General features: G+C 44.9%; 2 protein-coding genes across 3 annotated transcripts; both read right to left on the reverse strand.

Moving 5' to 3' along the window:
* Positions 1-4,185: 4,185 nt before the first annotated feature.
* LOC123033968 (ovoinhibitor-like) lies at positions 4,186-46,734 on the reverse strand. The gene is made up of 7 exons (XM_044450948.1): positions 46,711-46,734; positions 43,247-43,383; positions 42,549-42,597; positions 18,992-19,098; positions 16,943-17,007; positions 5,020-5,045; positions 4,186-4,317 (listed from the first exon to the last, which is right to left on the reverse strand). Exons 1-7 carry the CDS (start codon positions 46,732-46,734, stop codon positions 4,186-4,188), a joined length of 540 nt encoding a protein of 179 aa, XP_044306883.1.
* Positions 10,598-15,932, reverse strand: LOC123034006 (ovomucoid-like). 2 transcript variants are annotated; one of them, XM_044451012.1, is made up of 5 exons: positions 15,747-15,932; positions 14,641-14,689; positions 12,597-12,599; positions 11,400-11,530; positions 10,598-10,797 (listed from the first exon to the last, which is right to left on the reverse strand). In XM_044451012.1, coding segments are annotated over exons 1-5 (228 nt in total). In that variant the 5' UTR covers positions 15,749-15,932; the 3' UTR covers positions 10,598-10,754. The 2 variants fall into 2 exon arrangements, with proteins under 2 accessions (XP_044306947.1, XP_044306949.1); XM_044451014.1 differs by having other exon boundaries at positions 15,760-15,787.
* Positions 46,735-71,840: the final 25,106 nt, after the last annotated feature.

Raw genomic sequence — 71,840 nt, forward strand, 5'->3', positions numbered from 1 at the left:
GGGGGCTCAAGCTGTGGCCATTCTCTGGATGCGGGCTTCACTTTGCCTCCCTGCGCATGGACCAGGCACAGAATGTGGCAGTGGCAGCCACAGACTGAGAGCTGATGCCACAGGAGGATGTGTTTGGTGGGAGCAGCTGAGAGGGAAGGTAGCAGAAACCAGAAGGAGCTGGGACCCACAGCCGGTGCTTGCAAGCAATGGCAGCTCCAACAGGGGAGGGAGCGCCTGCCTCAGACAACAGAAGGAGGGATTTGCTTGTGGTGATGCTCCTCAGGATTTGGTATCTCCAATATTTCTGCAGGCTCCACAGTGCCACAGTCTAAGCCTTTGGCCACTCTTGCTGGTGAGAGAAATATAAAATATAGAGCTTGAGAATCCAGAAAATGCAAACAGACTCATGAAACAGAAAGTGCATGTTGGTCAGATGGTCAGCTCAAAATGTGAGTACTGGTAGCAATTGCTAGATTCCCTACCGAGCCCTATGCCCAGCAATCCCACCCTTCAAGTTTCACAGTCCATTTGTGTCAGAAAAATCTTCCAGTTAAACTTCAAAAGATTAACTAGAACAAGAATCTATGAAGTGATTTTCCTAGATAAAACTCAAGGCTGAACTAGACAATGTGTTAAATCTGGATTGAATTTATTGTGTCAGATTCTTGCATTAAAAGCAGTAGTTTCTGAGACACAACTTATAACAGCAGTACCACAGTAATGTGGCCAGAAATGTGGAATTTATATCCTTCCCCATGTCCAAAGTTAAATAATAGTTTCTCCAAACGCCAAAGAGGCCATGATGAGTAACAATCACCCCTCTTAGGGGATCCTTACATGCCGTGTGGGGAGGACAGATGCATCTTGGCCAGCTCACCCTCCCACCAGTTTCTCCCCTGCAAGACTCTTGGTCAATTTTGTAGTCCAAATAAACCTTGCATTCTGTACATCTCTCCATTCATTATTTCACTTCTTGTGGCAATAATCTTGTTTATCATATAAACCACACCTTGCCAATACAGCCTTCTTTCAAAACTGCAAGTGTTTAGAGGAGCCTTCTCTGATATGGTGGCCTCCAAGTGCTTTGGATTACAGCAGTGCAAGCCAGCATGACCAGCAGCTGGGAATTTTACAATCTGGTGCCCAAAATATCTGAAGGTCCCCAGGGCAGTCAAAGCAGGCTTGCATTAGAAAAGGGAGATGACAATGTACCCCTTGCAAACAACTCCAAATTAAAAACACAAAGAGATGTGAGGCAGAGGAGTGCCTTGATGAGGAACAGGTTGTCTTAAAAACTGCAGTTTGCATGTGCATCCTGAGACCAAGATGGGGCTCTGAGCCTGAGAGAGGGGTTCTGGACTAGATACCCCCCTGTCTAGTCTAGTTCCTGCTTTCAGGGAGCTTTCAATGTACGGCTCTGTTAGGTTCTCCATCCTTGTCCTCCCACTGAGGCTCAGAGGAAGACTTGGGTGATCAGGATCAACCTCTCAAGAGGTCATCATCTCCCATCTTGGGACTTTCCGTGACAGAGGGCATTGCCCTGCTGGGTCAATGAGATCCACCCCAAGGGTAGCCCCGTTGGCCCCATGTTGCAGGAGTCAGAAGCTGCCTAATGAGACAGTGGCCCTTGAAGGGCTCAGACGGCTCCTCAGAATTGGGTGGCACTAACAGAAGAGAGAGGTTGACTAGGTTGCGTAAAGTCTTGGTGCTCTCCTCTAGCTTCCTGAGACAACAGTGTTGCTGTGGGAAAGTATTCCAGTGCGCAGCTCTAGCCAAGGTCCCGACAAGCTCTCCCTTGCCTGATGGGACCCAAACCAATCCACAGGGAAAGCCACAGGCCAGCACCAAGGAAGCCCTGCTCCAACATGCAAGCTGCTGCCCTGAGCAGAGGCCTCGTGGCACAAGTCCTTCTCTCTGCATTTAGCAGTAAAGTTCCCCCGGTTCTTGCTTGCACAGATCCTTCAGGTATGTGAGATCTCTTGAAATTAGTTGCCTTACCCCAGTGTTTCAGCTTACATGTCCCATCATACCCAGCCAGAAGGGCTGATCATTTAAAAAAAACAGTTAATGCATAAAATATGCGCAGATGTTTGTCGCACGAGGTGACTCAGAGATAATGCTGCTTAGTTTTAGGGATAAACCTCATTAAGAGTAGTTCTCAGAGACCAAACAGAGGAAGAGGGGAATTCTTTTGTACTGATGTTGTCAGCAACATATGAAGAAGGTAGATATTCTTTAGCAGATGCCTTTCAGTCTTGTGGATCTTCAACTTTTCAACATCATGCAATGCTTTACAGTCTAAGCCTTCTACCACTTTTGCCACTGAGAGAGAGGCTCTGTTGAGAATCCCGAAGATAATATTATATTACTGAGTAATGCAAGCTGACTTATGAGATCTGTTGAAATGGGCAGGCATTTCTTCATTTTCCGCTGGTGTCAACAGCTGCCCAAAACCTCCTTTCCCCACGTTTCATTGTTCACCTGTGTCAGAAATTTCTTTTTAAGTAAGCATTCTGAACCCAACTGGAATAAGGATGAATGGAAGCATTTCTTCTCAACAGATCACAAATTCAGGACTGCCTACAGGGCAGGGCTGCTTGTACTTTGTCAGTGAAACCTACACTCACATATGTGCATTAAGAGCAGGCACATGTGTTGTTGCATGTTCTGCCATCACAATCACAGGAGGATTGTGACCTATGGGGCATCTAATGCTCAGGTACCCATGGCAACAAACCTACAGGGAGAGCAAATGGCACATTTTCAAGCATTTTCATCCTGCTTTACCCTACCCCTGTGCTACAGTGGCGTATTCCAGGAAAGGATAGTGGATGTCCTGTGAAAAAGTCCTGCTAATGTAATTGGATGAGTGAAACAGACAGAAGCCACACTGGACCAATGTGTCACGTTAAACTCCAAGCATCGTTGTATCTGGTATTGCGGCAAAGAAACAAAACCACATGCAATTTTATTGAATGAACTGATGCAGCACAGGAGAAATCAAAACAAAATGCAGTTGCAGGATAAAACATTTTAATGCCAGATTCGACCATGTTATGCAAAGCCTGCCATTAAGAAACAAGGCAAAGTGGCTTCTTGGGCATTTATTCTGTCTTCAGCAGCTTCCTAGATGCATGAGATTTAGAGCTGCACCTCGTTCCTTAGCTTTCCTAGAAAGAAAAAATGTAAGACAGATTGAATTTATTATCTATACTCATGAACCAAAGTTAGAGTGCATTCCTATGGGAATGCCTGCAAGTTTCCTAACTCAGTAAGGGTCTTCTCCTGCAAAGTTAATAATCAATTTCAGCTAATTGTGCCGCTTTGAAGTAGGAAGGAAGAAGGCAGAGGCACTTCCCTTTTCCCTCCCCACCCGTTCCTTCCATGAGTTGCTTTTTCAACTGGTGTAGTTCTTTGTGCACTTGCTGTGAGGGGTGGGAAGGACCCTCTGAACATGGGACCCCAGCTCAGAGCTGTTTCCCAGTGTCAGAGCTGGGACTCTGGAAAATCCTGTGGCCCCCAGGACACTGTCTAGGGGCCATAGGATCACACTGTTAGTTATCTCTAAAAATGAGTAACATTTGCCTAGTTTTCTTCTTGCAGTGCCCATTTGAATTGCTTGTCTCCATGTCACCACTGAATGGTCTAAATAATCTAAACTACTTTGACTACAGAATATCTGTGGAAAGTTCTGGCTACTGAACACTTCCTCCTTTGGCTTTAAAGTAAAACAGGAGAGGGGGAGAGAGAGGGAAAATTGACTGTATTTTGTATATAAAGTAGAGGTGGCTAGGTCTACCTTAGCCCCTGACACATCAGTTAACAACAACCCTTGTTTTAGTATGACTTTGTAAATGAGGAAATAACTTCATAGTTAAAGGAGGACCTTTGCCTCTGCACTCTCTATCTGCATAAAATGCCCATAATCCTCTTAATTTGAAGGCTTGTGGGTATCTCCATAGTTTGGGCTATTGTCAGCCCATGTGCTTTTATTTTCCCACTGATTAAACTGAGTTAATCTATTTGGATGCCTGAGTACTGTAAACACATTCTAAATAGTTCTTGATCTACACCAGTTTTTTATCCTTGTTTCTTATCCTATTAAAAAATTGCAATGCACTAATAAGTAGATGAGAGCACAATTTGATCGCATCTTTCAATTCTATCTTGTTACCAACACATCAAAAAAGTTAATTATCTCTTTACATACAAGGCAGAGATGCAGAAATTGCACTGGCTACCATAGGTCTCGCCGTCAGAACCACAGTGAGGTTGATAAATCATAGGACATATTTCTGTTTGTGCAGAGTAGTTCTTGCAGTATTCCTGTAGTAATTAGGGAACAGCAAATTACAGATGGACCCCTGGTTAAATACAACTTACATTCCAGTTCATGAACTTAGCTGTATACTGGTGGCTGTCTGAATCATAGAATAATAGAGTTGGAAGGGGCCATGAAGGTCATCGAGTCCAACCCCCGGCTGTTGCAGGACATCATATTACACCATCCCACTCAGATGGCTGCCCAGTTTCTTTTTGAATGTCTCTAGTGTAGCTGTTTCTCTGAGTGTAGCTGTTTGCCACACTGACCCAGCCACTTTTGGCAAGGGAACCATATCACTGTGGCCTCTCTCCTTGAGAATACCCTAATCCTGGAAGATGCATTCCCATAGATGGACTGATCCTGCAATTAGTCTCAGCACCCCAAATCACCCACTTCTCCTTCCCTCAGGCCTCTTCTTGTTGGCCCAGTTTTTGTTCCGAATGATGTCTTCAGCTGCCAATTGCGAGAGTTTGGGTTGCGCTGGGGCACACACTTTCCAATTCTGCTTGTTGCAAAATGTCTCCTTGCTTTTAGTCATACCGCTGACTCGGAAGAACTCCAGTTTTAGCCCCTGTCTGAAGTAAAATGATGTCAGAAACCCTTACAGTCTGGATTCTTCATTTACCTCTGGACTGCTGATCACAGGTCATGTGAATTGTGCAAAAAGCTCCAAAATGCAGCAAAAGCAATACAGATTTACTCACCTCAATCTTGAAACTACCGAAGACCCCTGAAAGAGGAACAAAAGAGACATAGACGCCATAACTTTCAGCTTCTTTAAATCCAGTGTTAAAGTTGGTGGGAGAGAAAAAGCTGCGCAGCTGTATCTTCCATAGGGCCATGCTATTCAAATGCATTTTCTGAACCAAGAAATACATCAAACTGTTTCTTATGGCTTGTTTGGGTTCTTCTCAGTGCACAACACTTGTACAGTCCCATGTGCACTCAACCAGAGCAGTGATATTTCTGCTCAGACCCTTTATATGGTGTTAGGTGAATGGGCAGGAGTTGAGAATACAGACTCACATCACCTTTTCAGTATAATTTTAATTGTACACCTGAAAATTAGTTGCTTCCTGGCCCTATCTGGACAGAGCTCCAGTTACAAAGAGAAGGAATTTTCAGTGGTGGAATAAGCCTTTTTCACACCTGCATGATAAGTGGCACTTGTCAAATTGTTATTTCTGTACACAGCAATTAAAAGAACAGATCATTTCCCTTCACATCTAGTCAGTCATATTTTATTTATTGATTTATTTATTAGATTTAGATCCTGCCTTTTTCTTTTCCTTTTTGTTTTTTTTTAAGAATGCAAGGCGGCTTACATCCTCCTCCTCCTCCTCCTGCTCTCCACCTTATCCCCACAACAACAACCTTGTGAGGGAGGTTGGATCTGTGACAGGCCTAAAGTCACCCAGTGGGCTCCATGGCCAAGTGCGGACTAGATCCCAGCTCTCCTGAATCCCAATCCCACACTCTTAACCATTACACCCCACTGACTCTTAAGCACGCTGACACTCTCTTTCTCATACAAGCCATTTTCTAACCCTTTCCAAAAAAGTGCAATAAAGTATCTTTATCTACTAATGCCTGAATAACCTTTGCAAGAGAGGCTCACCCGAGAAACACCAAAGTGCCAGAGCAAAGACCACAAGTGCCCCCATGCTCCTCAGACCCAGTGGGGATGGAAAGCCGCAGAGAGACCGCTGCTGTTAAGCTTGGAGGAGGAGGTCACGTAGCGTTCCTTCAGCAACAGCCTTACATATATATGCTTACATATATATATGTGTGGGAGTTTCCATTAAGATTTCCTCATTTCGCCTACGTGTGCACCTGAAGACAGTTACACAATGAAATGTTGTCATCTTTTGGAATGTCTTGCACCCTGAAGGTTTTCTTTGGCCAGTGCAGGTGGGGTGAAGAAGTAGGCTGGATAACATGGTGGTGATTGCTTCCACCTTAGTACATTTTCTTAACTAGCTGCTGATTTGGCTCGGTTTCTTCCAAAGAGACAAAACAGGTTTCTTTCTTCATGATGTATGTGTATGTGTGGAAAAACAATTGGAGAGAGACATTTACTTGAAGCTCCTCACAGCAGGAAACACTTCTTCAGGTCTTCAATATACTCAAAGGGGTCAGAACCTTTCCTTGCAATTATAAAAAGAATGATGAATGGGCAGGAACTGATATCCAAACTAGCATAAACTTTCTATTATAATGAAAACTGTGTACCTGGAATTACTAATATTACTTTTTCACTCCTGTCTTAAGTTTTCTCTTACATAAAAGGTTCAAGTTATCAGGTCAGTCACACAAGCCATACTGAAGACCTTTCTGGAAGAATCCAGAGGGTTCTGTCTGCATGCTAATTTGTGATGTCGGAAAGCCTTTTTCAAAAGACAACTCACCTGAGACACACCAAAGGGCCAGGACAAAGACCACGAGAGCCCCCATGGTCCTCACAGTCAAATGGGTGATTGAACTCTGCACAGAGTCCGCTAGTTCTCAGCAGAGAGAATGGCGCCTTCACCAGCAGGATTCTAAGTCCATGTACATATGTCCAGGTGCACGAGTTTACATAAGATTTCATCATTATGAAAGACGTGGCACTTCAAAGGCAGTTACATAACAAAGGAGAACCTGGAGGACATTTGAGAATGCGCTCTCCTGAGTTTGCATTAATAGAAAAACAGACAAAGAGGGGCATTTGACCTCAATCTACCCAGGGCCATTTACCTGGTAAAAGGAAACCTTTGCAGGAAAATAACCCACTATAAGAATGGGTATGCTTACTGCAGCAGGCTCTTCTTTCATTATTATTATTACATATTATTACATAATTATTTCATATTATTATTGCATGTATATGCCACCTTTTTTGTTCTCTTGTGAGGAATCCAGGACGGTTTTTGCTGTGTGCCAAAATATCTTATCTGCAACATCCCTGCTTAGCTGTTCCAAATTCAGTTCTTCGGACCAAGATACCTAAAGGAATGTCTTTTTCCCTACATGCCCTCCCGCCCCTTAAGATCTGCAGCTGAGCCCCTGCTCCGGAAACCCTCCTTGAAGGAGTTTAGGAGACAGAATTCCTGGAGGAGGGTCTTCTCTATGGTGGCACCCCAGCTGTGGAATGCGCTCCCTAGAGAGGTCTGCCTGGCACCGACATTATATGCTTTCCAGCACCCGGTCAAGGCCTTTTTGTTCACCCAGTATTTTAATGTTTAAAAGATTTTAATTATGTTTTACTTCAGTCATGGGTTATTAGTCTAATTATTGTTTGAGGTATTATATGATATTTTATACTGTTGTATTTATTGAATACTATTTGTAAGCCATCCAGATACACATAGTGATTGGATGGGTTAGAAATATACCAAATAAATAAATAAATTATGTGTCTTCCTTTATGGAGTCAATCCATCTCTGATTTGGTCTTCCCCTTCTTTGTCTGCCTTTGACTTTCCCTAGCATGATGGTCTTCTCCAGTGAGTCTTGGAGACACGTGAAGGCATTTCACGCAGCTTCCTTTTATTCATGCAACAAGAACCCTGTGAGCTAGGTTGGTTTGAGAGTCTGTGACTGGCTCAGAGTCCCCCAGAAAGCTCCATGGTTCAGTGGGGATTACAGCCTGGATCTCCTGGGCCCCCAATCCCACATACTTGCTGCCACATCACACTGGCTGTGTTATAAACAAAACACTGATGCATGCAATGGATCCCATGCATATTGTTGGTCATCAAGACCTAGAATAATGCCCTGAGGCAGCTCTACCCTGCCAGTGGAGCCAGGGCTGACAGGGCCAAAGCAAGGGGATCAGCTGGGCTGAAGCTGTCACTGCCACCCTGCAGGCTTTCTTGTTCCTTCCAAGCTCAGAAGCTTTCTTCACAGTAGCTGCGGTGCTGGTGGATGGATCTTCGAAGCAGCAGCGTAATCTCCTGAACTATCACTGTCAGCATGTAAATTATTTTGGGATAGGCCAGGGTAAAACAGGCAATCAAAATTAAATCACTCTTGATCTGCTCTTTCTGCAAATAAAAACTGCTAGAATGGGCATGTTGACTTCTTTTAGATTAGACTGCTGTAACGTGCTCTGCGTGGGGCTACCCTTGAAGACGGTCCGGATATTTCAATTGGTGCAAAACAGAGCTGCCAGGTTGCTGACAGGGACTGGGAGTTGTTCTCATAAAACCCCAGTTCTCCATCAGCTCCATTGGCTCCCCATTGAAGTCCAGGCCCAATTCAAGGTGTTGGTGATCACCTATAAAGCCCTTAACAGCTTGGGACCTGGTTATCTAAAGGAGCGCTTGTGTCCATATATGTCCTCCCGCCCCTTGAGATCGGCAGCAGAGGCCCTTTTCTGGGAACCCTCCATGAAAGATATTAGGAGAGTGAGTACCCAGAGGAGGGCCTTCTCTGCGGTGGCGCCCCACCTATGGAATACGTTTCCCAGAGAGGTCCGCCTGGCACCATCGTTATTTGTTTTTCGGCGCCAGGCCAAGACCTTTTTATTTACAAGTTATTTTAATTGTTAATTTATGAATTGTATTTATGGGATTTTTAGGTATATGCTGAGATGCTTCTGGTTTTTTAACTCTAATTGTATAAATTGCTTATTTATGTTTATTTATTATTGTTGTAAGCCGCCCCGAGGATTTTTGCGAATGGGGCGGCATAAAAATGGTTTAAGTAAATAAAATAAAATAAAAATGGGTCAGCTGCCTGCACTGTCCGGCTTCTCCTTGGGGGTGTGATTATGGAGACCATCTGAATGAGTGCCAGAGCATCAGCATTTACCCCTGCCCATGGACAAAGGTGACCAAAGGCCAATTGTCCCAGTGGCCAAGGCTGTTGGAAGCTGAGGGCCAATTTTCTTTCTACAAGTAGCTCCAGCTTTCCAATCAATTCCTTGAGCATTGTGGATGTGAAAAGATTAATGTATATTCAAATATTTTCTTTAACCTCTGTGGGCTTATTGAGATGGGCTGGGGTGTTTTTTCTTTTGTAAGAAATCCTTGTTCATTTGTTACAAGAAATTCAGGCATGAGCAGTGGCAGAGCACAGGCTTTAAATGCTGGACGCCCCTGTTCCAGGCCCATGTGATCTCTACGTAAGGTTCCAAAAAGATTCCCGCATCTTCTTGCCAGGCAGTGCAGACCAAAGTGACTAATGGCCGAATTTCATGGTGGACCCATGGCTGAAGGTCACAGAAGGCAGCTGCCGAGTCTCACTTTAGAAAGTGCAACCCTCAAATAGAAATCTATTTCCGAAGCACACCAAACGCAAGTAACTGTTGCTGAGGAAGTGAGATGCCTTCTTTCCACTGTCTCATCTTGTGCTGTGGGGAATGGGGATGGTGCGGTCAGCATTTTTACTGGCATTATAATGCTGCCTCACTAGCGTGTCACCTGATGCTCACCCCAAGCCATCTTCCTGGTCTTATTTCTATCATTGCATTCTGGAGTTATTCAGAGAAGGCTTGTCACCTTTGCATGTTGTGTTCCCCCCTCCCCCATTCTAGTGCGTGCTAAATTTGTGGCACTGTTCTGGGGGTAGGAAGTGTGTCCTCAGTGGGCTGAGTGGGGGAATGGGGCTGGCATGAGAGCAGCCCCATTCCCCCACTGAGTGTTGGACAAGGGGCCTGGGGGATCCAGGTTCTAGTCTCCACTCAGTGGCGCTCATTGGTTGACTTTGCACCAGTCACAGACTTTCAGCCCGACCTAGTCTGCATCTTTCTTAAACTGTGATGCCCACAACTGAACACAGTCCTTCAGATGAGGCCTAAAGGGAGGATATGTTTGGATGGGCATGTGCACCCATCTGTACAGATGGATGGACAAATGGGGTGCTTGTGGGTGCGAGAGGGATGGAGGGAGAGAGGATTGACATCCGTAGTGAGAGAAAGGGGAAAGAAGTTGGAGGACACATTGGTTGGTAGGGGGAAGAATTGCTCTTCTCTGAAAGGTTACTCGTCCGATGTGACAAGTAACCTGCCACACCAACCATGGCAGCCATTTTGCTATGGCACCCAGGTTTGGTTTGGTTTCAGATCGCCAGAGGTGTCCATAGGCCTCAAGAGATAGCTGATACCTGAGCTGGGGTGACATAGTCCAGGAAAGGGTAGAGGATGTGCTCAGAAGATTATGAGCTAGTGTGTGCTGACAGAGAGCTGTCACGCTGGCGCAATGCCATGTTTTTCTCCATGAGGTTGAAACAATCCTAAACTTAGCTTCAAACATACCTGTATCTGGTATCACAGCCAAAAAAAAAAAAAAAAAAACCGCAAAAGAATTAGCAAATTTATTGTGTGCATTGGAACAACACACAAGAAATCAAAACAAAATACAGTTAGACTTAATAAAAATACCAAAGTAGAACTTTTTATGCAACACCAGCTATCAGAAAATAAGCCAAGGGGTTTTCTCTGAAAGTCAGCATATACTCAGCACTCCCTCAAATGCTCAAGGAGAAGAACACTGCCATTTCTAGAAAGGAAAAAAATGTAACAGGATTTGAAATTAGTATTGTGGGTAACTAGACTTGTGCAACAAAGTTAGTTATCTTTTAAAAATATGCACCTTTCCTGTAGGGAAACATGCCTACTTTGGGTCCCTTCTTCTTGAAGCATCCCCCAGAAATGCTTCCCCGTAGCACTTTGATCCCTGCCTTGGGTCACTCTGGCTACAGGAAATCAGTGGGGAGACCTGGTGGCTGAGCTCTGTCTCCTATGAGGAGGCTGGAGAGCGAATGGAAATTGTCTGGGCACTATCTCTGTAAGGCAGGGGTGTTCAGGCAGGTGGTCCACCAGCTGCATAGCCACAGCCCATGTACTTTGTTAAGGGAAAGGCTTAGGAATAAAGTCTGGATGGCAGCGTGATTGTGGGTTCTTATCTTTTTTCCACTCGTGAAACTGAATCAGTTCACTTGGATGTCTGACTGTATACCATTTCAGGACAGTCCTTGGCCTACTTACTGGTTTTTCATGCCACTAAAAACATTCCAATATGTAGATGAGGAAATGACCAGCGTTTCTGATCTCATTTATCCATTCTATCAATCAGAAAGAGTTAATTCTCGGTATACATACGGGTCAGCAGTGCAGAATTCACACTTGTTCTTATAGGTCTTGCCATCAGAACCACAGTGAAGATCATTGTCTTGTGTGCAATCGTGTGTTTCTGGGGAGAATTGTCTGCAGTAAAACTCTTGAGTAGGAATCTGCAAAACAAAGATATAGGGAATGCTACAATGGTCCAGTTAAATCCAGAGCACGACATAAAAAGCAGTGGGAGCTGTTTGTGTGTAAATTCAGGACCTGCAGAGCAATCCTGCTCCCGCAGTGGCCTGACAGAGAAGGCAACCTGGTCCACCTCGCAGGCACTGGTAGGATTGCATTGGGTCTGCAGGTACTCGGCCTACATGATCGCACTGGTCCTCCAGCTGGGAGTCACAGGACGTGCTATAAAAGGCCTCGCAGGTCTGCCCAGCTTCAAACATGAGTCTGTGTGGTGGCTGTTTCGTGCATCTGATCCAGGTGGCTGCCCCCTCTTCACTCCTGCTTTTTTTTGATGCTGCCTTCTCCTCTGAACCTGCCATGCCTTGTCATAATGTGATCCTTGCTTGCTCCTTACTCTGTCTTTGCAGGTATCTGACCAGCTCCTGACCCCGCCTTTACCTCCGGCCTTGCTGTGCCTTGTCAAGTTCTCCACGCACCTCAATCTCTTCTGGTCCTTTTGTTCCAGTGGAGGATGCCTGCTCTTTATGTCCCAAAGTTGGCATTAGCCATGCAAATCCAATTATCTTTAGTATGGCAACGTCAGTCCCCTTTTTGGTGAATATCTCCCAGGTGGCTACCTCATTGCAGTTCAAATCCATTAAATCCAAATCTTTTCTCTGGGGAAATGCTAATAAACATGGACTGCATTGCTATACTATGGCCTCTATGGATATGCCAATCCTGCAATTAGTGTCAGCACCCACCAAAAGTAATGAAACAACATCTTAACCTTGGCTCAGTTTCAGTTCTTTTCATTTAAGTCAACATTTTGTATCACTGCATCTAGTTCTTCATACAAAGGCCAAACTAAAACAAATATTTTTGTCCCAAACATAGGAGCACCACCCACGAGTTGGAGGTGATCCCAGGAAACAGTCATGTGGCACCATGTGATACGGTACAGTGATATTTAGGGAAGCCGAAAAACTTACAGATCAGATTCAGTACTTGTATTTTAAATATGCATGAATGAGTTCAAGAAGATCTGAATAATAAAGAACTACTCACCATCTTTCCGACAGTGGCAAATTGGAGATGGCAATACATTGGGGAAAAATAGAAAATCACAATTACACAATGGTGGGACAGAGTCTGGAACATAATTATTATGGAAAGGGCTGCAAAAGTAATTAGGCAGAAAGTAAGCAATGAAACCAGGCTGATTTTTATACAATGTGGTATAATTTCATAAATTCTATGAAATTCTATTCTCATATTCTGTAATATGTATGATAAATTCTGTTCTCATATTCTATAAGGAAGGTTTGAGCTTCCTCCTACTGTGCTTGGCTCGTGGAAATATTTAATAGGCTGGGTTAGGCTCAGGAGGAGCCATGCTGGTCTTGACAACGCAGCTGTACACGCTTCTAAGCCATTGTTCAGTCTCATACCTTTCACATCTTTTCTATAGGGAGTGTAGTTGTTGTTCAGCTGTTGCTAAACTGTTTAAATGTTCAGTGCTTACTGTTTGAAAATCTGTTGTTTTAAAAGAGCACAAAGTCATCTCAATCTGACCTAGAGGAAGAACTTTGAGTGCCATGCCCCTATTGCAGCAAACACACTTGGAATATGAAATATGGGCAGTTGCACTGAATCACGCACTTCTTTTCACTCTGTATCAGGACTGGCAGCTTCCACAAATCCCACGGAGGTCTTCCCCCTCCATGCAGCTGAATGTGCTCCTGAAATTTGGTGGTGTGGTACAGTAGTGTCAACCCCCTCACTTCCATGATTTTGTTGTAAAGCGAGCAGCATGTTCCGTTTTAAAAGGAAAAGTGTTCCTGAAAGGCATCCGGGAACATGATATTGCTAGAAAATGGGGTGCAAACAGGGTGTGTCTTGCTTTACAGCCAATTTGCCACCACTGCTTTCACAAATTTCATGGCAGTGAGTCAATGGCAGGGTGCAATAAAGGCCAGGGGTGCCCATGGCTCACCAACTGTGTGTTGCTGCCCCATTATGTGTGTGGAATATATCTTTTCAGACATGGGTTTGACTGTTGGTTGGGTGACCACAAATGCAGTTTGCAGCTATTCTGCTAATCCTGGCTTCACTTTTCCCCTCTTTCATGATCAGCAAAATTGCAGGTGGCTGAGTGATTGACTGTTATTTGTACAATGCATACACTGGGACAGTGAGACTCTCCATGGAGAAGAGAAACAAATTGAATGTGATTCCACCCTTAGGTATTTCTTGTGTATATTGCAAGTGAAGTACACCGTGCCAGCTACAGTTGTGGCGTCTGAGCAGCCCCGTTCCAGAAAGGAGTTGGAAGAAACACACGAGGAGAGGGAATGCTTCTGCATACTGTGAATCAGGCAACTGCCTCTCTCCTCCACCACATTCACTGCCCTGGATGTGGGAAGTGTGACTGTTTGCAGAAGAGAGCTTCCTGCATCCCTGAAGTCATTCCACAAGATTAAGAACTCTGAGTTCCCAGTGCTCTTTCCATGTGGAAAGGCTCTGAAGTCAGAAGAGTAGGAGGCAACTTACATGATGCAAGAGAATGGTGGATCTCGAGCATTTCCTCTCCGCGTGCCTCATTTCTGACTCCTTTCCTGAATGGGTCTAGAGGGTGTCATGGTATCTGACATCTCCCCACAATTGCTTGATGACTTGAAGAGAGACTATGTATTCTACACATGCACTTATAAGTAATAGTCTAAAGATTTTCTATCCCTCTAATGGCCTACACAGATTGTGGCAGCAAGCTGCACAAGAACAAGTGCTTTTAAAATTAATTATAAATTAAATTGTAATTGTAATTGTACTTTTGCAATTAAAACCTAGGTGGAAGGAGCAAAACTAGAGCGTCACAACATCAAGAACTTCATGAGTAGGTTATGATGATTGTACAATAAGTGACTTGCATAGAAAAGACCAGACTCATTTCGTAAGTTGTTTATGGGGAACCAAATAATCAAGAGCAAATAAGGTTCTCCATATCATTCCCTAAAGCTAATAACCATTTCCCACTAAAATTCACATGACAATTTTGCCCATAGAGTTCTGAATGTTTAACTTCAAAATACAATTTCATCAGTTTGCTTACCTCCTCACATTCTCCATTGTGTTTCTTACCAATATTTCTGTTGCGCTCCCTGGAAATGAGACAATGTTATGCGGTTACTTAATAAGTTAGTAGAACAAATAATGCTGCATTCTTCTGAAACTTGCAAAGCAACCAGTGAAAGCCCAGTTGGGATTGATCCAGTAGTGAAACTCCAGTAGTTGTTCAGTTAATACTTCCATGCTATTCCAGATCTTGTACTTTCCTGCCACAGGATTATCTGGGCTCCTAAATTTTCAATTATCGACTCCATTAAATTAAAAATATTTATTTTGTAGGTAGATAGAGATATATTTCAAGAATGCACAGTTCATACATCTGCATCTAATGGAGATCTTTGAGAATTTAGCAATAGATTGGTAAGCATTTCTGAATCCAAGTTATTTAGCCATGGCAGGAACAAACTGACTCCTTTCCTGATGCTCTAAACTATATTGCTGGAATGAAGACAGCTTAGAGTAACCAGAAGTGCATTTTGCATGGAAGCACAGTGAGCTCCAGTTTGGGCATTCAGTACCGATCCCTGCACGCAGAATTTTGAATTCTAGGTGTTTGTGTTTTGCAAAGGTGTCCAGCAGTTGGTGGGTCTTGGCATTATAGTTTTAAAAAAGGAGATTCAGCAACCGAGACATTTGCTCACCCTTGATGGGCTGAACTTTGTTGTCCAGGCAGGTTGAGGATCACATCACTACTCAGCATTCAACTCACTCTGTTATGTTGGGCTATCCAGAACTGGAACTGTTGGGTTCCAGTTCTCAAGCTCTCCAGGACCATAGTTATGAGGACAAAATTATTTATTTTATTATTTTATTTTATATTTTATTTTTTAAATATGTTTATATGTCATCCAATACCACAGTCTCTGGACAGCTTACAGAAAACAACATACCAAAAAACAACACCCTGCATCTGACCATTAGTGATAAATCAAAAATAAATCAATTAAATATTAAAATGTCAGGAAAATAAGTCATTGTGGGAAAATGTGGAATGGAGAAGCGGCAATTAATATGATCATAATTGGATTCTGTTACAAAGGATTACAGTCATTATTTTGCTCAGAAGAAAAAATCCTCTGTATTACTTACATATTTTTCTTACATATCTCACATTCATTGCTGTACGTAACGTCATCTGATCCGCAGATTGGTGCAATTGTATTTGGACATGCTATGATTCCTGTGACTTTTTCAGCAGGGTAAAGAGTGCAATTTATCTATAAAAGAAATGCACTGCATTTCAGAACAAACCTCTCTACTTTCCTTTATAAAATCTCCCACAACCATGTTTCCAGTTTTTAAAGCAAAGCAACCCCACACAAGGCACCAGTGAAACATATCTGTTCACTCCCTGCCCCAAGCATCTGCAGTGTAGAACTGAGGGAGGCAGAAGATAGTGGGGAATAGAACTCTCAATGAAATTTAATCATTTCCTCAAGGCTCAGCAATTGGGCCCCTTGCAAAACATTTCCTAAGTTTAGAAGGTGGACTCCCAGTCTCCAAACCAGATACCCTCCCCCTCACCACACCCCTGCTCAGCAGTTTAGGAAAACAAGAAACTTAATTATGTCGTACTTGCATCTTCACCATCCCTGAAACATGTCATGTGATGCTAATAAAAGCTTGATCTGTTGCCTTTGGAGTGAAGCTTGCTGTGCTCCAGAAAGCAGCAGAACTAGACCAGAATGACCTTCAGGCTTTGCCCAAAACCCATAGGCTTTGCTACTTACTACAAGTGACATTAACAGTGTGATCAGAAATTGCATCGTGAGTTTCAGTAGCAGGATACCAGGCCAAAATGCACCGTTTAAAAGAAACCAATTAATATATAAGAATTTGCACATAAAGTGTCTCAACATCTTTGTCTAAAACTAAAAGGCAATTCCTAATAATAGGCCCTGCATAATTTTTCAAACAGAGCTCTGAATGCTTAACTGTTTGCTTACCTCCCCAATGCACACTCCATCGTGTTTTTTATGAACATTTTTCTTGAGCTGCCTGTGGGATAGAAATGTAAAGAAATAAGTGGATATTTCCTCTCCTTTAGTAGGAAAGCAAATGTTGCTTTCTTCCTTTGAACCATGCGGGACACAGGTGATGATAGATCGGCTACCAGACTCCGGTGCTTCTTTGATCAGTTCATCCTTCTCAGTCCAGATCATGTGGTCTCCTGCCACATGGTTATTAGTGCCCTAACCTTCTGCTAATTGGATCCATGAAATCAAAAGAGAATCCACAGGTATGGAATATTTATGTAGTTCAGAGAGGGCAGCAGATAGACCTACATGTGATGGTGGGTCTCTGGCGGTATGTGTATTTGCAGTACCTCAGCAGGATTTCTGAGTTCCAACTACAGGGAGCCCCCAGGTTACTAATATCTGAGTTACAAACAGCCATTCTGATGAACGAAGAATTTAAAAATCTGAGTCAAAGACAAACGGTTTGTAGTTACAAATGCAGGAACTAGTTTGCTATACCCGTGAAAATGTTCCACAGTGTTGGTTGTTCATTGGCTCAAGAGTATCCATGTTAGGCTTAATTTTGCCTCAAGAATTCCCCTTCCGATATGCAGGACATCAGTGGAACCAGAGTGTTAACCTTTAATAATCTTTTTACTATTTTTTAAATCGGAACTGTTTTAAGAACTATTTCTATTCTTTTCTCTTTTTTACAATACTGTAAAAATACCTACATATCGTATTTTTTGCTCTGTAAGACGCACTTTTCCCCCTCTCAAAAGTAAGGGGAAATGTCTGTGCATCTTATAGAGTGAATGTGTGTGTGCCCGACGCCCGGGACGCTGCCGGCCCGCCTGCACCACGTGGCACCACCTGGCCGGCACACGCTCAGCACGCGCTGCTCCACCCCACCCCCTCTGGCGCAGGTGAGAGCTGTGCCGCTCAGGGGGAGCGGTGTGGAGGAGGAGGAGCCGTAGGCTTTAACCTGCTGGCTGCATGGAGAGACGAACTGCTCACCCCCACCGCCCGGGAAGACCTGCCGCCGCTGTGCCACCCAGAAGACCACCGCCGGCACGCTGCCAGCCCGGCTGCACCACACCTGGCCGGCACCTGCTGTGCGTGCCCTGCTCCGCCTCCCTCCTCCGGCGCAGGTGAGAGCTATTAATCCCAGGTCGGTGTGTGTTTTCAAATGGCAACCCGTCTTTTAATGAAGCCCATGGGGAAGTGATGGGGAATGTGCCTGTGATTATCAGGAAGCTTTCCATGGATCAGTGGATATTTGAACAGCATTACCTTCATGTATGAAGTTTATTCTTCAAAGGCTACTTAGTCCTCTGTGTGTTTGATTTACCGTACAATATCTCATTTTTTGTCAGAAGTTTTTTTCTATTATTTACTAGTAGGGCAGCGTGGACATTACTGGCTTTTTTAGATTTGTTATTGAATTGTCTGCAGCAGCTCTTGTATAACTGGTGTAGATTGTGGATTCCTTCAGTAATTCCACTACTGACTAAGAAAGTGATGTCAATGATTGTGAGCAACAGAGCTTCATAAATTCTGACTCTAGTGATGATGAGTTCTATGGGTTCAACGAAAACTAGAAGAGTACTCGAACTTTAAAGTCTCTCTTTTGTTAATGGCAGTGATGATGGTTCTTAATGCCACTGTTGACTGCTGTTCACTTTACAAAGTTGAAATACGATATTACTGTATTCTGTTATAGTTTATTAAATAGTTTAGTAAACCATTTGATTCAGAATATTTTTTCTTGTTTTCCTCCTCTAAAAACTAGGTGCATCTTATGGTCAGGTGCGTCTTATAGAGCAAAAAATACGGTACTTACATGCATATATACAGATCCTCTCTCTCTCTCTCTCTTCAGAACCTCTAGTTACTCTATTATTCCTGCATTATCATCATTATTACTATAGTACAGTATTGTGTATAAGATGTTTTAGCGTGCATGAAAGTTTTAAAAATGTTTCATATGCATGAAAAGGTAAAATAGATACATATGCTAAGACAAACAGTTGGCTTATGCTTGCTAAATATGACCCATGCCTACGTGATCCAACTTGTACCAGTTTGACTTAAAGGTGTTCTTAGGAAGAGAACTCATTCCTAACCTGGGACTGCCTGTGTCTAGCGACAGCAGCAGCGAATTGTCACCTTCCCTCTCACCCTGGATGATATTGCTGGAATGAAGGAAACACGGAGTACCCAGAAGCCAATTATTGTGTGGGAGGGCCACTGCGATGAACATTGTGGGAGAAGAACAGTAGCAATTAAAATAAATGCAATGAGTTCCTCTTGCAAACAATTTAGAGCCATTCGCCTGCACAGAAAATATGCCCTGCTCTGCTCGGCATTACTCACTCGTTGATCTTGCACATCGTGCACTCGCTGCCATAGGTGGTGCCATCTGTTCCACAGACCGGGCTTGGGATCCTTGGGCAAGGTCCTGTGTATTTGCCGCACGCCTTCTGTACAAGAAGCGCACTGCGTTTAATAGCAAATCCCTTTATAAACCCTCTCTGCATGCAGGCTTCCAACTTGTTGTGTGCATCAGTGCATGGGGAAAATGTGGGGAATGGTGCTCTTTGAATCTGTTCGTTTCTGTTCCGTTTGCTTTTTTCTGTGGGTCTGTCTACAAATGACATTAATGATGTGACTGGCAATCAAGCTGTTAAATACGGGCTGTGGGGTTTAAGCCTTCCCTCCCCAGTGGCAAACCTATTGAAAGTGCCTTTCCCCAACACTGTCTTGCAGCAAGCAGTGCAAAAACACTGTATTGCTGCCAATGGGTGCTTCTTCCCCAGTAGCGCTAATTTCCATGCCAGGTGTGTGGGAGTGAGACACAGAACTTGGCACAAGTCAGAACGGGGAAGGAACTGTGGAAAATGGATGGATTATTTTTACATGCTCTACATCTTCACTAACATAAATTAGCAGAACTACAGATGGATGCTTTTCCAGTGAGGGCACAACCCTATGGCTGATAGATGCTGACTGGCTGCCCATGGGAAAGCCAGAGTTCCCATGGCTACCTTGGAAAAAGCTCTCCAAGGTGGCAGTGGAGACTCCATCTTCAGAGAGATTTCCCTGAACCCTTGCAGCCAATGTAGTTCTTTCCCTGCAAGCTGCAGGTCTGAAAATGGAAATTGTCCCTGGAGCAGGTGCTGCAAGGTGGTGCTCTAGGAGGGGCAGACAGGGAGGGAAAGAGCAAGACACTGCCATTGATTGAAGAATTCAGGCACTGCCTCAGTTCCTCCTCCTTGGGAACAGGTGCAAACGGCACTGGGCAGCTGAGAGCAATGGCCCCTGAGAGCCAGAATCCTTTCTTTCAATAGCGCTTCCTTCCTATGGAAACACAAGCCAGTCTCTTTCTTGTTTTTCAACTTGCCACCACAGAAATCAAGCACAATCCACCAATAAAATCTTCTGTGACTATCTCACAGAAATGAACGAGTATGGTTCTGCTCTTCCAAAGTTCCCATTCTTTGTCATCGCTTGAGGAAAGGTGCCCACATTTTAGTTGAGATGGTATGGAGAAAACCAGCACTGCCATCTAACATTTGGTGAGCACAATTTAGATTCTGCTCTTGCCTTCTGACTGATGATTGCAAGGGATTTAAATTGTTCAACAAGCTGCAAAAACCAGCATGAGTACTACTTTCACTCACCTCATCACTGTCACCAAGGACACCTGTAAAAAGACCAAAAGACACACCAAGTCACCCTGGATTCAGAGACTGAAGCCCAGGAAGACATCAAGACCTGCTCACCTGTATGCTTTTCATAATGAAGAATATTTTATTAGAAAATCACATTAATTAAAGGGTATGAAAACAGTTCACTGTTACTCAGCTGTATCAGGTCTTTACTTCTCTAGTTCCTTCGCACACTTAATAGTTTTGATTATACCATTTGCATGTGAATATGAAGAGAGGAAAGAAAGGTCAGGAGTTGGTATACACAATACCAATACTTCCTTATAATTATAGCTGTTTACTTTTAACTAGGCCCATAATCTTGTTCCTTACTGGCCCTACTTAGGAGTCCAAAGGATGAGGCCTCAATGATTTTTTTAGTTAATGCAATTTCAGTGGTGCTGTTTAGCTTGTATTAATTCCTCCCTAAATTACTCCTTAAATAAGATAGGTAGAAAATTTCCTGCCGCATCTGGCCAGGCCCACAAGACTCCAAACTATGGCAAAGACCTTCCTGGAAGTTACCAGAAGAGCATATTTGTACGTTACAAGAGTCGGAATACCTTATCGCTAGAAAGACTCACCTGAGAAGCAGCAGAGTGCCAGAGAAAGGACGACAGGCAGGCCCATGCTCCTCATGGTTGTAATGGGGATTGTATGCAGGACTGAGTTAGTTCACTGGTTTTGCTGAAAGAAGATGGGCCTGGGGTGCACGCACAGCAAGATATATGTGTGGGTGTTTACACAAGACTGCTTGGTAATGAAAGGGAGTTGCATAATAAAAACTTGCATCCTGGTAAATTATTTCCTTCTAAGAACTCTCTTTACCTATTTAGGTTGAGTGGATACCCAGGGTGGGGTGAAGTGGTAAGAAAGGGACTGCTCAACCGGTTTTCTGTTCACTAATTTTCTGCTCAGTTCTTCCAGAAAGCATAGGAAATATCAGATTCCTTTATTATTTTTGTTTTTATACCTTTAGGAAAGAAATGACTGGGTAGGTATATGTGGACTGAACACTGAAAGGAACCCATTGGGGCAGAGAGAGGCAAGTGTCATTATCCATATATTTTATCCCTCCACTCCATCCACCCTACTCAGCTTAGCCAGTGCTTTGGAAGGAAGGAGCCCACCACGAGACTGGTTGCATTTCCTGAGGGATACATCTCTCTCCCTCAGAGTCATAAACAGAAAAGTGATAAACACTCAGCAGATGCCACCAGGCTCTCCTCATATCCTGGTTCCTGCCAAAGACAAACTAATTTTCAGAGCTGACCAAAGCTTTGGTCTTTTTCAGGCCATGATTCTACCTGCATTCATTGAGTGTAAATGTCATTGAAATCAAGGGGACCTACTTCTAAATAGGTATTTGTATGGGTGTGGCATTAATATTATTTATGGTGGCCAAGGCTTTGGAGATGGAATATTCTTCCTGAAGAGTAGCTGCCTTCAAATCTAGGAGCTCCATAGATGAAAATATGGTTGTGCTTTGTACCTGCTTCTGAGAGGTGAGGAGTTTCAAGTGCTCCAGCTTTTACTCAGTTTCCTGAGAAGAAGGCTTGTGGAGTGTCTTTCTGAAAGGAGTATTTACACCCAGCTCAAGGTAGAGGTCCACAAGTTTCCCAGCCCAACAGACCTCTGGCTCCCCCCTCAGCTGCCTTGGGATTTCTTTCCCAGAGATCCAAAGTCAGCTGGCCTTTTCCTCTTCTGTTTAAACCAGGGGTCCTCAAAGTTTTTGAATAGGGAGCCAGTTGAAAGGCTGCAGTGACCCGTAGCGGGCCAGTGAGGTGGGGTGCCTGGGGGACCGGGCCTGTGAGGTGCTGCTGGGCCCTGCGAGGCGGCATCAGGCACGTGCTGCTGTGGCTCGCTCACTCGGAGATCTCCCAGCAAGTCCAAAGCCATCTCCGAGCCAGCGAGCCACCACCTCCCCGCCCACGCAGCAAGCGTGAACACGGGCAGCCAGCAGCGGCGTGGGCCGGATGGATGGCCATGGCAGGCTGGATCCATCCTGCGGGCTGTAGTTTGAGGACCCATGGTTTGAACTGTCCAGTCTGACTTCTTGCTTTCTTGCCACTGCTCAAGCTTGATAGAACAAAAGCTACCAATTCAAGTGTCAGTCTCTCCCTCCCTCCCTCCCTCTGTGTGTGTGTGTGTGTGTGTGTGTGTGTGTGTGTGTGTGTAATCCTGAATCACTTCGTGATCAGAGGCACTGAGTTACAAGAAATCCCTGAAAGGCAATCTATTCAAGACTGACCCCAAGCACACAACACTGTCTCTTAATCTTCTGAGGATTTACTGTGAGCATCAGGGTTTGTAAGACCCCACTCTGCTGTTGAGAGAAAAGGAGACATGCTTGGCAAGGGACGGAGCACAGGCAAAGTGCAGTAGTCCAGGGTAGGCCAACCTTTCCCTCCCTGGTCCACTCCAAATATGCAGGACTGTGGTTCTCATGATCCCCAGCCAGCATGACCAAACACCCCTACTGACCCAGCTGGTGTGGCCAATGGGCTTCCTGCCACTTGCCTCCACACCTGCCTGGGCAGGGTACCTTGACAGCCAACGAGTCCCTGTGTGACTCCCCTTCAAAGTCCACATTGTGCTTTAAGTGGGGCATGCCATTTATTCATTCTTCAGCAGCATACACATGAATAGTCCTGATTAGGAAACCAGACGTGTCAAGGAAATACCTTTGCGTAGTTTGAAATTACGCAAGTTGCTGGAGGCTAGGAAAAGGAACAGATGTATCTGCATGAGAGAGGGAGGAGAGGAAATCCCCTTTATTCTGATACAAAATATCGCCTGTTGAGATACCTGGGGATTTTTTTCCAGTATGGTTTCCTGTTCAATTCTTTATTTTCAGTGGGCTCACTGCTCTAAACTGGTTAGCCGTTCCATAATAATGGTTAACAATGACTGATGGGGTGGGATCAGCCTCTGCGTATATTTTTGATCAGCTAGTTAAACTACTTGCAGCTCTCTGTTTTAACTGAGCTACAGTTCAGTTATGTTAAGGGCCTGGCTTTTACTAGTTTCAAATTTCCAGAAATATGTGAGGTGTTGCTTCAGTTCCGCCTCTTGGTCGCACACCTTGGCATGGTGAGACGGTCTGAGAGTGACAGAGAAGCCGAGAGTGGTGCTGCCAGGAGGCCGGACTCTCACTGGACCCATCTCCCAGCAGGACCACCCAAGGAAGGATGGCCAGAGGGGAGTCAGCAGACTAAGAGACCGCAGCCCTCTTCAGGAGGCATGTCTCAGCGGAAGGGAATGGATTTCTCAAATGGTGATGGGAAGGGAATATCCCCATACCCCAGTGTATGTCTACATAGATGTGGAAACGCCCAAAGGATGTGAACTCATTTTTTGATTCAAGCATGTTACCACCAGGTTAGGAAAGTTATTTATCTGTATACATACAGAGCAGCAGTGCAGAATTCACACCGGTTGCTGTAGATGACATTATCAGAGCCACAGTGGAGGTCGTCCTCTATGGACACTCTTATTTATTTATTTAGAGTTTTTGTATGCTGTCCCCTTGCTATATAGCCTTGGGATGGCTCACACAAATAAATATAATACAGATACAATTAAAACCCGGAAACACCCTGGCTGCGCAATAAAAATATTACACGTTAAAATAGTGTTTGAATAAAAAGGTCTTGGCCTGGCGCCGAAAAACAAATAATGACCTCTCTGGGGAGCGCATTCCACAGATGGGGTGCCACCGCAGAGAAAGCCCTCCTCCGGGTACTCTGCTTCCTGATGTCTCTCATGGAGGGCTCTCTCATTCTTCTGTCCCTCAGCCATATCCAAGGCAGTTCTGCTACAGAAAGAATTTGAAATTTCAAGCTTCCTCACTGTTCCACGATTTCTAAATTCCAATTCACAGATGAGCCATGTGATGGCTGCTGTCTGGGCTTGGAAGTTTTCCACAGTCAGCCATTTTCATCATAGCAATATCGGTTTTGGTGCACGTCTGTCAGGAGGCCACTGTACTGCTGCTTACAGCTGCCGGACCAGGCGTTCGTCTGAGAGGATACATTCATCAGACACAGAATCACTGTACCTCCCTCATCATTTTGATTCTCCTCTTGTGACCAACTTTCTGCCCCACCTGATAGATAGAAACACCACTGCTTATCAGTTTGCTTACCTCAAGACATACTCCATCATGCTTTTTCTTAACATTGCTGAATTCCCTGGATAAGAGAGAGAAATGTAAGAAGTGAGGAGATACTACTTCAGGTTAGTAAAATAGTGTTCTGTTCTTCAGAAATTTTCAGGCTTTCAGGGAAGGCCTGACTGAGGTAGATCCAGGAACTGTACTCCAGTGCAGATCCAGTCAATGCATCTTTCTTATTTCAAGTCTTGAAATCTCCTACCATACACAGTTAGGGCTGCTAACTTTTTCTGATGAGATTCTGTTAGAGGAGGAGGAGGAGGAGGAAGATTCAATAGGTAGAGAGAATTTCATGAAGTTCAAGGGTGAGCAGTAGACAGATTTGGATCTAATGGCAGATCTCTGGGAATTTTGCATTAGATTCCCCAGGAGTTTTGATTCCCAAACCTTAAAAAATAGCTCCTTTCACTCACTCTAAATTATATTGCTGAAATAAAGAAATCTTGGAAGTGGATTTTTGTGTAGAAGGACAGTAAATCCTAGTCAGTTTTTCCGTAATACCAGTTTCCGCACCTAGAATGCTTTAATTCTAGGTGTATGACTTCATTTGGCGAGTCTCATGGTTCTAGCAAAAGCAAAGTCGATTCAGCAGCTCTGACATCTGCCCACCCCTGATCAAGTACATGTTGCACATTGTCCTGGGACATCTAAATTTACGGTTCTGTTCAGCATTTAAGCTCCTTGGATTGTACTGGGCCAACCATCTTTTTCCATCTTGGAGCATTCCAAGCCCATGACTGTGAGGACAAAATGGGATTGTTCCCATGTAGTCTACCATGATCCTCATGGAAGAAGGGTGGACGGAAAAGTGGCAATTAAAATAAATACGAGATGCTATTCTGAAGGATTCTTTGCCCAAAACAATAATGCCCTTTATTTTGCCCATGTTACTTACAAAATTACACATCTGACAGATTTCTATAAGTGGTACCATTCATTCCACAGATTAATTTAGACTTTCTTGGCAGGCTATGGGTCCTTGACCAGGGTGCCAACTACAATTATAGTTGATATTATTACATTCCATTTCTATACTACCCATAAAGAAATGCACTGTGTTGAATAGCAAACCCCTATACATTTCTCAGTATAGCCTTTTTTCACACCCATGCAACTAGCTCTTTTGGTGTACAGAGGTGGGGAAAAAGAGGGTACATTTTGAGTGTTTTTTCCCTCTTTGCTTCTGTGCTCTCTTTGGGCCTAGGTAGAAATGCCTGTGCCAGAATCCCCAGGCCAAGCATGATGAAGCATGACAATGATTCTGCAGTGCCTGGGAAGGGGGAGCGTTAAGCCTTCCTTCCCAGCCACAGTCTTTGTGATTCTACCTCCCATATCCCACCACAGGACTATTTGAAGTAGGAGAAAGCTCCCATTGCAGCCAGTAGGATTCTCCCCTCCCCCGCTCCGTGCCATACTAATTGCCATTCCAGGCATGTAGGAGTCAGACACTGAACTTAACATATATGAGGGGAGGGAATCATGGGAAACTGAGGCTTGGTTATTTTAATATATTATCAATAATATAAACGGCTAGATTTGCACAGGAATGTTCTTCCGCCAGTCTGTCTTAAGGTATTTTCCTGCCCCAGGCAAAGTACAATTTTGATTCTCGCTTTCCTCACATTACCTCTGTTATTCCAGAAACATCATGAAACAGGTTCATGCAGGGCGAAATATGAATTTCCTAGAAAACTGATATCTCCTGGTTTTAATTTTGTTCTTTAACATGATAACAAGATGCAAAAACCAACAAAAGCAATGCATTTTTTCTTACCTCACTCCCAACACCACCGTTGACCTCTGAAAGTAGGCCAAAAGATGCCCTGATGTCATATATTTGAGCTAACTTGGAGAATTAAACCTGGTGGGAGATCGAGTGCTTTACAACAGTTTCTGTCTAATCCAAATAAGTGTTCTGACTTCAGACATTTTTTCATAGAACAGCAAATTAAGGCTTGTAGTAACTGCTTCCTATAACAGCTCTTCATCTCTACAGCTTTTATATATACTTAAATAAAGTCTGACAGGAACACCTGGCTCTCCAGATGTTGTTGGACTGCCACCCACATCATCCTTGACTATGAGCTATGTAGGCTAAGGCTAATAGGAGTTGCAGTCCAGTAACATCTGATGTTCCCCATCTTTGGGTAGTAAGGAGAAAGGCGTACAGAAAGGGTCAGCTTTTTCTTACTTTTTTGTCCATGTTCTTGTCCTCTACTGTCTATACTTAGGGGTTCAGGACCCCAAATGCTTTTACAGGGAAGGCAATTTCAAGGGTGCAGCTTTGCCTTTTTCATCCCTGCCTAATTTCCCTCTTACATAAAAGTTAAAGAGCATTTCTTGCTACATTGGTCAGTCACCCAAACCACACTGAAGCCCTTTCCCAAGGATCTCAGAGTGAAAGATTTCTAAATGCTCGTTTGTAGGAGAGACTCACCTGAGAAGCACCAAAGTGCCAAAGCACAGACCACGAGCTCAGCCATACCCTCACTGCTGAAAGGGTGAATGAACTGAGTCCTGAACTGGCATTCAGACAAAAGAACAAGGCCTCCAGGTGCACATGCAGGCTCTTAGATAGCTGGAAGTCCTGGAATCTCAGAATAGTAGAGCTGGAAGGGGCCATGAAGGCCATCAGAGCCAAGCCCCTGCTGTTGCAGGACACCACGTTACACCATCCCACTCGGATGACTGTCCAAATGCTTTCTGAATGCCTCCAGCAAGGGAGAGCCCACAACTTCCTCAGATAATAGGTTCCAAATGTTTACCTTAGATTTTCTCAGTTTGAAAGATTTGACATCTAAATCTAGTTGTGTTATGAAAGACCTGGTGCCATTTTGGGACACAAGAAGGGGCTACTTAACTGTTTCCTTCCTAGCTAATTTTCTGTGCACTTGGCCATGTAGTTAGTTGTTATCCACCCAGGGAGATTTTAAAAATAAAACATTTCAATTTTGTTTATACCTTCAGCCTTCAAACAACTGGAGAATGATAGTGTATCTTAACTGGATAAAGAGAACTCTTTAGGGAAAGTTGGACATTTCGTAGCCCTCCAGATATTTTGGCCAAGAACTCCCATATCCTGGTCCCAGCATAGCCACTGATATAGGATGATGGGAGTTGTAGGCCAAAACTTCTGGAGGGTCATAAGTTACCCACCTCTGTGTTGAAGAAAAACTTCACCATAAAAATAATTACATTTCCTGAGCTATGCTTTTCTCTCCATCAGTATAATAAGGAAAATTATTCCTTATTATAGGAATAATAATTAAGATTTAGTATAAAGATTTGGTTTAATCCCTCAGTCTCCAAGGTGGTCCCCCCTCATGCCCAAAGACAAACTAATTTTCAGAACTGATCCAAGATTTCTTTTTCTTGGGCTGCAGTCCTATGCACACTCACCTGAGAGCAACTCTCCCTCAGATCAATGGTACTTACTTCTGAATAGACATGTATAGGAATGTGCTATTAGTTTTATTTTGAGTGGTGAAACCTTTTCCAAATGGAGAGCCAATATGGCAAGTCTGTCTGCTTCCTACCCCTTGAAGTTTTTTTTTGAGTGGTTCAGGTTTTTGAAGAACTCACTACTCAGCTGTTGAGAGAAATTTCAACCTGGTGCCAGGCTAACCCTTAGTTAGCCTGTTGGATGACCTCTGCCAGGAGAAGGCTAGAGAGAGTGAGACTTTCTTGGTTCTCTCGGACTTCTCAGTGGCTTTCAAAACCACCCACTGTGGCAGCTTCTTGGACAGGCCATCCGGTCCGGAGTTGAAAGCATTACACTACAGTGGCTCCATCCCTACTTGCGTGGCCAGTTCCAGGAGGCGGCACTGGGGGATTGTTGCTCTGTGCATTAGCAGCTATGCTGTGTGGTCTTCCAGGACTCAGTTTTATCCCTTGTGCTGTTTAACGCCTACATTAAAGTGTTGGGAGTTACCTGGAGGTGGGCATCAACATAAGGATGACACCTAGTTCTATCTGCCTTCCCCCGGGGAGGCAGTAGCTCTTCTGAATAAGTGCTTTCACATGGAAATGGTCTGGATAGGGCCATCAAACTGAGACTCAATCCAGACAAGACGAAGATACTGTTGGTGGATAGCATTCCAGCTCAGATGAGTGATATTCCATCTCTTTTGAAGATGGACTATCGCTTCCCAAGGGATCAGGTTCATAATTTGGGGGTGCTCTGGGATCCAGAATTGTCACAGGTCAATGCTGGTGGACTCAGTAGCACAGACAACTTTTGTTAGGCTAGGCTGATGTATGAACTACATGCTTATCTGGACAGGAATGGCCCAAGTACAGTTATTCATGCCTTGGCAAACTCTCGCCTGGATTACTGCAATGCACTGTGTGGGGGGCTCCCATTGAAAACTGGTTGGAAACTTCAGTTACTCCAAACTAGGGCAGTGACATTGTAAATAGGGACTGGCCAATGTGACCATATTAGGCCAGTCCTAACAACGTGCATTGGCTTGAAGTCCCTGTCTGGGTGTGATACAAAATGCTGGAATTAACCCTCTGCAATGAACTTCTCAGAGTTGCTAATCTGGTCCCAAGCTGTGCTCTTGTTTTCCCAGGAAATTTTAAAATGTGAAATTTTGAAAATTTGAAATTTTATCTTTCAATCTTTGTTTTACATCCTTTACTGTATTTCGGCTTTTCCTTCTATTTTATAGTACAATTTTGAATTTTTGTATTTTATGTCATCTTTTATGGTTGTATTTCTTAACTGCCCAGAAAGTTTGATAGAATGAATAAATGAATACACTTGCTGCTTTTGTCTGAGATAAATTTCAAAGTGTCAGTCTGTATTTATAGCCATCATCTATAAAAGATCATCAAAGGTAATAGAGCTTGGGAGGGGTTTTTGACTTGAGGCTACACAAAAACTCTTTACCTGCCATTGGGGTAAAGCTTTTAGCCCTCCAGATATTTTGGCCTACAACTTATAAGAGACATAAGAACATAAGAGGAACTTGGCTAGATCAGACCAAAGTCAATCTGTTCACACAGTGGCCAACCAGCTGCCTACAGGAAGCCCCAAGCAGAACAGAAGTGCAACTGCCCCCCCCCCCAAGTTCCCCAGCAACTGATTACATCAGCACACCGCCTCTGCTATTGGAGGCAGCATAGCGCCATCAGGACCAGTAGCCACTGATAGCTTTCTCTCCCCAGTATTCATCTGAACCTCCTTTAAAGCCACCAGAATTGGTGGGCATCGCTGCATCTTGTGGAAGTGAACTCCATAGTTTAACAATGGACTAACTGGGCTTACATTCCATGCTAAACTAATGGGAGTGGGTGGCTGAATGTGTCACCTGAACCCAACCTATTTCTGTGGGGTGGTTTATAAGTCATCCCAGGAAGCCATGAGTTTTTGTGGGCTTCTGCACATGCCCTGTGGCTTGTTGAGCTATCCAGACCCAGATGACTCAGCAAGCCTAGTCAAGCCAAGGAATAAGGTTGCCACTTTTGCTCAGAAACTGGCTGGTGGCAGCCACCAAAGGGCAGCCTTCGTGATCTTCTCCCTCCAGTTCTGTCAATGCTGGGAGAACAAGACGGCTCTCAAGCAATCCTGCTCTTCCTGCAGCATCAGCAGGAGTGCAAGCGGATGCTGCGAAGATCTGCTGTGGGCGACCAGTCTGGCACAAGACCCACCCCAGTCTGGGGCCAAGAGGAGGGACCGAGGGCAGGGAAACTGGCTGCGTGGCCTCACTTCCTTGCTGAGAAGTGAGGGGGTGGGGACTCCTGGATCCCATCTGCCGCCGTGGTGGAAGGGCCCTGGAAGGGATATAACGGACCTTGCTCTCCTAGTCTCACTTGGTGGGAATGAGGCTGGCGGAATGGTCCACCAAAGGAAGTTCTTCTTCACACGGCATGTGGTTAAGCGCTGGAATGTGCTGCCGTGGGAGGCGATGATGGCTGCCGACCTGGATGGCTTTGAAAAGGCGTTGGCCAGACTCATGAGGGAGGCGGCTGCCAGTGCCTAGTAGCCTTGCTGCCTCCTTGCCTGTGTTCGCCAGTTGCTGAGGAGCTGGGGCAGGAGGAGGTCTTGCCCCGTCCCGCTGGAGGGACGCCGTGGGCAGCTGGCTTGCCACCGTGTGCATCACATGCTGGACTAGACGGACCCCTGGCCTTATCCCACATGGCTTCCCTTATGTTCTTATGTCCCCTCATATCACTGCTGCTGCAGAGCAAAAACCTGCAGTGGTGGCAAGCTGAGGAGGGCAATGGAAGCGGAGTGAGCTTTAGCTGGCTGAAGCTCGCTTCCCTTCTGCACTGGGCCCAAATGGCACCTGCAGCTGGTGGGGAACCCGAGCCTAGTGGCTGCTTCCTGCTGGTTTGGAGCGCCCTCACCTCATTCTTGCTCCGCAGACGCAGCACCAGGCCAGGGCCCAGGCAAGGAAGATGAACCGCCCAGCGCTGCACTTCCTCGCAAGGAGCCAGAGGGCTGGGCTGGGCAGCACAGGAATTCCCTTGGCTCTGCACAGCTGGTGGGGAAGGGGCTTCCTTGGCTTCCTGCCCATGTGGCAAGTGTAAGGACAGGTGGAGGAGAAGAGGTGGTCCTCCACGGCCTCCCTAGTGGGTAGCTGAGGAAAAAGCATCCTCCTCAGGCCCACCTCCCTGTTGCTCAGCCATAGTGTGGCCCAGCTGAACCCCATGGTGGCTGTGTAAACGAAAAAGACAGAATCTGGAATCTTTGGAATGTGCGAGGAGTCTGTCTGGGAGTGGGAAGCTGTCGGATCCCATGGGCTTGGCTCCTGAGACTCTGGCCTGCGACTCTGTTCCGGCTGAGCACTGCCCACGTGCTGCACAAGCAGCTCCTCTTCCACGCCCAGTGCTGGTGCCTCCGGCTGCACCAGGAGGGGACAACGGTTTGTGGCCAGGAAGGGTGCTTGGCACACCTGCTCCCAGGGGCCCTCTTCTGCACCCTGCGGTTGCTCTTTGGGCAGCCGCACCTGACAGGGAAAGTTGCTGGTTGTGCAACCAGGGACTGCAGGTGTCTGCAGACTTCCTCTTGGCTCAACTCACTTTGCAGGACTGGGCTTAGCATGAGAGGCGGTCCGTGGATGCTAGAGGGATGGCTTCTGAAAGGGCTTGTTCCAAGCCTAACCAAAGCCAACAAAAAAGAATCAGTGAGGTCATGTGAAACAGGCAATCTGGTAGGGAGGCATTGCATAAAATCAGGGTGAAGGGAGTATTAAAGGTGGATAATGACATGCAGAATAAACCATCTTGCTCTGGCTCAGAATCCTCACTGATGTTTCTTTGGCTAGAGAAAAGCAGAAGGATACAAACCGTGTCCTCCTCTGTTCTTTTTTTCTTAGAAAAAGTAAGAAGACTCTTGCTCCTTAGCATATTATCCTAAGTGATTATCCAAGAATCCATCGTAATGGGTGGGACCACATCACTGTCTACAAATCTAACCCCTGTGCTACTGCATCCACTATCCAAACTGGTGGCCATCGCTATGTAGAAGAGAATTCCACAGTTCTGGCTGAACAAGTACTTTCTTCCATCTGTCCTGAATCCTCCACCAAGCACCTGCACGAGATGGCCCTGCATTCAAGTCTAGTTCCAGCCACCGAGGTGAAGCAGTGCTGAGCGGGAGGGAAGCCAGTGGTGGCACTGTCTGAATAAGGTGTAAGCCAGGGGTCCTCAAACTTTTGGAATAGGGGGCTGGTTGAAAGGCTGCGGTGACCGTCGTGGGCCAGTGAGGTGCTGTCAGGTGTGTGTGGCGCTGGCTCACTTGCTCGGAGATCTCCCAGTGAGTCCAGAACCATCTCTGAGCAAGCAAGCCTCCACTTCCCGCCCGCAGCAGGTGCGCGCATGGGTGGCAGATGGCAGCGCGGGCCGAAGGGGTGGCCATGGCGGGCCGGAGGACCCATACTGTGAGCTGCAACCCAGCTTCCTCCGTCCCCCGCTTCCCTCTTCTCTGAGGCTAATCAGCTCGTTCTTACCCTGTCAGCTGGGGACGGGGCAGGGCAGGGGCTGAGCTTGTGAGACCTTGGAGCCGGGTCTCCAGATAATCCTATAACCATCCGGACAAGGCCAGGAGACCAGAGGGCTGTGGGCTCAGGCTTTTGCAGATAGAGGGCAAGACTCTTCTTAAATAAGTGCCACCGCCTCCTTACCCATTTGGGGGTTTTCCACATATAGAATAGTTTATTTTACCCATCTCAGGGACCAGACCTTTGCAAGAGCGCATTGCTCAGCTGTTGAGAGGAGCTTGGAGCTGCCTGGGGAAGGGACAGACCTCTGAGGTAGAGTGTGGGCTTTGAATCCGAGAGGTCCCCAGTTTGGTCCTTGGCATTCTGAGGTGAGGCTAGGAAAAGACTTCTGCCTCTGTGAAATCCTGGAGAGTTTCCACTGGGTACTCGTAGTGTAGACCAGCCTTCAGTTCCTAAATTTCCAGCCAGCATGGTCAAGGGCCACATAATGCCCAGTTCGCATAGCCAACAGCTGTGCACAAACCTGCTTGTGCAACAGTGACTTGAAGCCACAGAGCCTCAGTCTGACTCATCAAAGGCCCCGTGTCAGTCAAATTGCTTTCTGCTATTCTAACCCAAAACTGGAGGTTGAGGAGCAGGGAGAGATGCTGTGTTCCCTACTGGGAAAATGGTAGGACAAAATGATTTGCAGATGCTTCCGGTGGTCTGTCCCAATTATGAAATAGGAAGGGAAAAAATGATTGTGGTAGGAGTTTAGATTTTGACAAGTGCCCGCCAACCTTGTCGACAGAAGTAGCTGGGGGTTTTGTTTGTATGTTTGTTCTTTACCCATAGGCCTATATAAGGCACGGGGGAAACAGAAACACCTGTTAAATTGCTAGACCGAGTTTGCTGTTATATCTCTTTGTTTGCACAGCATCTCTGCCACTTAAAGTAAGAGAGAAAATTTATTATGTGCTGAAGAGATATAAGGTATTCGTAAGTTTTGGAAAAAGTGCCATCCTCCCCTCTGCCCCCCCTCCACCTTTTAAGCCATGGAATTCATAAGGTAAAATACGCAGAACTGGGAAGGAATGGGGTGGAGGGCGCCTTTGGGTTTTCTGGATGGGAGCGAACGCAGGAGGTACCGTGGTTACCAGAGAGAAGAAAGCACTGCTTTTATGCCAGAGGTCCGCTTCCTTCCTTTTCCTATTGTCTGAAGCAGTTCATTCTCTCTCTCTCTCTCTCTCTCTCTCTCTCTCTCTCTCTCTCTCTCTCTGTGTGTGTGTGTGTGTGTGTGTGTGTGTGTGTGTGTGTGTGTGTGATGCTTAGACAAGTTGAAACAAGGTATCAAATATGTGTTGAGGGGATGAGATGAGTCAGGCCTCTTTGACATGACTGGAAAAGCTCAAGCTCTCCAAGGTACATCAGGATTGCATTTGTCTCGGGTCTTTTTTAATTCTTTGGTTCCTCCACCCCCCCCGCCCCCGCCCTCCATTACACCTGACATAATTTTTACTTGTTATATTTATGGTCCTCCTTTTTTCCTTCCAAGGAACTCAAGGAGACTTACATGATTCCCCTCCTCCTGCTCTCAATCTTTTCCTCCTGATGACAACCCTCCAAGGCAGGCTGGGCGAGGAGTCTGTGGCTGGCCCAAGGTCACCCCTTGGCCCCACGGCCGAGCAGGGGCTGGAACAGCCTGCGGAGCGGTTCCTCGCATCCACGTGGTGGTTCCTTGTGAGGGTCTGATTCCCAGAACAGTTTTTGTGAGCAGATATTAAGCAATGGAAGGATCTCATTTGCATCTCACATTTCATGGAGTGAGCATTCATATTTCTCTTATGCTTCCGTTCCCGTTTGCTTTTTTGAACAAACAACCATCGTCATTTTTTCCATTCCCATGAGCACAAACTTGGAAGGAATAGAGAGAAAAGATCCACCCGCTGTTGCTGCCGCACACAGGGGTTTACGCATTAACTTCTACACTGTTCCATCGCCAAAGCTCTATGGCTGGATTGCAACAGTCCATGTAGAAAGTTATGTGGGAATGGATACGGATTTCAGACGGAATTTGTGGAAATAGTACATGCCAGGGAGAATTTAATGCTTTCCCCTTGTACTTCCTCAGAGTTAGACTTCAGGACTTCTCATTTCTTGGGGACCGTTTATGTGGCATTTGCCTACAAGTGGCATGTTTCTGTTTGTCTTGGTGGCCAGCGATGAGGCTTGTGGCTCTTCAAGGCAGAATGAAGAGGGGCCAGTACCTTTTGCTACACAAATGAGTCCCTTCCACTCTCTCGTGCCCAGAAGCTGCAGTGTATTGCTCTGGCCTGCAGAGGGCACTATTCCCACTCCTCGTGGGCAGTTCACACCGCCTGTATTTCGCCCTCCCTGGGTTGCTAATATATAAAAATATATAGGGCAATAGAGAAATTTTTAAAAGGAAAAAAATCAGAGACTATTTAAAGGTAGGTCGAGACCTTCCTTTGACATTTTTATCAGAGTGTTGGACTCTAAGTTTTCCACAGAGGGAGGTAGCTATGGACACCCACTTGGCATCCTTGGCTTGTATCCTCTGGAAACCTCTGCACATGAGGCTATAGGTGGCTACTGAGAAGGTCAAAGGTGGTGTGCCTCTGCAGACCTTCACGTGGTGGTCCACATAAGCATCTGATTAGACACTCTGGGGCTGCTAGATTCGATAGGCCTTTGGTCGGATCCAGGAGGGCTTCTCTTATAGAATGAACATGTAAATATCTAGATTTTCCTTTGAGTTTATGGACAAGTCTTTATGTTGTGTTGCTTCCTTTTCTCTTCCTCCCCTGACCCTTTCCCCAACCCTCCCTTTTATCTTCTTTGATGTTTCAGCATCATTGATTTAAAAATATTCTCTGGAATGTTCACAAAGTTCTCCCACGGGTTGCATGGCTATTAGACTTTGCTTCCTGTTCCAAGGGTAGCTCACACAGGCCCGTAACCATTCTGGATTGGTGGGCCTATTTGAAGAATGTTGTGGGCACCCTTACAAAATGGCTCCCACTGGGCCTTTGCCATCCCCCAAACAGGTGCCATGATAGCTAAGACTGATCACAACATACTCTTTTCCCAGAAGGCACATTGTTGAGATTAAAAGAAAAGTAGCTTACCCAAGAACCTTGGAAGTTGTGGAGGTTGAGCTCCTAAGCACAAAAACACCCTGCTGAACCCTAATAAAAATGGTGCTTCAGGGCTAAACTTCACTTCCATCGTGCCATGTGTGTGTGTGTGTGTGTGTGTGTGTGTGTGTGTGCATATATACACACATTCTAAACATGTCTACTCATTCAGCTACGTCCCTGTCTGGACAGAGATAGTCTGTTATCAGTGATCTATGCTCTGGTAATCATTAAACTAGATTACTGCAATGTACTTTATGTGGGGCTGCCCTTGAAGATTGTTCAGAGGCTGAAGTGCGTGCAAAATACAGCAGCCAGACTATTCTACAGCAGATGATCTGATCATATAATACCTTGGCCCACTTGCACTGACTGCCTATATCCTTCAGAGTCCAATTCAACATGTTGGTTTTAAAGCCCTACATGGCTTGGGGCCGTGATACCTGACAGAATGCCTCTCCCTACATTCTTCCACCTGGGCACTACAATCAGGTTTTGGGGCTCCTCTGGCTGCCACCTCTGAGGAAGGTTCAGTTGGTGGGAACAAGGAGAAGGGCCTTTTCAGTAGTGGCCTCCCAGTTATGGAACGAGCTACCCACTGAGGTCCACCTGGTGCCAATTTTACCATCTTTTGGGCACTGGGTAAAGACTGTATGGGTAAAGGGTAAAGCAGAGATCTCACCGTGCTGACAGAAGTTCATATAGTCAAAGCTATGGTTTCCCAGTTGTAATGTATGGCTGTGAGAGCTGGACCATAAGGAAGACTGAGCACCAAAGAATTGATGCTTTTGAACTGTAGTGTTGGAGAGGACTCCTGAGAGTCCTGTGGCCTGCAAAGAAATCATATCAGTCAATCCTAAAGAGAGTCAAACCTGGCTGTTTTTAGAAGGACAGATGCTGAAGCTGAAGTTCAAATACTTTGGTCATCTAATGAGAAGGAGGGACTCATTGGAGAAGGCCCTGATGCAGGGAACGATTGACGGCAAAAGGAGAAGGAGATGGCAGAGGTCGAGGTGGATGGATGGGGTCGCTGGGGAGGTGAGTGTGGGCTTGGGTTTACTTCAGTGAGCGGGGAGGGCAGGAGAGCCTGGAGGGGTGTTGCCCATGGGGTCGTGAAGGGTCGGGCAAGACTTTGCAACTAAACAGCAACAAAAACAACTGCCCAGAGCCACAGAGGTGCTGTGGCACAATTGGGTGGCATACAAATGTTTTAAACAAACAACAACCCCCCCAACCCCGCAAAAAAAAACCCTGCCCTCTACTGCAGGGCATTCAAGTCTACTAGTGCTTGGTAGCTGTTAAACAGGTCTGAATAGTTTTATTTAATTATTTATTCCTTCTTTAAGTTATGATGGATATATATGTATATATATTTAACCCATTCAATTTGTGGATTTAAATTTTGCATTGCTTTAATACAATGTATCTTTCATTAGTTCTTTTTGAATGTGCTTTGTGAACCGCCCAGGCAGCTTTGGCTGTTTGGCATTGTAGAGATTAAATAGATACATAGGCAGACAGATGACTGGCCTTCGAAAGAAGAGCCAGGAAGGCAGGGGGCACGGCCGTTGCCAAGGAAGGGCCTGCAGGCACAAGGAGGCACACGGGCACCGTGCCGGGGGGTGCAGGCGCGCGAGGAGTCGGTGTTCTCCCGGGTCAGGCTGAAATGCCTTTTGCCTCCTCTTTTCTCTCTGTGGAAAGCCACACTTGACTCCTCTCCATACCAGGAGGGATCTGCCAGGCCAAACTGGCCCAGCTACTCAGCCCATTCTCATAGTCTCTTCCCAGCCCCACAGACTGGCAGGCTTGTGGGGGAGCCTTGAGAGATCATCCGACTAAACCCTCACTCATGTGGGACCCAGGAATGTGCAGGACTCGTGACTATGCAGAGGAATGCAGCTGAACATGGATGCGAGCTTGTTCAACTGTTCCCGTCAACGTGGTGAGCAGCATGATCAAGGGGATGCAGCGGTTCCTGTATGTGGAGGGCTATGACAGCCAGGACGGTTCAGCTTGGGAAAGAGGCGAGCAAGTGGAGAAATGACAGAAATGTACTGAATTATGCACAGCATGGAGAAAGTGGAGAGGGAGACAGTTTTTTCCGTTTTCCATAACACTAGAACCTGGAGTCATCCCTCGAGACTGATTTAGGACTGATAAAGCTCAGTACTTCTTTGTACAGTTAAATTATGGAATTTGCTTGCACAAGATATGCTCCTCCATGAACTTGTCCAATCCCCTTTTGAATCCAATTTGGATGAACTTAGAGATAAATGTGAGGAGGCTGTCAGGAATGAGCAGTCCTGATGGCTCCGTGCGTCCTCCAGTGCCAGAGACACTGTGCCTGTGGATTTCCTGGGGTCTCTCTGTGAACAGAAGGCACCATGAGAGGGACCTTTGGCTTGGCTCTTCTTATGTGATGTCATGGCTTGATGGCTCCAAGATTAGATTTCTGAACATCTGAGCAGGCCTTTATCTTTCTTATTGCCTGTGGCTGGAAAAGCAGGGATGCTCAGGCACAGTACATGGCCGCTATTCTGTGTTCAGTTTGGACTACCAATCTCTTTATGGTGCCAAATGTTTCCAATCACCTGCATCTGCTGAAAAAGGTAGAAGTAGCAGATCTGAAACCTAATGCAAGAGCTGAAGGACCAGTTGATAATGGGATCATTACCAGTTATCATTACCAGTTGATAACGGGATCTTCTTACTCATTGCAACCACCATTGAGTAACAAGAACCAACCTTTCTTCAAATAATCCCCTTCTGCATTTTCAGTACCTTTTCGAGATGTTTCCTTTACATATAAATAAGAAAATTGCCAATATGGGAATTAGGTGGTTACATGGCAGAATTAAGTGCTAATGCATTAACTGAAAGAATAAAACCTTCTTGATACCCATCTTGACTCGTACTGTCTGTTATACAACCAGGTTCATGAAAAAATTAAACTACTGGGATAATTGCGTATTGTGAGGTTATTATTAGGGAACAATTAAGCATGGAGAGAAGTACAGAAAGGTCTAAAATAATTAAAATAGTCTTATGAATACAGCTGATTATCTGTAAGTTGAAGCAGATCAATATGGAAAGCTCTAATGTAAGAGCAAAATGACTGTGAGAATACTGGTTGAAGTGAATATATGAAATTAAGAGTTAAACTCTTGAACAAAATCTAATTCAAATTGACATGTTGGATGGTATGAAAGTCCACAGATGAGCATTCTGAGTTTTTGAACAAATATTTTTATGAGTACCCAGGGGGGCATTTTGTGCATGCAGAGCACTTCCATCTGAGCGTGCATAGAGTGTTACTGATTGTCTTTCTGGAAGCAAATGCTTGTATCCAGTGGGATCATGGGAGAAGGTCCATTTACCTTCAATCAGCTTTCTGGAGAGTCTGGAGACTGCGGCTCTAAGGGCATTTCCAAAGACTCTGTGCACACATGGAAATGAGACCAGCATCTTTTCCTTCTGACCTTCATTCTTCACAGTTTCCTCCAAATTGTGTCAGACACTCCAGGAAGGTGGACTGTTCAGAAAATTGTACCTTTGCATGGCATATGTCATGAAAAAATATTAAGAGAGCAAATGTGCATTTGTATGACAGAATAAGAAAACAGTTACAAGAAAAACAGGTGCCCTTATGCATGATTGTCTGAAGGCCTCCTTTTCCCTGAGGGGGTGAACCTGTCTGGGCTGCATCAGCTTAGAATTCAGGTGGGATGTACATCCATATAAAAATCCCCCCAAAAACACAGAAAACTACATGCCAGGAACAAGAGCCCTGACAGGTCTTTCTGACCTATCAAGTCTCTGCCTGCAGGAGTTCTTTCATTCATTGACTCACTGAATGGAGGAAGAGCCAGGCTTTTGAGCTTCCCTTTGCAGTGTGAAGTGGTGCAGCAGCCCAGACACAGGTTGATCACCTCAGTAGGCGCTAGGGTTCAGCAAAAGGAGGCTTGCTATTTCCATAGGTTTATCTGTGAAGTTCTGATTGGTGGATGCAGCAGCAACGCAAGAGTCAGACTTGTAGATGGTGCTTGTGTCCCACATGATTCTTGGATCATTCACCACTCAGTGTGCTCTCGGACGCTTCCTATTCCTTCTCTGTCAAGTAGTAGAAGAAGACAGAGTTAGTATGTTCCTTCGTTGCTCTAAGCAAATACATAGCTGGGAGGATTAAATGAATGAATGAATTTTGTGCTAGAGTGAGATTAACTTTAAATATTGGAGGAGGAGGATTTTTTTTAAAAAAGGCCAAGACAATTCATTGTCTGAGATAAAGGGCAATGCACCTCCCCACCCCAACCTTGATTGCATTGCAGTAGCCAACCAAACCGGGACAATATAATCCCAGAGGACTCCCAGTAAGGCTAAGGAAAGCTCTGAGATATGCCCACAAATGGGGGCGTCTGGCATGGCTGGGGATGGACTCCAGCTAGATCCCCCATAAAGTTCCTGCATCTGATTTCTCATCCATGCCAGGCTTGAATGAATGTAGATTTTTTTTGGGGGGGGGGTTCTATTAGTTTGGATAGCAGCTTGATACATAATAGAAAAGATCAGCAAGAAAACCAGCCCCGCACCCAGCACTACCGCCTTGGCCTACAAGATCCAGAAAGGCTTTGGAAGTGATAGACTCTGTGCTAAAAAAAACTCTGCTCCCTGGTTTTTGTTTTGCAACAACTTTTTACAAAATATCTTTTCTTGAACTCGAGATTGTTCTTGTTTGGCACTGAGATGCTTAAATTATGCAATTGATGAAAGATGGTGGAAGCAGACAAAGCGACTTTTTAAGAAAAGTTCTTATAAAATGTTCATATCTTTAAATGAACACTATGTTTGAATATACATTTTTTAAATCACAGATTAGAAACTCATTGTAATGTATATGTTTAAGAGAGTGTTTATTAGAGGATGGTTTCCAGCCCACCATGCAAAGTGGACCCAACCTATAAAGGTCTATCGTCAGAGCCTTCCCTTCTGTGCTTCTGTACAGTTGATATTTCATACAAAGCACACGTTGTGGAACATGGTATTGTACATGTCAGAAACAAGTTCATGAGAGGTCGTTGAGGCCCCATTGGTGAGGGTGTTCAAAGACAGACTGGACATGCACATGGTGGGCATGTTGTGAGCAGAGCTGGCTGGAGCCGGGGGTCAGACTAGATGGCCCAGGAGACCCCTTCTGACTCTCTCTGTTTCTATGTTTCTAAAATAACTATCTGGATCTGGACAGCTCCAGGGCTCCATCTGGTGGTCAAGACCAGAACAACACCACAGTATTTGCAGGTTCGGTCCCAGACGGAAGTGTTGCTCTCAGTCTCCTGCCGCGTGCCATTTCTGGAAGAAGAGCCATATAAGAGCAAGCTCTTCCCTCCAGAAACATCCTCAGCAATGCAGGCCTTTCTGCATCTGCTGCTCTGCACTGCTGTACCACACCTTCTGCCACTTCTGGTTTACCCTGCTCTGTCTGTCTTCCCAGGCCTCAGTCTTCGACGTGCTCATGACCATGCCCTCGCCTTTGTTCAGGGGTGCCCTCCTGGTTCCCAGCTTTGGCCTGTGTCTTGACCACTGGACCTGGCCAATGTTCAGGCAGCCTTGCCTTGCGTCCTGCTACCCGGCTCCCAGTGCCTCCGTCTTGACTCCGGCTGCCCTGGCCCAGACTGTGCCAACAACAGTGAGTCATCTCATGCAGATCATTGGTGGGAGATTCAGGGCTGCTTATAGGAAGGACTCCTTCACACACCACATATTTCAACTATGGGATTCAGTTCCATATTACGTGGCCACCAATTTGGATGGCTTTAAAAGGGCACCAAATCAATTCCTAGAGGAGAAGGTTATCAATGCCAGTAGTTCTGATGGTTCTATGGTATCTCTAGCCTCAGAGGCAGCATTGTGGGTTTCCTGTGGACAACTGGTTAGCTACTGCACTGGCAGAGTGCTAGGCTGGATGAACTTTGGTCTGATCCACAGTGGCTGTTCTTGCAGTCTTATATTCTTATGCCTCACGGATGTCCTACAACTTCTGCTGCGAAGGCATATTGAAAGAATCCATGCAGCTTCTCCACATGGGTTAATACCCCTTTAATTCCAATAGTTCAACTGCCTCCTTATCTGGGTTCTTGTTTCAGAAAACTGTATTGTTTCTTTTTTGTTTGTCTTGATGGTTTTAACAGTATAAACCTCAAAATGGTTCTTTGCATCTGTTTGCAATTTCTTCATGAAAATTTGTGTTTCTTTTTGTTTTCTCTGTCTGAGCAAGATTTCCAGTTTCTGAAGGAAGCCCTCTTTTTTCTAATGGCTTCCTTGACGCTGCTCATTAACCATGCTGACGAACTCTTCAGTGTGGTTTTACCTTTTCAGACCCACAGTATACTTTCTAGGCAAGCTTCTAATATTGGAGTTTTGCATAACCTGCAAGTATTTTGAGAGAATTAGCTCTCAACATATTTGCATATACATTCCTGTGCACAAATCAAACCTAACACTAGGCTATCGATCACTCAATATAATAGAAGGATTCCCTTTGAATTAATAATATGCACATTCCGTCTATGAGGAATCTGCATATGAAACATCTAGAGACCTGCAGCCATGGAGTAATGTTAAAATAAACACTGCTGTTGTTATGTGCCATCAGTTCATCTCTGATGTATGGTGACCCTGTGAAGGAAGGCTCTCCAAGATGTCCTGTCCATCACAGCCTTGCTCAGCAACGGTCAATTCCAGGCTCTGGCTTCCTTTTTTGAATCAGCTCATCTCTTGCATGAACTTTCTTTCCTTCTCTTGCCTGTGACTTTCCCTGGCATGACTGTCTTCTCCAGGGACTTTTGCCATCCCATGATGTGAAATAAATGATCAATAAAATTCATCCTTACCCACGAGGAATTTGTATTTTTAAAGCACATTATAAAAATGCACATTTTTATTAATTTCCACTCATAGTTCACTTACCTTACTACATTTCCCATTAAACTTCTTGCCAACATTTTCACCAGTTTCTCTGCAAAAATGGGAGAACGGGGAATAATAGAACTCAGTATGTAACATGCACATCTTGTATATGTTTTGTATTGTGTCTGGTATTTATTTTAAGAGAGTTAAAGCTGCTTTAAATTGTTCCCAATTTTTGTATGTTATCACTCCATACTGTGCTGTCTTTTCAGTTTTATTTGTTGTGAGCTGCTTGGAGACATTTGGCTACTGGGCACGATGGAAATGAAATGGATGCATGAAATGAAAGGAATGAATTGTGCAGTTTAAAGTCTGATGCAGGGGCTCCCATTTGTTTCTTCGCTGTGTCCATATTCTGGTCCAAAAAATTTACTGGATGTATGATTCTCATTTTACTAATTACTAACCTATTCCCAAGATTTCCTCATAAGACATTCTGTGTCTAAATGTACCCTGTCATTTGAATCTGAAACTTTCCATTCCATGACCTGATGGATGATTTGGGGAGAATAATCTACTGCCATGAAATAGGATAGGGCTTTGGAAAATAGGACATGGAGACCTCCCCCGCGCCAAAACAAAGAAACAAACTCTATGAAGTTCCAGGACTTTTAAAGATACAGATATTTTGAGTTGCTAGGCATTCTTCATATTCTTGAATTTCTAGAAAAAATATTATATATAGCTGCCATACTTACAGGTTGTGACGACAAATTTCACACTCATTGGAGTAGGTTTTGCCATCTGTGCCGCAGACTTGCTTGATGATATATGGGCAGACTATCCTCTCTGAGTCGTCCTCCTGAATGATCCTTACTTGGTTGTCACAATCAACCTGCAACAGGAACACAGAGAGTCTGTGGTCACCAGAGCTTCTGGGGTTATTCCTTCCCCTGCGTCTTCCAGCTTCTTGACCTCTAGGACAGGTCTGGGCCACCTCTAGCCTTCGCAGCCTCATGCAGCCCTTGCCCTGATTTCAAAAGCCCTCTGCTTGCATTGGGTTCAGAGCTCTGGCAAGAGTGATTTGTCCCTTGCTTGCAGTCTGCTGGGCAGGAGGGAAGAGAGAGACTGTTCTACTTCTTCAGGACATCAGTCCTCTGGGTGTGACAGTGTTCAGGGGAGGAGGAAGATGGCTATGTCACATCGGGGATTACAGGTAGATCAGGACCTTGGCTCAGTTACTGTAGCTCCATGACAGAGAGTTGCTGTGGTATGAGAGGCAGTGGTTGGGTTCATAAGGAGGAACCTGCATGGTTTCTACACGGCACAGTGATTTCTATTCCAGTGTGGTTTCCACCCTTCTTGCTTGGTCCTTCCACTGTTAGCAAGTATCCTACCAACCAGCACACCTGAAATTTCTCCCACAGGAAGATGCATGTCTTTTTCCTGGGAAGGGAGTTTGAGGTCGAGTGTGTATGCCATTCTTTTCGTCAGGTGGCCCTTGGTGGCACATGGCCAGTGGAACTGGCCTCTTCTCCTGTCACTGCAGGAGAACAAGATTTCTCCTTTCACTGGGCTCCTCAGGAGTGGGGGAAGAAAAGGAAACAGAGATGGGGAAGCCCTGGGCAGGCCAGTCAAGGGGTCTACTGGGGCTGAAAGGTGAACGCAGGCACAAGCAATTCCAAGGCTGTAACTCAATGAAAGCTGGAGAAGAGGACAGTGATGAGCAGATGACATTGCAAAGGAGCTCCCCCAGGGCGCAGCTGCAGAATTAAGGAGGACCAAGGAAGACCAACAGGCTGTATCCAGTTTCCCTCAGATCATGTGAACTGAATTGGCATTAACCGGGGCCTTGACTGAAGATAAAGGAACAGCCCCTCATGTTTCATGCCACATGTGACTACCCCTCAGAGGCACCTAATGCTTAATCTTCTAGTACCTTCTACAAAGCTTCCACTAATATAAAAAGTGGAATGTTAATGGGACAGATTCTTGGCTTTTGTTTTGCTTTTGAAAGGACGTTGATGAAATAGCTACCAAGATGCATCAGTACAAGATGGGGAATATGTGGCTCAGCAGAACTGGAAAAGAAAAAGACCTTGGAATTATTGTGGACAGCAGGATAAATATGACCCAACAATGCGATGCAGCGGCAAAAGGGCAAATACTCTTTTGGAATGCATTAATATAAGTATTACTTCCAAATCATGAAAAATAGTAATTGCCCTATAGTGCTCACTAGTCAGACCCTGTCTGGAATACTGTGTCCAGTTATGGGCACCAAGATTTAAGGAAGAGGCAGGAAAATTAGATGCAGTTCAGAGGGGGGCAACAAAAATCATCCAGGGTTTGGAAGCACTGTCTTATGAGGAGAGACTGAGAGCACTGGGCATGTTCAGCCCTGAGAAGAGTAGACTGAGGGGGGACATGGTATCACTCAATTAGTACCTCAAAGGCTGTCACAAAGAGGAAGGTCAAGATCTCTTTTCACTGATACTGGAGTGTAGGACACGGAATAATCAATTCAAGTTGCGACAACCCAGATTCAGGCTAGATATCAGGAAAAATTTCCTCACTGTCAGAGCAATACGACAGTGGAACCAGCTGCCTAGAGAGGTGGTGGGCTCTCCCACACTGGGGTCATTCAGAAAGAAACTGGGCAGCCACACGAGTAGGATGGTGTAACATGGTGTCCTGCAACTCCAGCGGGCTGGACCCAATGGCCTTCATGGCTCTTCCAGTTCTACTATTCCACTATTCTATGATTATATCTATTTTCTACAAATCTCTCAATAAATTCGTGCCTCCTCCTCCCCCTCCTCCTCCTCCTCTTCCTATCTTAACAATTAATGTGCCCAAGGATGGTTGGGTTTTAACAATGCAATACCAACAGAAATAAAAATAAAGTCCTGTGAAAACCTCATACTGCTGTGCCTTACAAGCAAGAGCAAATGTAAACTGTGACTGAGAGAGCATTTCCTGTGGTTCCTAGATGTAAGTGTTAAGTATACGCCCACCAAAGTGGGTTAATGCCATAGACCTCTCTGCTTGAACTATGGCCTTCCTGTCCCTTTGTGACACTGGAAGGCAAAATGTCACATGACCATCCCCCCTCCTCAGAAGAAGCATGTTTTTCTCTCTTCTTCCCTCTTTAAGCTAACAATGAAGCAAGATATCCTGCCTGAAAATACCAACCTCCTTTCTTCATGGAAATCACATATAGATTGTTTGTAAGTGACCTAGTCCTAAAAGACCTCTCACAGTGTGGATTCTAACAGATGCAAACAACAGTCTCTTAACTAAATCTGATATTTAATCTTACCTCTGCTGAACCAACATATAACCAAATATACAACAGGTTTCCAACAATAAGATTTTTTTGGAAACATTTCTTTGACTTCTTAGGCCAGGTAATTTTGGGGTCAATTTGCCACACTTGGAACCCACTGTGGGTTGCACAGAAATTTGGTAGCAGCAAAAAACTCCCCTTCCTTTGGAAAATGTGATGTGTGCACACACTGCTTGCTTTTAATGCAGAATCATGTTCTCAGAAAACTGTAGGGGGCACAAATTTGGATTAAACCCAAGAGCGAAGTCCAAACTTCAGTGTCAAGCTGCCTTTGGGGTAGTGTGCGAATACCTGAAATCTAATAGAAGATTTGTTGTTGTTGTTCCCTTTGTCCATGCATAGCACTTTTAATGACTACGGAACAAGAACGGAATATCCTGCTCAGCTTTCCAGCTGTCAGCAGGCAGTTGCCCTGGGAAGCCCCATGAGAGAAAGCCGGGGTAAGTCATCCGGGAGGCTTTCCTGGAAGCAGAGGTTACTGGAGAAGCTGCAAAACACAGAATGAGCCGAAAGAGCCCTCTTGGGTCTTGCAAGATCCTGTGCTATCACCACCTTCCCTGGCCAGCTGTGGCTTGCACGGTCTCTGGGTGGGTCTCACCAGGCCTTGCTGAACCCTTCCAAGAGCCCTGCAGGGACTTGGGAGATCTTGCAACAGCAGAAGCGACATGGGACTTTGAGGTGGCAACTCACATTCTCCTGAGGCTCCAAGAGAGCTCCTCTTGGGCCTGGGCTGGTGTGAGGATGTCTTGTGTGGAACTCCTGTTCAGAATCCCTACTTCTCTGCAGATGATGTTGTCACATTATCTGTGGTCCCGGAAGGCACTGAGGGCCCCTGGGGTCACACTGTTAAGCACATTGTAAGAAAGCACTCACCTGACTTCCATCAGCCATGAGCATCCCTAAGACAAAATCACATGCATGAAAGATACAATGAGATCAAAGCAGTCATTGACAGAAATAGGGTTCAAACGGTGAATAATATAAGCTGCAATCCTGTAACACTTTATTTATTGACTCAAAACAAAAGCCACATAGCTAAGCTGAAACATGGATGGGAATGGAGAAGAAGGAAAAGCTTACATTTGTGCACCAAACCATATGTTAGATACAGTCATATGGCACAGTTCATTTAATGCAAAGCTGCTGCTCGTGACTGCAGTAACGAACTAAAGAAGTCTGGGTAGAGAGCTTCTTCCTTTCCAAATGTTCTCCCCACTGCCCACTGCCCGGCTGGTGTTCTTTCCTCAGGTGAGAAGCTGCAGCAGTGCCTGTTTTTTTCCCTTGACTGGCAAATGAAACTGCAAATGAGAACGTGAAGGAGTATGAGCAGCAGCAGGACTCTGGCTGCTCGTCCATTTTAGAGATTCCCTGCCTAAAGCGTTAATTGTGCGTTGGTGGTGGCTTGGGACGCTTTACCTGCTATCCTCCTCCTCCAGGCCCTCTCCTGTGCTTTGCAACCATTTCCATGGCTTTTTGAGATTGAGGAAAGTGAGCCATTACGTGGAAAGGGCAGAATGAACCAGAAGCCACCCAGTATTCATGCAATGCTATTTACTGACATATCACCAAGTACAAGGTGCTGGTTTTGACCTATAAAGACCTGAATGGCTTGGGACCGGGATACCTGAGGGAACGTCTCCTTCCTTATATGCCCTCATGCCCCTTAAGATCTGCGGGAGAGGCCCTGCTCTGGGAACCCTCCCTGCAGGAGGTAAAAAAAAATCTACTCGGAGCAGGGCCTTCTCTGTGGTGGTGCCCAGATTGTGGAATGCTCTCCCTGGAAAGGTTCACCTGGCACCGAGCCTATATTCTTTTTGGTGCCAGGTCAAAACCTTTTTATTCAATCGTTACTTTAAAAATTAACATTTTAATGGTTTAACAGTCACTTTGATTTAATTAATTTAATTTTATTGGTTATATATTGTTTTCTTATATTGCAATTGATCGTCTTAGTGCATTGTGATTTTAATATTGCAAGCTGTCCTGAGATGTCTCACATATAGGAGGGCATATAAAAGTTTTAAATAAATAAATGTGCAATGGAAAACAGAAAGGAGAGAAAGAAAAAATCCATGGGGGAGAAATGTGTAAAGGAGCTGATCTTCAGCCTGCATAGATTCTGACGACAGGAGCCTCTGTAAGGCACCTGGTTAAGAACCCCTCTGGAGAAGCCCTTGGGTCCTAGCCTCCACTTGCTCTTCCCTCTTCTCTTTAAAAGCAAACGAGCACTGTGGAACGTGTGCTATTCCTGGCAACACTTCATCCAGACCTGTATCTCCTGACACCAGCGGGGGGAACCTCTGAATGTGGAACTGTCAGCATGGAGTTTCTGAACACTTCCCCTGCCCACAAACCCCCGGGTGCACAGGCACGTGCGCGTGCAGTGTGAATCCCGGCTGTGGCCGTCTCCCGAACAAACCTGCACCCTGTTGTTTCTGCCACAGTGTTCCTACAATCCGCCGCATGACCGCCCGGCACGTTCCACAACAGGTCCCTTTTTTCCCTGGAACACCCGTAAAGGAACCACCTGAGGATCCATCTACTTAAGAGGGGGACAACAAGCGTGGGAGATTCTGGAGGGTTTAGGAACGGCACCCTCCATGCACTCAGCCACTCCAGTTGCTGCTGAACCGCCACGGGATTCGCCTGCAATTCAGCAGCAGCTTGGCAGTGACAAAAGGGTGCATTTCCATTCCCCGGGGAGCATGATCCAAACTGCAGTGCGCTCCCTGGTCTCCTGACTTGAAGGGATACGAGGCTTCCCTGCACGTCGCCAGTGGTGTGGTGGCATGTGGCAGTCTGATGGCAGCCATTTGTGGGCAGGGGGGAGGCATGAAAGACGAGGGTGCCGGTGGTTGCGAGTTGCCCAGCCCGGGGTGACCAGTTTCTCCTTCTCTGCTTTCTTGCAGCACAGAAGAGACCCAACAAGCCTCGGCCAGAGTTTTTTGTGGATTTTGTCAAAGGCAGTGTTGCCCTCATTTGGCAGCGATGTGCACGCACATCTGAGGGAGAGATAGAGCGCACATACAGACCGTGGGTGCCAAAAGATAACAAAATGCAAGTAGGTCAGTAAGATCTCTATACAAAGCATAGATGTAAGTGATGAACTGAGTGATCCATTCAGAAGAGCAAAAGGCATTATTGCTGCAACCATAGTAGTGAACCGGTCGCTCCATTCATATCTCGCCCACATTTGGTCTCTGCACAAAAATCTCTTTCCATAGAGAAAGAAATATAGAAACATATTAGAATGTTGGATATAGAAATATAGCCACTTGTTTGTGGATATATCCACCCCCACCACCCAGAAAAGGCCCGGGGATAATCCTGTACGCATCTGAAGAAGTGCACGCCAGTCCACAGAGGGTATGCAGCAATAGCACTCCCTTTTGGCAAACAGGGTCCGATCTGAGGAAGAATCCCCAGATTTGTGCTGCTCTACGGAATCCTCTGAGCAGAGAGGTCCTGAATGTGCAAGAGACCTCACACAACAAAGTAAGGCTTGTGCTGGGGGCCGTGGTGGGGAAGCTATTAAGGAGTTCATTAAAAGGATCCACCAATGCTCCTCTGTGAGAAATCTAACTTTCACTCCAATATTTTGAATGAAATGAAGGTTCGTTACCAAATTAACCACACATGCAATACCCAAGCACAATCAATTTTCTATAAACTCACAATTGGAGATGGAACAGTCTTCCCAGCCCATGGTACCCCTTCCGAAGGTTTTCCACATTGCCAAGGCACTAGTGTTATCTTTTAAGATTTGAGAAAATCTGTGGGCAGTCAGGTTCACCATCCCACTGAAATTAAGGATTTTTTTTTTTCCTGGGAATGGCAAAATGATGTGAGGTTCCACTGATCCATTTTTAATGGCTTGTACCAGTTGTATATAAAATAAGCTGAAATGTACTTACCTGCAAAGAAACAAGGAGTTAGAAAGAGAACCACAAATAGGCCCCTGAACTTCATGGTGGAAACAGTTATCCAGTTCTTTTGCCACTCAGATTAGGCAATAAGTCCATCAACAGGGCTTTTAGACAGATACATACAGATATATATATATATATATATATATAGGCAGACACAGACTCACACACGTAGGAGGAACCCACAGATCCATCCTCCCAGGCTTTTGTTGGCAATGTGCTATATCAGGGCACGCCACCCATCGAAATCTCTGTCAATACCACATGCAAAAAAGCACTAAGAACTAGCGCAAACATCACAGCATTCACCAGCACAGGATTAGCAGATTATGCCTCAGTGAATTGCAACTAATTCTCCTTCACCATTTTCTGATGCACTTTCTTGGTACTGAGTTTTTTGTGGTTGTTACCAATCTATTTAATGCCAGGAAATGCTGTCTAGCATGCTTATTCTGGAACAATTGCACAAGGAACTTGAGGATCGTGACATGTGAATGAACCAAGAATGACACCTTTGGAGTGACTGGTCTTATTACCCTGGATCCATCAAAAGCCGGGGCAAATTATATATTATATATCATGGAATGAAGCCCTGCGTCACCCTGCGAAAGTGATGGTTTGCATCAGAAGAAGGCCAGGCTGAGATGGAAAGTGGGGCTAGCCCTGGCCCTGGCACTGGCAGCACTTTTTCTCCCGAAGCACTCCCTGTCCAGCTGCTTTCACTCTGCCCTGTATCTGCATAAACCCTGCAAATACAACTGTGGGATCAAGTAGAGATAACAGGGATGGGGGCAGGGGGGAATTGGCAGGCAGCAGAAATTCCCTCTGCCTTTGTATCCCATGAGTTTGACATCTGTATAGGGCATCCCCTTAGTCATGCTTTAACAATTAGAACTCAATGGGATAAATTAGTCCCCACTCACAACTAATGCAAATCCCTTTGGCTTCAGTGGGATTTCAAACCAGCTAACCTGAGCTGGATCAGGGACAATACAACTAAAGAAATGTGAGCAGATTGTGAGAAGACAATGTAGGAATCAAAGTCTAACTTAATCCCACAGCTCTGGAAAACTTGGACCATACAATGCTCCATTTTAATTTTAATTTAGTTGACACAATACTGCCAAAGTTATCTAAAGGATTTTAAAGTCCCTGTGGATTGTGCCTGTCTTTTATGATTGCATAACTGACCTGTTCTTGCAAAAAAGAGTTTTCGTTCCAAATAAATATATTTCTTTCTAGGTAAAGGATGTTTCAGTTAAAGGAAAGCAACAGCCCCCCTTTTCAGAACGCCATGATATTCAGTCAAGGAATGTTAGCAGAGAGATACCCTTTCCTTTAAGGGAATTGGACAGGAGGGCAGGAGGACCGTGTGTATACACACGCAAACTTCCGTGCCTGCAGCAAATGGCTGGGCCAAGTATGCATCTCTTACTTGCTGATCTTTTACCCTGTCTCATGAAAACCCTGGACTCCGGAGCCCCAGCATGGAGAGCAGGGGGAGACCACGTAGCTTGGTGCTGGAGCAGGAGCTTGGCATGAGGAAGGGCTCAGGCTCAGCACCTGGCACCTCCGTTCGAAAGGACCAGAGAGGAAGCAGTTATCCACTCCTACGCAGGCTGGAACCACGGCCTCCCTGGCCTGCTTTTGGAGGCAGGCAAAATCTTTTCTGTTCCTAAAGGCTTTTGGAACAACCCGGACCTTTGGGACGTTGTGGGTCTAGTTTTGTTATCTGTATTGTTTTACTGTTTATATTGTTCTTACCGTTGTTTTTAGTTGTGGCTCCTATATAATTTTGCTAATCTAGCTGATTTAATTATATTTTAACTTGTGTACATTTCTATTCATGTTTTAAGAGTACATGTTTTTAATGTCATAAGCTACCTTGAGTTCCAGTAGTGGGAATAGGCAGACTCATGATGATGAAGAAGATTGTCTGAAACTTTGGAACTGGGTTGGGTAGTTGGATGATCCTCCAGATGTACTGGCCTACAGCTCCCATCATTCCTAGCCAGCATAACAGGTGGTGAGGAAGGCTAGGAATTGTAGGCCAAGCCATCTGGAGGAGCACAGGTTGCCCAGCCCTTCCCAAGAGAGACACTACCAGCCAGATGAACACTGGGCTAGATGAACCAATGGTTGACCCAATGCGTCATCTTGCAAATTCATTGGTATGCCCAGTTCACAATGTTGATGAAGGAATGTCTTTCACTTATAAGCACTGATTCTATGCCTCTCGGTTGTTAATTAATTAAAATATTTCTTTTGGTTACAACATGTCCATTTCTGATAAACTGTTTGTCACCATATTATATATTGATTTCCCTATTTGCTAATATTTCCCAAACAGTTCAAGAGCAGTGATCTTCATAGGGAATTGAACAAATGGCTTCAGTTAATAAAAATGGTTAGCATGGAGGGTCCAAAATGGACTTGCAAAATACTGGAAATAAAATGGATGCTGCTATCAGTGCTATGCTTTGTTTAAAAGGCAGGGCTTGTGATGATGTACTTCCAAGGGGACTCTCCATAGTGACATATGTCTCTCTCTCTCCCTCTCTCTCCCTAACCCTACATGGCTTCTCAAACCAAAGACCTGGATATCGCCCAGAAGGACTGGTTGTCCGCTGCATGAACAGATTCAACAGAAAGATGGACTGGATGGGTCCTTGGTCTGATCCAGCATGGCTTTTCTTATGTCCCCAATTTCCATCTCCTCCGCATGTGCCCTGGAACGAAAATCAGGAGGGACCAAAGGATTTGCAGCAAGTATGGGCAGAATCAGACATCTGTCAACTGGTAAAGAACAAAAGGATTAATTTGTTCAGGGTTGCACCTAAGCTCTGATGACATCCCCTATCATCCTTTCCTCTATATTCATTGGGCCTGGACAGGAAAAAGCAGTGTTCTATTTGCTTTTCTCAGAACTAGATAGTGAAGAGGTGAAACAATTCTCTCCTTCAGGTTTTTCATACGGACACATTTGGTGCCTCATGGATCAACTGAAATCCAAATGACATGAGGATTTGAAGGTAAAGCAGTGAGATTCCGCCATGATATTTGCCAAAGGTGTACTATTAGCACTTGTCACGTTGCTTCCTCTTGGCATATTTTTTAACGGAGAGAAGGGCTGGATCCGTTGGTGCGCAGCACTAAATAAATTACAAAGCTCATTCGAGAGTGATCACTGAGCAAAGGCCAAACCCCAAACATCTTTGCCTTGTCTTAAGAGATACTGACACAGATGGAAGTCAGATTGTTGGAAAGAATAAACGTTGTACTGATAATATTTTTGGTTTTGCAGGGCACAGTCCTATGTGGAGGCCGAGCGCAGAAGAGCCTGGGTATCTATTCAAGCAGTTAGGAGCAAAAAGCTGAGGATTGCCTCCGCCCTTCTCTCCTCCTCAGAAACATTCAGACAGCTGATCTTGCCTACCTACTAAATGTTTTCCCCATCTGTATGAGGCGGAGGGGCTGAAATGTTGCCTGGATTTGGCAGAAATCGGCAGCAGTGCCTCCCCCTCCCCTTCATACACCCAGAAGCCCCTTCCAGCACCTGTCCTGAAGTTGGAGCCCCTCTTCAGGGTCTCAGCGGGTGCAGGAGAAGCTGTGTGGGGTGAGAAGGCACCAGGAAAGGGCCAGGAATCCTGGCTGAGGCCTTGGAAGATTTCCCCAAGGCTGCAGTGAGGACTCCGCAGTTTTCTGTGGCCAGCCAGACTGCATCTCCTACCCGCAGGATTGCACCCTTAGCTGTGTTACTTCTGCACCTGCTGCTTTGCTTACAGAAAGCATCAACTTTGGCTTGTTCTCTCAATAGACAGAAGGCTTTTTAATGACCTTTCCAGGTATTTTTTTCATGAATTTTGTATCATTCAATACATAGAAAACCTCCCAAACTTCACCATTAAAAAAGGAACAAAACTGAAGCATTACAATTTTTGAATAAAATGTTAAAAGATCCATAGCACTTATTAAATATTTATTATATATCACAGCAAGTTAATATATAACAGAACATTCTACCGTTATTAAAAGTAATTATTTGCAGACTTGAGGAAAGGCACCCCAAATATTGGTATATTTATCCATCTATTTAACCCTTTGTTGCTGTTGTTGCTGTTGTTAGTCGTGAAGTCGTGTCCGACCCATCGCAGCCCCATGGACAACATTCCTCCAGGCCTTCCTCCAGGGTTTTCATGGCAAAGATACTGGAGTGGGTTGCCATTTCCTTCTCCAGTGGATCACGCTTTGTCAGAGCTCTCTGCTTTGACCTGTCCGTCCCGGGTGGCCCTGCACAGCATAGCTCACAGCTTCATTGAGCTGCGCAAGCCCCTTCACCATGACAGGGCAGTGACCCATGAAGGAGAGATATAACCCTACCCCTGCCCCTATGTTTAAAGGCCACCCATTCATTAAGGTTCCATTAAATCCTCCACCCATCTCATTATTGCAGGTGGCCATTTATCTTTCCATTATCGCAATATTAGTCTGTTAGCTGTCAAATGGGTGTGGAAAATTTATTCATGTTGCTCTTGCATATAATTCCAAGGGATGGGTAGGTAGTTCAAAAGTACATGCGTATCTCTGAATATTAAAGAAGTTTCCATCACAAGATGGAATTATTAGTAGTAGTGGTAACAATTATTACCTCCCCGCAAAATGATGTTGTCAAATATGTGAAAAAGAGACACATTAGCAGCATTCCACCTGCAATAATTGACCGATTTAATCAGGCCTTATAAAAAATACAACAACACATTGTGGCATCCAGTATAGATCAATTCCTGCTGAAGCAGGCTTAGCTTCAGATCTATGATCCCCCGTGAAATAGTTAATAATGACACACTTAATGGATTGGGCAAGATGTAATGCTCTAGTTCATTATTAGAGCTGGGGGTCAGACTAGATGGCCTGTGAGACCCCTTCTGACTCTCTCTGTTTCTATTATTCCATTTTATTTAGCATACAAATTTTATTTAGCATACAAATGGCTGGAAATTATCATGAGGACACAAAGTAGAAATCAGAGTGTTGAAGTCCACCAAACAAATGCTTCCTTGCCAATGTTTAAATCTGGATCTCCCCAGAAAGTTAATTTTGTGTGTGAAAATATGTCAAATTGCAACTGATGGGAGAATATCGCCACTGCTCTCTAGCTGCCACAGCTGGACGGAGCACATCATCTGTTTTGATATGATGAGAGCCCAATACAATCTTCTTGGGATGAAGATCCAGAAAAGACGATTCAACAATTGACCAAGGAGAGAAATCTAAGCTACTCTGCATGGAAAAGATCAAAATCTGATGCAAGCCAGGAAATAGGCCCAGTGACACAAGGGAAGGTCATACCTGTCCTTCTGAGGTATTATGTATGCTATTTCTTCTAACCTACAAGTGGCAAGCAAGGACGCACCGAGTGGAACTCCCCCAGCATTTGCATGTGGAATGCAGGGGAGCTTCAGGAGTGCAGCTGTGAGAGGGTGAGCCGGAGCCCATGCACAGGGCTACACGTATGAAGGCCCCCTTTCTGCACTGGTCGCACCACATGCATGGCTATCGGTGCAGCCTTGCTCACACACAGTCCCAAGTAGCCATCGTGGGGCTTGCTGTGTGAGGCTTTTAAACACAACTCACCAAGGCTTCTGCTTCTGAATTCTTTCTGGGATCATGATTGCTCCTTTCTTTCCAGGGTTCCCCTTTTCCTGCCTTTGTATGCATTGCACTGCACAACCACTAGGCAGTGCTGTGGGGTAGTGGAATTGTGTAAGTACATCAGGGTTTCATGCCGCCATTCTGGGAAATACCAGACGTCCCTTGTTAGCAAAAAAAACCCCATGCATTTTATAATGTTTACACTGAATGGGAGACGATACCAGTGAAATCATGTGAATGGAGAATCGTGATGGCACAATATGTGCCTCATGTTGGAAAGACTCAGAATGCCTGAACAGAGCTTTAGCGATTGTGCACTGACACAGATGCAGATTGATGTGGCAGGAGATGAAGTAAGGGTCTTGGAGGAGAGGGAATCCTAAACCACTTGTGAATTGCAAAAATACGAGGGGTCTTCAAAAAGTTCCCAAGCTTTAAAAAACTCTATTTATTTAGAATTTCAAAAACAAATTCCATCACCTTTCTACATAGTCACCTTCCTTTGTGATGCATTTTTCCCAGCATCGTACCAACTTTTTAAAGCCACCAGCAAAAAATATATAAAATATATTTATAAAATATAAAAGTGCAGAAACCTTCTGAAGACCCCTTGTAGAAGTGTGTGATTTTGCACAAAATGTGAAATTGCCACTTTATATGTATCCATGACAATTTATAAATCATTGTCTACTTTAAATGCAGTACCTTGTAGATTGTGGCCTGTGCGCCTGCCTATTCAGGCCTGTTGTTTGGGTGCTAAGTGCCAATGGAGACGGCTTTTGTGTTTCTTCACATTTGAACTGGGTTTGGATAGGACAGTCCTTCAAATAGATGAGCCTTCAGATACAGCATAGTTCTCCAGCAACCTTTCAAAGAGAGGACTCTACTCCATAAAAGGGGAAACACACCCATTCCATCACCTCTATTTGAGTATTTCCACCCTGAAGGGCTCAATTTGATATTCTCTGAGGTAGACATCATTGTCCATTGTTGTCTTGCCATTCAATGCATTTGGCAGAAAACAGCACCCGGATTCAGAAATTCAGTGGGGAAATATAAAAGACTTGGAGTCAGGTGGACCTCTGCCAAAATATATATACAAAAGACTTGTCAGAAGAGGGATTATTTACTGAGTCCCAGTCAGAGATGAAAAACATTAAGTTACATTGTTCTGCCAAGACATCTTGGAAATATGTCTCTCAATGATGCCATAAAGGGATATTTTCTGTGAGACAAAGACGGAAATTAAAGGGCAGCTCAGGGAAATCTCATGGCTTACGGTCATACCACAATTTCAGCAGCAGAATGAATGCGTAGTCAAGTCATTTACCTACAAGGTTCCACTCAGACGTTGGAAACAGTTTCAGCCACTAATGAGGAGGCAAAAAGCACACCTGCTATCGAAGATGTACAGGGTACTTTTAACTCCTACTTTCCAGCCACTTATACTGCTCCTCTGCTTGTCATGAAGCGTGCATATTCTGTCTCTTCTTGGACACTCCTGCTTCACCTTCTGAAACTTTGTTTTACTGTTATTGTCATCATTGGTGCAGGCAAAATCCTAATGAAACACTCACATCTCTGTACGTGCTGCGTTACACCTACGTTATGGTGCAACACCCACATAAGATAATAGATGAACTTAACAGATGCTTAATATAAACCACAATCCAATGGAGTTAGACTTAGAAGCTGTTTCTAAGAATATGCCAGCAGCCTATCTAGATGGGGAGTTCAGAATTCGGACATGAGCTCAATCGAACCGTCCTGCTGGGGTTCCCCGCAGCTTGACACATGGTGCCAGGCTGCCTTTGATATGGAGACATAAAGCCGCCATGACTAGTCAACTTGGATCTCTTCCAATGTCCGATGCAGGACCTAAATATGGCGACAGTGTTGAATTTTGTTCTGGTAAGGATTGGATGGATTTATTAGAAGGCTGGGTACATTTTCACACACAGAGAAGTGCAAAGCAGTTTCCTGTGCTGAAAGGAAATCCCAGCAAGTTTTCTCCTACATGGAGCTCCAGCTGAAAAGATCAGAACAAGAGGAGAACAGCAAAGGTGAAATACTTTCACAACCTCTATGTTCTTGTGGCTGTGCTTTCTGAGATTTGGGGGTCAGTGGTCTGGAGGCTACAATCCTGTTTGTTGAAGAACTTGTTCCCCACCAGTGACCAAGATTTGTAATAAAGTCTGCACCCCACACTTATCTATCACATGTAGTCAAGTGTTCAACTGGCAGTGGAAGTTAGAAATAAATGTTTGTTTGTTTATGTTTATATCCTGCTGTTTTTCCTGCAAGGAATCCAAGGTGGCTTATATAATCCTCTTCTTCCTTTCAGAATTCTCTCAAGAGGCAGACCGGCAATGATAGCTAATTTTTGCGAGCATACAGAAAAAAAACAATTCCATATGATACCGGGCATACAAAATTCCCGTGAACTGTTGTCATTCCGGGTCTTGCCTTTCCTTACAAAAGAAACCATTGAAAAAGTTGAATAACATTTTGCAAGGCCGGAAGTGTGAGAGGGATGTTTGGATCTGCACGATTGCTGTGCCTTAGGCAGGCAAGAGGAGTGCCTTAGGACTAAGGTCCTGCATCTCTCCCTTGGGGACTGCAATGTAACTGGGGCTGGTTACCCTGCATGTGAGGGATATGTCCACATGTAGAAACAGGTCTATGACTTTTATTAAAATGAAGGGGAAGGAACGCAACATGGCGAACACAGCAGCTTTGTAAAATGTGCAGATGACTGAACACTTTTTTTTTTTTACTTAGAAAATATATTGAGGTTGAGCAAATCTTTTAATTACAAAATACTTTATTATATTTCTATTCTTTAAAAGGAGAGACCTTTTCCCTTCTCTTCTTTGTAGTTTGGTGTTTTGCCTCCAGATCTAAGAATGAATGCAACATACTAATATTGCTCAGACAGCCACCAAATCAGTTTCTCGTAGGTTTCAGAACTTACTAAAAACCAGCATTTTCATATTGAAACTGTCACTATGCTGAAAAGGCTCTGTTTGTATGTTCACTGACAGCAAGATGAAAATAGCATTTTTATATGCCTTTTTCTTGTGAGAAAATAGATACATAAAGCAGTGAGAGAGTAGAGAAGCAGTATGGTAGAGAATATAGGGCAAGCACAAGCTGGGAGGGAATACTGTCCCTCTCATAACATTCTCATAACATAAAGTAGAATCCAGCCGGAGCTGTCCATTATTGGAATGACACCTTACAGTGGAATGGCTTATCCCTCCCTCTCCTGGCCACGGATCAGTGCTAAGAGGATTGGGGGACAGGAGGAGTTCTGAATAGCACAGAGGGTGCTATGGGACGGCAGAAGGGATGTCGAATTCCTCTTCCAACAAGTGTCTCTTTCTACTGGTGGAATGAAGGACCTGGATCAAACCAATATATTTTATACTTCAAACAAGGTAAGTTGTCTGCAAATGTGGCTTGTTTTTCAAATAAGAGTTCTGGATTGATTTGGCCAAGCTGTATATGATTGAAGTGCAATGTTGTTGTTGTGTGCCATCCAGTCATCTCTGACTTATGGCAGCCCTGCAAATCCAAGCCCTCCTGCGGGATGGGTAAGCTTGGGTGTTTGCTAAGAGTGCATAAATCATCTACAGCAAAAATAAAAAATATAGAAGAGCCCATATTGCATCTGTAATTGGTATTTGACAATTAGATGTATTCACTAGGTAAAATATTTTCCTTTAAGATGTACGTGTAGTGAATGGTTCAATTAAGAGACAGTGCATCTCTTAAGTGCATCAGTGTGACACTGCTCGCTTATTTCTATCAAACTTAACAAAACCACCTATTGAAAGCAATCAGTCCATTGGATGATCCTGTTATTCCAACTGATAATTTAGAAGAGGGGGAAATGAGCTCTCAACTGATTAAACATATGTATAAGCACAGAGAAAGGGAACAACTGATAGGGTCCTTGTTGTTTGTTTTATTGGAGAAGCACAGTGGGATGGATGGAGGTGATAAGGTGTTCCAGAGAGTCCATGGAAGTAGCAAGAATGGAAATCAAGAAGGAAGTGACTGGATGAGTCAACGCTATGATCTTGCTGGATCATCAGGGTCTGTCTCCCCATCCCACCCAAGGCCAGTGCACGGTGGTTGCCCATATACGACAGACATAAAATAGCTCCTTAAATATAGGATGAAGGCAGGCTATGCAGCACTTAAAGATTCAGCAGCTTCCTTAGTTCTGAATGTCAAGTCTTCCATCAGTTGCTCTGGAGAAAAGAAAAGGAATTTAGGAGCAGTGGGTTAAAGAGATCAAATTTTTTCTAAAGAAACTTTGATGAAACGGGCTCAGTTGTCATGCATTTTTCCTCATGAAAATGCTTGCCAGAATCATAACCAGTAGATTGGTAATATTCATCGTCTGTTGTCAGGATCTGCAAAGTGACATGGCTCCCCCTGATGGCTTGATAGAACAGGCAACCTGGTCCACCTTGCAAGTGCTGTAGGACTGCTATCAGAGCCATGGGTGCTTGCGGGGATGAGAACCACTGCAAGCAGGGGAACCATCTCAAAGTCACAGAATGTGCTATAAAAGGCTGCTTAGTCCTGCCTATTTTTGTCATAACCGCTTGCATCTTTGTGTGGATCTGGTGTTTTCCTCCAGGCCTGCAATGTTTCCATCTGTGCTTGAGTCCTACCTGTTCCTGATGCCACCTTTGCTTCTGGTCCTACCACACCTTTGCCAGCAGCTGATCTCTGTGTTCCTGGCCTTTCTTTGAGCTCTGGACCTGCCACGCTTTGCTGAGTATCTGACCTCCCCTGAGCCTGGCTCTGCCTTTGCCTTTGGCTGTGCCTAGATCATATCTGACCCTTGCTTATTCCTGACCTGCAGCATCTTGCCAAGAACGCCATCACCCTGATCCCGGTTCTACAGTTGCAGGCACCCGCTGCTTCTGTTCTGGAGCTAGCATGTTTTCCAGTGTTTTAATGGCCGTGAAAGCGTTGTCTAGGAGCAATCTTTACAATGACCCTTCAGAGCAATTCATATTATTATCCTCCATGATGAAAATGGGGAGGGTAGAAGACTGGGACTCATAAAGAGCAGCTTGCCTAGGATCACCGAATCAATTTGTGGCAGAGGTAATGTTTGAATCAGGAAAACCTCTTGGAGAGAAGCGCTCTGGCCCCTTGACAGCAACTCAGGCCATGGCTGACAGCACATGCTTCAGTGTCAGAGGCAGAGCTCTCCTTTCAGAGGGGGGAGCCACCCGTGGGTTTCCCACTAAGCCCCTCTGAGCCACTGCGCAGCACTCTGTGGCAGCTCCCCTTCCTGGGGTTGGAAAGGAGGAAAGGGGAATGTTGGGGCTGGCTAGTGGGTGGCAGGGGAGAAGCTGTGGGTCCCCTGGAGCCAACTCGTCCTCAGGACCCATCCATAGCGCAGAGAGGCTCAGAGGCCTCCACACAGGAAACTGCTGCCCGGAAAGATGGAGAGGCAACACATGCTTCCATCCTTCCTCCCACCCTGCCAGCAAAGGCCTACAAAGGCATCCTTAGAAGGACAGATGGAGGGTTCAGATCTTGGAGGTCTCCATGCTGTGGTCTTCAAGCCCACAGGATGGCACCCAAGGACACTGTGTTACCCCAGTGTTAAGCTCTCCACCCTGACCACCAAGGCTTCTCTCAAGAGCTTCCGGGCCTTCGACCTGCATTCCCTTTCCCAAGCAAGGTTTTGGCTTGGGAGCATGCAAGCAGGCTGAGACGCTGAGCTGGCGTTTAGTTCCACTTTTAGGCTGCACATCAGTCTCAGCAGCTGTGGTGTTTCTACAGCACGAGGGTGTTGTGACAGCCTACATCGTCTCCATTATACCTAAATCATTTCTCTTCTCTTGTTTCTTTCTTTTTTTTCTTTTACCTTAGTCGTTCTTTCTTCCTCATACTTTCTGGGAAGCTGAACTTCTTTACATCTGTAAAGAAAATCATGAGAGAGAGAGCTAAGTGCCTATCAGGCGGCCTACTTAGTGTCAGGATGACCTTAGCTGGGCGAGTATCATAAGCAGCACTAGAAATGAGAGGAAGCTTGGAACACGTGGAAACAGCACAGCATAAACTGGTCCAGGGTCTCAGCATAAACTGGTCCACCAATTTATGTTAACAGTAAGGAGGAAGATGAGTTATTAATTATTATAAAGCTGACATTTAGAGGCAATCTATATAATAAGAGCAGGACAAACCTTAGGACATGGTCCTATATTCTTTATACCAATCTCAGATTTGGTTTTCCTGAAACAGAGAACAAAAATAAGCAAGAATGTATATGCACTGTAGTAACCACACACTGGAAGAACCATTACATGTGCTCTGCTCTCTTATGCATGTCTACTCAGAAGTAATTCCCATTGAGTTCCATTGGATTGAATCTCAAGGAAACGCATATAGGATTGCAGCCTGAATTCAAATAATACCCTGCAGATTAAAAGCTGAATTCCCTTAAATTCTAATTCCCTGTCAAGATTTAGAAATATTTCTTTTTCTATCTTGACTGAAGCATTTCCCTTGGACCTACTTATTCAGCTACTGTAGCTCTCATACATATTCCTTCACTGTGAAAATATGAACAGTGCTGGCAGCATTGGGCCAAAGCAGTTTTATTTCAAACCACTCAGTTTTGCAAAATTCAAAAGGGAAACGATGGTACGGCTGCAAATGAAGTGGTCAGGATGCTTTGCTGTTGACTTAGTTGGCTGTCTTGAGCAAGGAGCGGCTAGGGGTGGCTGAAAAGTTCATTCCAGTTCCCCCTTTTTATAAGAAACTTGTCAGTTCCTTCATAGTTGGGACAAATGAACATGAGGTTTCAAAGCATTCAAATACAGGGCAAACTGAAATTGGCAGATTCATTCATCTAGGCAGAGGGTTTTGAGTGGCTTACTCCTAAAAAGCTGTATTTAAATCCTCACATTCAACCACATTAGTGCAGAATTGGGTTTCCCACCTATTATTATTATTATTATTATTATTATTATTATTGGCAGGCTCCTCATCTTTAACAGCCACATGGCAGGTCCACCAGGGTCCTCTTCATGGTGGCCATATCTGTATGTATAAAGTTAGGTCGGTTCAGCCGGGTAAAAATTTTATTTTAGCTTGGATTTAATAGCAATTGACCAAAATTGGTAAGTTTCTTCAATTTTTTGGATGGAAAAGGTTCAAGATTTAAAAAAATAAATCTGGATACTAGGGAAACTGGCAGATTTGTCTGTTCCAAAGCAAGGCACTTAGATGCATGGGGCTCCCCAGTGATCACCTGTTTCAGTTTAATCAATGAAAAATCGTAGGTCAGTCAAGTAATTTCATGGAAAGGGCTGACTATAAAAGGATGGACACCTATCTGTGGCTATTTATTTATTGAATTCATTTGAGAGCCACCCACTAGCATCACAATCTCTGGGCAGCCATTATAATAATAAATGCCAGTAAAATAACATTAGATAAAAACAAAACAATTTAAAACAAGCTTAAATCTCAAAATACATAATTACATAAAAATATAATATACTATATTGAAAACAGTGGAATTAGTCAGTGGTCTATGTAGCACCATAGGCTCGTCGAAAGAGGAAGGTTCTTGCCAGGTGCCTCAAGCTCAGCAAAGGAGGCGCCTGGTGAATCTCCTTTGCTAAAGCATTGCATAATTGGGGTGCTGCCACCGAAAGGGCCCTCCTCCTTGCAGTGTCCCCCTTAAGCTCCTTGTGGGGAGGGTCTCAGTTGACGATCTTAAGCCACAGGCAGGAATATATGGAGCAAGGGGCTCCCTAAGATAATACTCACAGGATTTTGTTGCAGAGCATACATTCGTTGCGGTATGTCTGGCCATCGGTTCCACAAACCTCCCGAGCGCTCGTCCTGCAAAGGACCCTTCCCTTGGTTTGCGGGTACTTGCTGCAGTTCACCTAACGAGACAGGGGCAAAATGACCAGAATGGACGCTGCTTGCGGAGCACCTTCCTGCTTGACTGTGCGGTGCCTCTTGGTCACGTCACACGCATGTTTACAGGGAAGCTTTATCCCCAGCTCAGTAATACACTTAACATATAGTGTGCCAGGCTTGTAACACTGTTGTGGTTCAGGGTAAGTGTGCAGGGTCCTGATCTGTGCTGGGACCACCACGTGTGTGTGAGCAGCAGGGCTCAGCCTCCCCATCCAGCTGCTTTTGTTTTGTTTTTCCAGAAAGTGGCTATGCATGCATCGATCTCGATCAGGGCTCCACAAGCTTAGACTAAATCCAGTAAAACAGAAAGTTAGGATCACATACATGCTGCACGTTTAATGCAGCAAAAGTTCAGCTCTGGAAGAGAGCCGTCTTTGAGAGCTCTGTAACCTCGAGCGGTTCCACTCAAGCTGACAGATCAGTTAATATTAATGCTAACTGTTCACAGAACTGGATCAAGAAAGGGCAGGCAGCAGATGCGCTTTCTGGGGATAACTGGCTGGTGATCACAGAAGAAAATGGATGTCAGACTAGATGGCCCTTTGGTCTGACCCACACATGTTCTTCTTGTGTTCTTATTCAGCAGCTTCCCATGCCCAGAAAGTTTACCTGGAGAACACTCTGAATGTGTTTTGGCAAGCAGTAACAAAGACTGCACTCGCGCGGTTGCTGCTGCCTCAGGAGATCCTATTGGATGACATTCATGCTACAGTCGGCTACATCCTAAGTCCAGGGCCTCCTGTTCCCTGTTTGTCCATTCTCCACTTTCAGCACTTCCGTGTGTCCCTTATAAAATACATCTGCTGGATGCATCAGTGGAAGAAGAGTGAACACACAGATGGATTAAACAGGGGTAGGCTTCTTGTAGGCCAAAACATCTGGGGAGCCACAACTTCCAACAGCCCGGGGACAACACCAAGAATGAAGAAGAAAGATGGGAGTTGTAGGCCAAAACATCTGGAGGGCTAAAAGCTGCCTACTCCAGGCTTAGAGGCCCTGAACACCACCTTGCAGAATGCAAATAGGCAGTTGCACTAGGTGATTTACGGAAGCACCATCAGGGTCATCAGGTGTAGCCCTTGATATCTTTCCCCCTTTCTATAGGTCTTCCATGAGCACTTTTATCATAGATCCACCAAGATCCTTATCTTTGATCCAGCCCTATAGGAGTCTAATTCTGGGACGCTGCATTAATATGAGCAATAAACAATAATATTTTGGGGACAAAAACAAGGACCTAAAGCTGCAGCCCTATACACACTTACCTGGGAGCAAATCCTACTGAACTTGATGAGGACTTACTTCTGGACTCCAGGTAAACATGCCTAAGATACTCAAATTGCCTAAATCCCTGGCACTATAAGGAGGGGTAGACTCACCATTCCCTGAACAACTTCAGGACATTCACCTTCATGCTTTAGCGTAAGAAAATCTTCCGCTTTCCTAGAAAGAGTAACAGGAGTGTGAAATTGGCCAGCATAGACAATCACTTACTAAAGTGTGGAAAGCCTGTAGATATATTATAATCTCATGTACAAAGCATACCTAAGACACCATAAACACAGAAGATACAAAGGTCAGGTTCACCCGGTCAAATTGTACCATGTGTGCTAAAATAAGCCACTGGTGATGGCGCATCGTTAGCATGGTTAGCATGGTTAGCAAACCACTGGCAATGACACTCCAATTGGTGGTGGCTTTAGGGTTGTGGGTGGTTTAATAGCCATGCAAACAACCCACACTCAGTGGGTTTGCATGACACGATGACCATGATGGGGATTGTGTTATGGAATGGGTGCCTGTAAGCCACCTACAGCAGCTTCTTATTTAAGCCACTGTACGTAGTTCGATTTGATCATGCAAACCCTGTCAAAACGATCATGTGCAGTTTAGAGAACAAAGTGCATGTATGCTTGACTTTGGACTTGACTACAGACATGCCTCTTTTGATAGCTCTGTGTACTACTTCACTTGTGGGGCATGCAACTCTTACTCCTCTCCTCTCACCCCAGAACCCTCTGTCGCACAACTGCTTCTGTGTTCCTCATACATTAGCAAATGCAGAACAGAAATAAGTTTCCCAACACTGATAAAAGAACAAATACGCCATGCATGTGCGTGCTTCACCTTTTAAACTCACCTAAGTCATGGCCCCATCATGCTGTTAAACACATTTACTTGGGGACAGGCACAATTTTGTAATAGAAAAGAATAATCTATAAAGTAAAAATGTTAAAATGAGCATCTGTAACAATCTACCTACTTGTCTGTCTCTTCCTTGAATACAAAGGTGCTTTACAAGAAAAAGAAAGCATATTTTAAAATAGAAAATAAAAGAAAGGGTGTTGTGGTAGGCACTGTCTGTCCATGCCAGGCTACTGTAGGCTGGAGCCCCATCAGCTGCGGCTCCGTGGAGGGTACTGGGGATGCTGGGGCCGGGCTGCAGGCTCAAGGTCTCCCCTAGCGGCGCCACTGGTGGACAAGCACTCCATGCTCCAATGAAGCTTCTGAGTAACGGGTGAGGATGTTGTGGGGAATGGCATCCTGTAGACTTAGGATAGGCTGCGCAGGCCTAAATAGTTCCTTTGGACATCTATTTGGGGAGAAGGCCATGTTTCCCCCAGACCACCCAGAACTGCCCTCTCCTGACTTTATGTTATGCTCACTTCACTTTTGCTGTTGCTTTTCCATTGATACACCACTGCCAAAGTGGTGTAGAAAGAAAAAAATACAGTGCATCATAAGAAAAGCAGTAAAACTGCATGCAAACCGATCTGAGGCATAGTTCAGTATCTAGCACTGCCCAGTTTCTGTGGTTCCCAATTAGGCTGTCATTTCTGAGGATCTTTTCATATGACTACTGGGGATAGAGCCAGCATGGAGAGGTGTTTACAGGCCTGTCCACCAGACAATGGCTGTGTGAATCAGCCCTTACCAAGTTCAGCTTAAAATCCATTCACAAAAGCTTTGTCAGACACTTCATACCATTTCAAGTATATTCTTAATCGATGACACAGATGGTCTTATAGACAATATGAAGCTGTATTTTAAAAACACACATCTTTCAAGGTCCTTTAGGATCATGATGAATTTTTGCTCTCAGTCTCTTACACACAGACACTTCCTCATTCAATCACGTCATTAAGAAGGAAGTTCTATCTTAATCCTTTATTAAATTATCATTAAACATGCCTGGGGCATCCAAATGAATAATGATCAAGGTGGCATTTGTAAAAGCATTGCCATTATCCTGAATTATCTGTCATCCATTTAATTGAGATTGTCTTTAGTTCTGTGTTGGTTTTGGCAAACCACCAAGGAAATGTTTGATAGGTCACTATGGGAAGTAAACACAATTAGAATCCCACAATGAAGGCTTGCAGGAGTCAGATGACATTAATAATGCACCAAGAGCTACTGTTTTTACTCACATTATCTCTGAACACAGGAAACATTTATTTCTGTATGTTTTCCCATCTGTGCCACAAACAGGAGACCACAAGTCACTGCAGGAAGTCCCTTTCTTCTTGGGAGCGGATAAAGTTCCACTGCAATCCAACTGAATGGGGAAAAAGCCAGGACTAAGACATATTCAGGGTTTTTCCACTGTTCCAACAATGAACGCTACTGAGAGGGTAAGAAAAATTGCACCCATCCAATTCTTGTGTGCGGCCTCAGCTGGAAACAAAATTGTAGAAAAACAGCGCTAGGCAGACACAGAATAACTGGATGGCAGGTGTTGCAAATAAGCACCCCCTCATTTAGCAACGCATTTTCTGATCCTGAGCAAGTTTATTCTGTAGTAGGATACAAATTACACAAATTGCAAGGGAAGAAGTCGCACAAACAGCTTCCTTACCTCTTTCCCACTTTTTGAGATCTGTTAGACTGCTGGCCACCACCGAATATACTATTTTCTTCATGGCCTCCAAGCTCTGGGATCACATCCGAATTCAGGGACCCAGCTCCAGAGCACTGAATGAACTGCCCCATTTTTCTCCTTATGCAAGCCTTTTACAACAAAGACTTTTCAAACTTAAAAATGAATGGTTTAATCCACAACTATTGCTATTAATCGAATTTTGCTGTAGTTTTTAGTGTCTCGTGCCTTTTTAGAGGCTTGCAATAGACATTGGGAGCATGTGTTTAGATAGAGGGGCTATCTATTTGACAAATAATCGGAGAAACTCAGTGAGCTTCTTCCTAAGCAAATTGGGCTTGCTTATGAATGAGTGTGTTTAGGGTTGGCAGAATCCATATCAATGCTGATTGTCCCGTTAGTTCACATCTTGCATTCTTCAGTGCCCCTTTGAATCGTTCCGGTGCTAATCTGGATGCCTTTTACATGGGTCTTTGGCTGTCTCAACCCATGATGACCACCTAGTTGTAGCAATAAGTGTGCCGCACTTGATATAGGAAGTCAGTGCTGGCATCGAGGGTGGCCATGACTGGACACCAGCTGAGGACTAACACCCCTGCAGGGCCCCACTGGCAAGAGTCCCTTGGAGCTGTTCTCCCTCTTCACGACCTGCTTGTCCGCCTCCTCTCACTCTGGCCCAGGCCATGGCCCCAGAGGATGAGGAGACGAGCCGCAGATGCCACTGCTGCCTTGCTCACAAGCTCCCTGTCCAGCAGGGGAGTCGCAGCCGTGATGGGAAAGAGGAGGAGGAGAAGCAGTAGCAGCTGTTGACCGTGGCTGTGAGAAGGTAAACTCACCAAGGGAGGAGTCCCCCTGTGAATACCTTTCCTAGGGGCACTCCAGAAGTGTGGAAACTGAGCAGAAATCCCCATTAACCTCTCCAGCCATCAGAACTATTCCTGCTTTTCATTGCACAATCAGTGCTTCCATTTATTGGCTGTGAGATCGTGGCTTACAAAAACATCTTTCTGATCTGCCTTGCAGTCTGGTTTCTCCACACTTAAGTGAAATTATTTGAATAACATTATTGATTGTTGTAGCTGATCAGAAATGTACTTGCTGGCTTGTTTGCATCTATGATACATATGAGAAAGACATATTTGGGCATTTGTACCAACTGTGTGCCTTTCGTTACAGTTGTAATTCAGGCATATAGAAGCATAAACTGTGTAGCCTTAAGGCACATACACAGGGCAAGTGATGAAAATGATAACGCAGGACCAAAGATGCTGGAACTAGATGTATTGGAGAAAACTGCAGTAGATTCAAAGGAACTGGGATTTTTGTGAGTCTAACCTTTGGATTGCACAGTGGACTGACTTTTTTCAAGTTATATTGGACAGTTTTATTTTGATATTCTGATCTGCAGTGGAATTAGTGCAGTGAACACTAGTGCAAATTTTCATTAGACATAAACAGAATTCTTGGAAACAAAGAAAAGAACCTAATTCCATTAATAGGTGATTTCATAAATGATACCTGACAATCAGGAAAGCACAAGCCAAATGGATTTAGCAAAATCTGTATATCCCGAGCTGTAACTGATCGGGAGTAGAGCTAGCCTTCTAAAACATGGCTGCATGAAAGTGTCTTCACAATGGTAACATCCGCACTCCTTAATTTAGAAAGGAAACCAGCAATCTGGAAGTAGCAAAGGCCATTTGAACAATCCCTTGGTATGAGGCAGATCTGATCGAGCTACCCATGAATCAGTCAATGCGCAGCCCGGCACATTTTTTTTACAATGACAAGTCAGCTCAGTTACAAGGGAGCACCCATCCTGCAAATCTTCACAATGAAAGATCCCCTTCCTGCACTGGTCCCTATGAATAGGTACGTGTGCAAGCATACTATGAGAGCGGCTCATATACTCACTCACATATGACTGGCCTGTGCACACAACAACATGTTTGTATGCTTCGTATGCAGGCAGAGGAGTCATTCTGTGAATGAGCCCTTCCTAGGGACAAAGAATTGATTATCCCGTTGCTGATGGAACTGTTTTTAATTCTAGTCACTAGAGGGCAGCATTTCATTCCAACAATGGCATCCCTGTGCCATTTATGGAGCTTGTGTGCACGAGTCTTTCCAAAGCTACATGAATGCCTACCCTAGATGGGGTTGCACTTCCTCTGAAGGGGCAAGTGCATAGCTGGGGGATGCTCCTAGATCCATCATGGTCTGTGGAAGCACAAGTGGCCACCACAGAAGGAATGCCCCTTTTCGACTTTGGTTCCTGGACAGAGATCTGTGCAGCGACAACCTCAAGTCTGGACTATTGCAATACACTTTACGTGCACTTCCCCTGAAGTTGGCCTGAAGGCTGCAGCTAGTGCAAAATGCTATAGCTAGGCAGCAAGTGGGACATATTACACCAATTCTAAATGAGTTGCACTGGATGCCAACAAGCTACTGAGCCAATGTCAGTGTAGTTGTGCAAAAATTCATGGCGTAGAATCTGGATACTTGAAGGAACACCTTCTCCCTTATACACCTGCCTGACTAATAAGATTTGATTTGATTTGATTTTAGATTTATAGACTGCAGTGTATTCCAGTATGCAGATTCCAGACTGGTGAACAATGAAAGATAAAACAGATTCAAGAATAAAACAACATGTTAAACACAAGATCAACAAAAGAGTTGGCTAGTTCAGGAAGGCTTCTTGAAATAAAACAGTGCTCTGGAGGCTGCGAAAACAGGGCTGTGTTGGAGCTGCCCGACCTCCAGAGGCAGGGACATCCAGAGAAAGGGAGTTGCTATGCCGAAGGCTCTTCTCCAGATGGCCTCCACAGGTCCATGAGGAACCACCAGGAGGAGGCCACCTGGTGCCTGCAGGGAGCAGGCAGCCTAGCAAGGGGGAGCCGCTCTCTCCAGCATCCTGGTCCCAAGTTCTTCAGGGCTTTGTATCCTGGTGCTGGACCCTTAAACCTGGCCCAGTAGCAGTTAAGCAGCCGGTGCCGTTCCCTCAGCAAGGGACCTGCTTGCTGGAAAGGGGCAGCTCCCGGCAGTGGCCGAACTGCTGTGTTCTGCACTGGCTCCAGTTTCCAGAGCAGCCTTAAGGGCAGCCCCACCAGGATGGCGTTGCAGCAACCCACTCTTGAGGCCTGCTAGCGCCTGTCCCGCTGCAGCCAATGGTATGACTAAGAGGGGATGCCTTCTTGACAGAGCTGCATTTACCTGAAATTCAATAAGGGTCACCCAGGTGACACTGTTGTCATCACTAGCATCCCACCTGGAGAACTCCCTCCTTCCTCATATATAGTTAGCACTATTTGTTCACTCCAGCTTTGGGCCAATTTCTCTTCTTTTGCTGCCTTGTGTAAATTCTCACTGTTCTCCCCCATTTGATCAAGATTTTGGTTGATTATTGTATGATTTTTCTGTGTTTTACTGGGTTGTACCCTGCTCTGGGATAATTTTATAATGAGCAATGAGTGATGCCTACACAATTTTGAATGGACTATAGAGAAAAAGTGTATTCCCAGTTCGGGTTGCTGTATTTCCAAAAGCAGAGTGTTTGTTTAAATTCAGACAGCCCTTGGTATAGAGCAATCTCTTTCAACCTGAGAGCTGAATTCCCTTTGGAGAAGTTGCCAGGTGTCCATTTTTAGTGGTGGGAGGAGCCAGAAGCAAAATGGGTGGGGCCATGTTTCAGCTTACTGCAGCAGGTAAACTTCAGGAGAGGCATTTCAGCCTTCCAGAATGGGAAGAAACAGCACGAAAGCTGTGAAACCACTGCAGGAACAGTGATTAGGTTAAAGGGGAAGGAAGTGCTTCACTGGGGAACCCCTCGGGACTGCCCGGAGACCCCGAGATGGCTGCATGTGGCCCCCGGAGCTGAGTTCCTGTACTCAGGCATGTAGCATGGAGGGAGGTTACCCATGGAGAAGGGTACCTTACATGCTCACGAGACATCGAATTTTCCAGATTCAATGCAAGGTGGGGCTCATGTATCTTTAGGAGATGCACAATAGGAAGAATTTTGGGACCTACAAGTTCTCATACCATCGTGCTGCTATGATGAGAGAGTCTTCTTCCTGCAGACACAGGAGCCCTGTTCCATACTGAAGTTGCTAAATTTAAAAGCCTGGCCACCACAGGAATGGAGACATTAACTGAGGTAGAAAGGAATTAAATAAACACAGTGAGTTAAACCCTGCTGTAAGGATAAATCATGTGGTAACACTGGAATTTGTGCAATATTTTAGTCTGTACTGTTCTTTATTTAGCAACCTTACAAACCTGAAAATAACTTTATTTATTTATTATACTTGTATTCTGTCTTTTTAAGAGTAAGGAACCCAATGGGGCTTATGTAATCCTGCTGTTGCTTTTCATTTTGATCCTTATAAGAATCCTGCGCGGTAGGTTATGCTGAGACTCAGTGGCTGGTCTAAACTCCCCCAGTGGGGACGAGATCAGCGAATCCCCAGTCCAGTGCTCCACTCCAACACTCTCACTACTGTCTTGGGACCAGTTTTTGTTCCATTATTGAGTTGGGAATTACTCTTACCTTGGCAGCCTTTCTT

This window comes from Varanus komodoensis, unplaced genomic scaffold (genome assembly GCF_004798865.1).
Source record: "Varanus komodoensis strain SLA01 unplaced genomic scaffold, ASM479886v1 scaffold6_1, whole genome shotgun sequence".
NCBI classification, from domain to species: Eukaryota; Metazoa; Chordata; class Lepidosauria; order Squamata; family Varanidae; genus Varanus; species Varanus komodoensis.

Excerpts from the sequence above, each read along its gene's own strand:
- LOC123034006 (XM_044451012.1), bottom strand. Across the intron at positions 10,798-11,399 it reads GAATTCTGCACTGCTGACCC|AAATGGCAGTGTTCTTCTCC; the intron begins GTATGTATACCG and ends TTTCCTTTCTAG.
- LOC123033968 (XM_044450948.1), bottom strand. The coding sequence starts at position 46,734 with ATGCTCATGGCTGATGGAAGTCAG. Across the intron at positions 42,598-43,246 it reads GAAATTTGTCGTCACAACCT|AGAAACTGGTGAAAATGTTG; the intron begins GTAAGTATGGCA and ends CCATTTTTGCAG. Across the intron at positions 19,099-42,548 it reads TTAATGGGAAATGTAGTAAG|AAGGCGTGCGGCAAATACAC; the intron begins GTAAGTGAACTA and ends CTTCTTGTACAG.